The sequence below is a fragment of the Pholis gunnellus genome (genome assembly GCF_910591455.1).
Source record: "Pholis gunnellus genome assembly, chromosome: 11".
Classification (NCBI taxonomy): domain Eukaryota; kingdom Metazoa; phylum Chordata; class Actinopteri; order Perciformes; family Pholidae; genus Pholis; species Pholis gunnellus.
The window spans coordinates 7,363,732-7,435,820 of NC_136538.1; the positions used below are offsets into that span (position 1 = coordinate 7,363,732).

The following is a 72,089-nucleotide window of genomic DNA, read 5'->3' on the forward strand; positions in this document are numbered from 1 at the left end:
ACTGTGTGCAGAGAGTGCAGCTGTAGAGCTTTCTGAAGCCAGTGAAGGAATATATAAGAAAAAGGGAAGGACATATTTTAATATTTGGCAGAGTCAGGTCCTATTCTTATGGTCTTGTCACTTCTTTGACAGCTGATGTGATTACCATTAGGCTACTTATACACTGGAACTGGATTTTGTGCCAGCATTCAGCATCTTTAAATCTGACCTAGATTTAAATAGATTGTCATCTGCTCGATACTTGTGACTGGAGTTGACAGTCTTTTTTATGCGTCACTACTTTCCCAAATCACAAATAGGCGTGCTTGTGTTAATTGGAGTTTTATAAATTCATTCATAAGAGGTATAACTGACCCCAAACATAAGTAATGTCACTATGTAGGATGACACACTGGACATGTATTTGTCTATGAAGGATTTCTTTGTATACACTATGTGTTTATGCACAGCCCATTCAATATAAAAAAGGTGTAATGACAATTTCCTTCCATCAAGTGTGCAAGACACAGCTACCGCTTCAATGCTTTTCGACATTGTATTTCAAAAAGATAATTAATTGAGGAAATAAACAATTATTAACACATTAAATTATTTTACACCCCAATCAATGAGGAAGTAAAGCCAATGCTAACAAAGATTAGCCAGGCAATGATGTCATTTGAGATATAATATAGGGCACTATTCCTGTCTGTATACATAAGCAATATGTAAAACCTGCAATAAAAAAACAAAACAAAGGAAATGAGCATACATTATTTTTATTACACAAAAGAAACAAGTATGTCATGTTTTTCTATGTTGAATGGGCTATGCATGAACAAATGGTATATACAAAGAATTAATTCACAGACAAATAATTGTACAGTATTTCATCCTATAGTGTCATTACCATTTATGAATAACACAAATTTGAGTATTGCTTTCTTTTATGATACTGACTTCTAATGACGTAATGTTGAATCTTGTAGAAATAAAAGCAGCTTTCTCCATCGAGTTCCCAGCGGAGGTCTTCCTGCTGTTCGACCTGTCAGGCTTGAGGTTTGAACTGACAACTTCACATCCCTGGTCTGAGCTCTGACTGAGCATAGCTGTCTGGCTCAGCAGAGGATTAGACACTCAGTTCATTTAAACTCTGATGCCCCTCGATCACTGAATTTGAGCTCAGATGTTTCAGTATATAGTCTATAAGATCTATATTTTACTTCAGGGTGTTTGCCAGATTACACACACACACGCGCACACACACACACACAAATACACATACTACATCACTTCTCACAGCCTGTGCTTGCATCATTATTTATTAATCAAAAAATCAATTAAAGAAACAACACTAAAGTGCAACGTAGCACAAGAGCAAATTTAAGTGGAGGTCTTAGTTTTATTGGCGTTATTATAATGCTTGTTTAACCACGGGAGGCTTTCTGCCTGTTCCTAAAATTGTTTTGGTGCAAGCCATTACAGTGCAGAACAAACTAAATATTGCATTTTAAAATTCAGAAGAATAATATATGTAAACATGTTTTATATATATATATACATGTATATACACACATACATATACATACATATACATCTATATATATACACATACATATGTACATATATACATATATGTAAACATATATATTTATATATTTGTTTTTAAATTAACATTGACATTTTATTTCACTTGGTAATAGCTTGGACCACTACGCAGAGTCCTTTCAGTTGCTGAACAGATGTGGTAACAGGGAAACCACATGACCAATCAGCTCTGTGTGGTTTTAAAAAAAAAAAGGAAAAAGCTGACTATTCTTTTAAAACAAAGATATACAGCTACATTTTCCAGCATTAATAAGTGTTTGTTTTCCAGAGATAATTGTTCGGAGCTGACAAGTGTTAATTGGTGAGTTGTTTTTCCGCTTGCGGAGCTGACGTTTTTGCCCTGAAGTGGGTGTTTAACTGTGTCAGAAAGTGTGAATGAACTCGGTGATGCTGGCTTATATAAACTCTACTTCTGAATGATTGATGGCTGCAACTAGTTGTTAGTATAAGGCTTTACAGTAGACGGGGCCACCTCAGGTCGAACCTGGGCAGAGAGGGTTTCTACATCAGGTGTTGATCATAAAAGGGACTTTACAGAACCATGGTTGCAGTTTATAACATATTATGAGCTCATTACACTCAGATTAATACTCGTAATCTGTTTGTGTAATAGTCCATAACACAAGCTTCTACCCTATGCTGCAAAGATGTGTAGAGACTGTGTTATCTTTACGTGAGTTCATACTTATTTTTCCTTTCCAGTCAGAAAGCCATTGCGAGTGTTCAAGATCGAGCAGTGAAGCAAAATAAAAAGAAAGTAATAAGTGAATTCTCTACAGGCCTGTAGGGCAAAGATAAATCTATAACCTTTCACCAAGTGGCACATAGGCAACACTATAAATGTAAGAAAGTTTGCATTTGCTTGAACTTGAGGAGCAGTAAGAAAAAGTATCTACAAAGGCATCTTGAAAACAGTAGGTGCTATGGCGAAAAATGTGTGTCTCAATCTAGCATGTAGAATGTGGCACACATTATGCTGTGTGGCTGAGGATTAATTAGACATTTAGAAAAGATGAAATCTGTATTAAAAATGACATCTGGATGTTATGAATCATTTAGTTGCAGATCCAGATAATTTACATAGGGTTGTTAAGATTCAGTTTTTATGGGATTAAAAAAGTGTAAATATTAAAGGATGAAGCTGCGGCTGTTTCTATATTTGTCTCACTGTCAACAGAAACCATGAAAACCAAGAACCCAAACTAACAATGTGCAGGTCTGCTTCTCAGTACTTTTCGATTTCTCTATGCTGTGTGTCGCACTCACCCCAGAACCAATTTTTAAACATGATCACAAATATAGTAGTTTCTACTTTCAGGAAGGCTCTGTATTCTTTTAAAGCAGCAGGGCACAGTAGTTTAAAGTAAAGGTTACTCACTCAGAATTAAAGAGTACATTTGTTGGGGACTATTTTCAACAACGGATTATTGCATTTGGTAACTGGCTGGTAAGCAAGTTACAACTTATTAGATAGGAACATAAAATCGGCTTGGTGAAACCCGGCACAAAAAAAAAGAACAATTTGTTTTAGCTAGCTAGCGGCTCGCTAGCTTGTTTGCAGAGTGCAAGATTTCTTTGTATGTCCAAAGTAGCTCTGTAAAATACATTACTTCCTTCGTAGTAGTATTTCAATAAGTTGCAACGCTGCTGCGTTCACACGGGACATTTTGATACGGATTTGCTACATTTGTGCTAAGCGCTGAGCTAAACAACAACTTAAGCAGCCACCAGCAGCTTTAACATACTGAGAGCGGGAGTCCTTGAGCCACTAGACGACTGAATATAGCCAATAGCAAGTGGAACAACACATTGTAGCCGACATGCAAAAACAGTGTGGCTCATTGATGTGTTTTTGAACAACAGGCACAGGAGAATGAGCTAAAATTAGGCGTTGGATAGACTTAGACTTACATTGTCAGTACCAACAGCTTGTTACTGGTTTTGGTCTTTTCATGGTATTTGTTAACATTGGCAGCGTGGGCCTTTAAGATGCTGTGGTGCTGTGGCTACTGTGTGCCCAGTTGACAACCAGCCTGAGGGCCACCAAGGCCTCCGTCCTGACAGAGAGTGCAGCAGCAGCAGGCTCAGTGCGACAACTAGTAACAGCTGTTAAGGTGCAGAGGTGAGGCTGAAAAAAGCCAAATGAGGTCCTTTTACTAATGAGGCCTGGGCTCATCTCTCTCTCTCTCTCTCTCTCTCTCTCTCTCTCTCTCTCTTCTTCTTCTTCTCTCAGCTGCAGCAGCATTATCGGTATGCACCTCGTTCTGCTTCCTCTCCGTTCCAAAGCAGCTCCAAGGATTCTGCCTCAAACATAGCAATTCAGCTAAAACGCCGCACAAATACCACGTGTGGCTGCAGTCAATTTGAGCCCCTTTCCCTCAGACTGGATCAGAATACATGAATATCAAAATGAAGGTCTTAAAACATATAGAGAGACTTTGGCTATGTAGTTGGAGTTGGATGAAAAGAATGCAGCTGGTTGTCGCAGCAGTATTTCTGCTCCTTCTATGTGTCACCAGATATTTGCTTACGGTTTATTTAATGCTTAGTAGCTCACCACCTCTTGCCACGGGCTCCCAATCACTCGGTTGGAAATTAAGCAGTGTTCATTGAGTTTGACAAATGAATCAATAGGGTGAACTATTCTTAAACAAGCACAGACAGGATTTAACAGTTAATTGTCGAGTCAGTCAATACGGAGTAATCTCACCTTTCAAATTAAGCTTCACATGTCTACACGGCTGCAGCCCGTTAAACAGGGCTCAGAGATAACGCCGAACATTTGGTGAGAAGGAAATGAAGGGAAGTAGGCCACCGAACGCAGCACAGCATCATAGCAGGCGTTGGAATTTCAATCAAGTTAAGCGAGGGACAAAAACAAAGACATTTTCAAAAACGTGCAGTCTCTGCAACTGCAGTTGATCCTGAGATTTCACTCGACTGGAGCTGCTGTATATTGACTCCTCTGAGAAGTGTAAAGAAAGCGATGTGCTTTTACTTTTGATTGAAACAAACCAATGAGATACTTAGTGGGCCTCCTTCAGAGAACGTTTTGCTGCACATAAGGCACTTTGCAAAAGATCTGGCCTCATTCTGAAATTGATATGGCTACTTCTGTCAGCTCTAGTAGATGCATCGTTCCAGACTGGAATTATGTCCTATTTTCAAATCAATTTCTGCCTTTGTAAAGTTGACTGCGATTCATTTTTTTTTTAAAAGCAGACATTGATCCTGATTCTTTGTTCCACGAGAAGAGCAGGAGCTTAAGAGTGTTAGATTCAGGTCCTTCTTTGGCTATTTTCCTCTTACTCCGTCACTGCTGGGAGGGATTGATGCGGGGAAGTGTTACAGTATGAAGCAGTATTGATTGCCTAACACACACAGCCCTATGAATACTCCCTGTCCTGATGATCCAATTCACTGATCCTACAGGCTCGCATCACACTCAGCGGGATGCTTGCTCGACACGACGGGGCAGTGCTCAGAAGTCGCCCGAATTTCTTGCACTGTTGTCGAGACAAAATGAAACAAACCCCACACCTGGGGGAAAAGAAGTGACGAAATACTGAGCGCATAACCCCAGTTTAATTTTCTCTTTCCAGATGGACTGGCTCACACCTGAGATGTGAAGTGTGTTATGTGAGCCAAGGTGTTTTCCCACCTCGCTGGTGGTGGGGAGAGATGCTGCACTCCGTTGCCATGACAGCAGAAGTTCTCTTTGTTCTGGGGTTTCTGATTGGCGGCGCTCAGTGCAACCCTATAGCGACCTTACCGGCCAGCCGAGAACGCCTGGAAAGAGTGTTGACCCAAGCCAGGGAGGACAAACACCAGGACAAGCCGGCCCCCGAGGAGCCGCTGGGATACGGCGCTCAAATCAATGCTTTGGGCCCCAACAGGACTGCTGTGAGCCGCGCCAGGACGAACCTCAGCTCCCAGACACGAGGCTCTAAGGGCGGGAAGCCCCTGGAGCTGTGGACAGTACAGGACAGCCTGAACCAAATAGACGAGGGCCCCACTAGTGACGTCAACCTCTCCCTGGACGCCATTGACGAGTACGCCTACCCAGACTACCGGGGCAAAGGCTGCATGGATGAGAGCGGCTTTGTGTTCGCCATCGGTGAGCAGTTCACCCCGGGCCCTTCCACGTGCCCGTGCCTCTGCACGGACGAGGGTCCCCTGTGCACCAAGCCAGACTGTCCCAAGGTCCACCCCCGGTGCATTAAAGTGGACTCTAGCCAATGCTGCCCGATCTGCAAGCAGAAAAAGAACTACTGCGAGTTCCGGGGCAAGATCTACGCCTCGCTGGAAGAGTTTAAGGTGAGCCCATTAACCGCATTCACTCATTTTTTGACATGCTCAAACTTGAAAGAAGTGCTGACAGAACACTCCTGGCTGCTCGATTGAGTTTATCACAGGCACTACACAGAAACTAGTTCCCTTGCCTCACAGCATGCAAGCGAGCAGGCAGGCAGATTTATAATGGCAAAGGTCAGCACTTGTCTTTTTTTTCTATTTTCGCACATCGCCTGAATATTGCCGGAGGATGAATTTAGCGATGCCTGCCTTCAGCAGAGTGTTACCATATCCAGTTTGTTGATACAGACGATAGAGTTCCAGTTCTAGTAATGTTACAACTCCGCCGAGCACGCTGCCGTATGAGGGTGTGAAGAGACACGGAGACGCGCCGGCAAGATCTTTAATGTTTTATCTTCTGACACCTTTTTGAAAGGCTCGCCTCAGGGTAGCACAACAATCTTGGTTTTAGGTCTACATTTACCAGCACCTGAAGCTTCTCTTCATGTTCCCCAGAGTCTCAGCAGGGGGTTACAGGCTAATATGGCATTTTCCTCCCTGAACTCGCGGTGTTACTGACGCCTCAACGTCAAATCCAGCCGAGGGAGATTTAAAGAAAGCACTCCTTGCACAAGAGGCATACGTCAGCCTTTGTGGCGTGCAGTGGGGAGGAGGGTGGGGGCTGCTTTGAAACTAAGCAACAGGCAGAATTTTGTGCTTGATTGCTAAGTTCTTGGGCATTGAGTGCTGCCTCGCTCCATTTTCCACATAGAGTGCCGTGCGGAGGCGCGAGCCTCTGCAATCTACAGCAACGCTGGCGGAATTAACCTTTGCTCTCTTGTTAGGATTAAAGGTGTATGGCTTTATACAAGCGGCTGCTAAATGAAGCCTTTCACAGGGGGTGAAGGGCTGGATGTAATTCAAACTGTATACTATCAGTCCCAGCTTTTGTCCCACATTTTGTTCTATTTCCAGACCTACAGGAAGGCTCGGATAACCCATCATTTCTAATGTTTCTGTTCACGCACCAAGAAAATTGGAAGCATCTCTCTTTCCTTTCTTTCCTTTTCCATTGCTATTGATTTCTCCACATCCCCTGATTGGAAAGTGGAGTTCAATTCTCGACTCCGCTCTCTTTAAAATGAGGCATTCATTGGCGGTGAAGTTTAGAATGATGGGACTTCCCTTTAGATGTAGCTTTGTGACATTGAATCCACACTCGATTACACTGTACGAGCCAGACAGGCAGGAGTATTTGTGTGAGTGTATGTGTGTGTGTGTGTGTGTGTGTGTGTGTGTCAGAGAGACAAAGCGGTGGAAATAGAGAGACAGACACCGAGACAAACAAAGAGCCGGGCACAAAGATAATGAAGAGGAGAAGAGTCTTTGTTGTGTATGTGTGTATCCATGTATTAGGGTTTTAATTCCCATTTGTTCTCTGCTACCCAGGTGTCTCCGTGTGAGAAGTGCCGCTGTGAGCCAAGTGGGGAGGTGCTGTGCTCTGTGGCGGCCTGCCCTCAGACCGAGTGCGTGGACCCGGAGTACGAGCCGGATCAGTGCTGTCCCATCTGCAAGACTGGTGAGCGGAGCGGGCATTTCATTCAGCAACACTGCGGTGAACACTTTGTTCCGTTACAAGCGGTCTGCTAGGTGGCGGCTGCTGAATAAGCTCCACTCAGAGCAGACCATGTGTCAAATGTTTCTGCTCAAGGGCACCTCAACAGGAGTCATGAGGGCAAGGTATAGCGCGATGCTCATTTTGCCGACGCCACATGCTGCACTGCAGTGTTTGCAGTCAGATTGCACGTTTGATGTAATGAGATCTTATTAAATGAAAAGTGAGGATAATCAGTTCTGGCCTGTTTTTGTGTTGAGCTCACGTGATATTTTCAATCTTAATTCCAGTTTTATTATTGCTCAGGTTGTCTGATGTTCCAAATGTGTCGCTGCCGTCTGGTGCAGAGATTTGAGGGCCGCTCGTGTTTTTTTTCGCTGCTAGTTGTGGAAGGTTTGTGAAGCTGTTGGTTTTTGAGCCTCGGCCCGTCGGAGAAGAGGGAGTTCCACGACTCAGAGTCGATTATCTGAAGTTGTTTCGAATGATTCCAGACAGCATGTCCTAGATTATGTCCCCTTGTTTTCTTGGTGTGACTCTAATGCAACATGGCAATGTCAGCAACATTGCTTCCTTCAGCAAAAAGAATGATGACTTGCGATATGTATCTCTGACTTGGAATCTTGAAGTGGCGCCGGCTGTCTGCATGGAGACAAAATCCCATGCGATTAGAGACGAGCTGCACAGCGCGCTCCACATAAAAAAGGTTCGTTTGTATGAGCCATCTTTTAGACGACACGACTGCAAATACAATTTTCGAATAAAACTGCCAGCAAGACACTTTAATTCCAATGCTGTTTGTTGGAACTGCGCATTTAACACATTAAATGTTGAACTCAAGAGAATTACAAAATAACAGATTGTGCTAGCGGATCCACAAAAACACATTTTATCCTCAGAAGACACAAAAAACAAATATATCAAGAAGATAATCTAATTTGATGAAAAACACAGAAGGCCTTATTCAGCATATGCGATCTGCTTAATTCATTATAATTACATCCAGCATATCACATTAGTATAATTCATGTTTCATTTTTGAGTCATAAAACATTATAGACATTGACATTTGGATGTAATGAATTTTAATGTCTAGTTGTCCCACTCAAATTAAAAGTCTGTCTCAGAACCTCTAGCGACAATGAGTTGAAAGCATTGGCAGTCGTGGAGCGTTACTCACTCTATTAATATTTGACTCCTGTAATCTTGGGGAATACATGTTGCTGCTCTGTCCCCCCCCCCCCCCCCCCCCTCTTTTTGCTGTTCACCTCCTTTTTTAGACATGCACATATTGATCCTGCTGAAAGTGCTTTGTGCAGAGTTTAGGCAGTGACCCCCCCCTCCACCTTGAAGTGAAATGCGCAGTGGATCTGCTGGGTTACAGACACAGGCACATCCGTCAGATGTAGGTACAGTACAGTATGTGCATCTGGCAGTCTCCAGAAGAGCGTGCAGCTGTACTCAAAAAGTCCCACCAAATCCGCGGGCCCATTCAGCCAATAAGGATTTTCAGTTTTAAGATGACCTATTACCATAAGATTACCACATTTTACTATTCAATAAACAGAGCTCACTCTGTTTAAGACGCCAAGTTATTTGACCAAAAACTAACACTGTCTGAATAAGAAAATACTCTCTCTGTTGTTGAAGTGGCGCACTACACTGATGTTACACATTGAGACCGGTTTACTCATCATGACGAGTGTTCCGCCTGTGAAAACAGTTGCATAATTGCTTTTGTGTCTCTGTAGGAGCCTTCTAAACTCGCACGGTAAATTGAGCATGTGCAGTTTGAAATATGTGGGCTTTAACCAGGCAGAGTGTGTTTAATACGGCTGTGAAGTGGGTGAAGCCGCTGGTTCTGGACAAACAGTATTGTAACCCAACTGTAAAATCCCATTTCAAGTTTTTTTTTCTCTTCATGATATTCTCAATGTTCCTCAACACAGGAGTCTCAGGAATGGTTTTAACAGTGGTATAGGTTTGAGATATGGCCCTCATTCACTTTGTTTCTGAGAAGTCATGTTTGGCGTGGTGGACACCTCTTCATACAACATTACGCATGAGCTTTGGCCACCGCTGCTGTGGAGAAAAAGCCAGGCAGAGGCTTCTTCAATGAATTAGTTTACAAAACACGTAGTTGCTGAATTAATTCAATTAATTAAAAATTGGCCTTGAATCTTAAAGTAAATAAATGTAAGCTCCTGATTAGGGCTGGGCAATACATCCATATTATATCATGATATGAGATTAGATATCATCTTAGATTTTGGATATTGTAATTTCGTAATATGACAAAAGTGTTCCTGGTTTTGAAGGCTGCATTGCAGTAAAGTGATGTAATTTTCAGAACTTAACAGACTGTTATAGCTTTTCTGTTGTTTGCCTTTACCCACTTAGTCAATGTATCCACATTACTGATGATTCTTCATGGCGGCATGGCGTCACAGTGAGAAGGGCCAGGGTTCGATCCCCGGTCGGGGCCTTTCTGTGTGGAGTTTGCGTGTTCTCCCCGTGTTCGGGTGGCTTTCCTTTGGGTAACATTGTCTAAGTGTAAGGATTACAGATACTAGAACCCAAAAGCACAACTCGGAGACAAGAAATACAAGTTAGCTTTTTACTTCTTTTCAGGCAGGGTCAAAACCAGGAGGTCAGTCCGAACAGGCAAACAAATCCGATAAGGGGCAGGCAAAAATCCAAGGTCAAAAACAGGCAGACAGCGTCGGAACAGGCAGAACAAGAACAATAGAAAGATACGCTGGAGAACTTGGCACTAACACACAAGACAATCTGGCAGGAAACAAGTGCAAGTGAGGGGACCTAAATAGAGAGGGCTAACGAGGGAATGGGCTGCAGGTGAGATGGGTGTGGAGGACCAGGTGAGGGGAATCAGAGGTGAATGGTAGGATCTGAAATGACAGGAGAGTTACTAAACAAGCAGACAGGATGAAAACAAACTAATATGAAGGGGAATTCGTGACACTAAGCCACAATGCCAGTCAATGAAAAAAAATATTGCTCGTATTATTTCCTGACACATTAAACCTGTATGGCACTTTGCTCAAATTTAAATTCTGGTCGTACATCGTCATGCAAACTGTCAGCTTGGTCCCACGCGCCTTTGGAGTAATCTACAGGAGCACAGTGGTATTTATGAAGATGGAGAAATAGCCTTTGGCAGCATTTACACCTCATTTGCACAGCAGTCAGCCTACAGTGCTTTTAAAAGCAGCAGCAGGTGAGATTTGTATGTTGAAAATAAACACATTTTCAAGTTCGTGCCAGTTATTTAGATGTCTAATTTCTATGCCTCCTGCTGTTGTTGCCGTGTATTCAGGATAGCTGTGAATATCAGAGCTGTTAATTAAACAGAGTTGAGTATCGTAGCAGAATGTGTTGAACAACCTCTCAATGGGTAGGGAATATTTCTGGCTCTGATTTCAGGGCCGATGTGTTTGTCATGGTGTAAACAGGAAGTGTGTACACACTCCGCAATCAACAAACATCTTTGTGAGTGTCAGACTCTGCACACGGCTGGTCAACTGAAGTAAATTTGAGGTCTCTGTCTGGGAATAATCCATCAAAAACATGTCGCTTTGTAGACTTAATTGCCACATGCTTTCATTTGCACGCACTTCATTTCACACATGACTTGACACCGTAAACAACATGATGAAATGAACTACGTAGAGGATAACCTATCAAATAATTGGGAGACAGAGAAGTAAATGAGACATAAATCTAAACAAAATCTAAGATGTCCTTTTCGGCTCGTATCAATATCATCGAATTCACTTTGTCTTTTATTCATGACGCTTCTTTGCCAGGCATTACAAGATACCAAGATACTTGATTTAAATGATGAGGAGCATTGATTGTCAACTCCCATCTCGCCGCCGTTGATCATACAGCGCTCAATACGAGACAGCGCCGCAGCCATGATGAAATACTGACGATGTAAAATAAGGTTACTGGAGGCCGTCAGAGTTCCTGCTCGGGCGGTGTTGTTTGTTTTGTCCGCAGATGTTGCTTGAAGTGTAGACAGATGTTAAGACCTCCCCGATGCATCCGACATGTCACATCAAAGCCCAGCTCATTACTGGGAAATAATTAAATTCTCATCCAGATGTGAAACGCCACCAAAAAAGGGAAAGAAAACTGCATTGTGGAGTTTACGAGTGAGCATTGAAAAAGTATAAAAAGCGCAGAGAAGGAACATGAGAACAAATGAGGTGGAAGATTCAGATCTGATCAGAAAAAAATAACTCCGATTTGGTTTCTCATTCAACAAGTCATGCCGTCCCCGTTTTCCTCATTATTGATATAAATCACAAAGAGGTATTTTTAATGTTTGATTAGTCAGTCAAATATGCGCCGGCATTATCTTGGCCTTTTCAGGCATGCAAAATCAATGCTTATGGCACAGCGCCCTGTCTCAGATGTGTCATTCAGCCTGTATGCGAGGAGACACTTGGGGAAGAGCCAGGGGAGGAAGATGAAAGTGAGAGGTACCGCTAACATCCACCCCAAACAGTTGTTCATGAATATCAAAGGACAGCTGTGAATGGAGGCAGGTTCTCATCATTTTTTACTCATTATCTCAAAGCACTGGAACACATTGCATTTAAATGGTTTCATACTCCTTAAAGTTTGTGTCTGTCACTCGCTCGCCTCCATAAGTTTAATCAAGCGATGTTGATTCATGTAAAGAACTCTGATACAAGTCAAACATGATCTCTAACTACAGTATACAGTATATCTACAGTATATATTGTAGAAATACAAGTTGAAGGTGTTGGTTGTTCATTCTGAGCCAGCATCTGCTTTTGAAGCATGCTGAGCAATAAAATAAAATAAATCGATACAGGAGATGCCTCTCTCTTCGGCCACGGCTCCCCCCCTCCCTCTTGTCCTTTGCTCTTGGAGGGCATCGCCTTGGCAACGCGTGAGGAAACAAGTGGTGCTCTTCAAGGTTCCTCAGACATTAGGGTCAACACTAATCTGGTAGGGATGTAATAAACAGCCTGAACACGAGCCAAAATCACGTCAAATAGAGCAACACGAGACACGGCGGATGCCAAGAGGGATAGAGGAGTGACTCATAGAGCGCCTTTAAAGATGGAAAACATGGAAAACATGAGCGAAAGGGAAGTTGTTTATATGTATGTGAAATTGTGTCTTGTCAATTTGAAGCAGCCTCATCTCATCCTGACAACACAGAAAAGGCTTCTTTCTAATCGACTGGTCGCTAAGCCCTGCTTCCCATAGTTACTGTTGCCAAGGCTGTCAAGCTTTCCGTTCACAAAGTTTACAATAATAACAGTACGATGATAATAATAACAGTACAATAATAACAGTACGATGATAATAATAACAGTACAATGATAACAGTATGATGATAATGATAACAGCATGATAACAGCATGATGATAACAGTATAATGATAACAGCATGATGATTACAGTATAATGATAACAACATGATGATAACAGTATAATGATAATGATAACAGCATGATGATAACATTATAATAACAGCATGATGATAATGATAACAGCATGATGATAACAGTATAACGATAACAGTATGATGATAACATTATAATGATAACAGCATGATGATAACAGTATCATGATAACAGCATGATGATAACAGTATGATGATAATGATAACAGCATAATGATAATGATAACAGCAGGGTGTATTTACTATGGAATTCCCAGACAATTTTCAAACAATTAATCTTCAATTTTTAATAAATAAGTGCAGGCTTCTTGTTTAAAGTCAATGGCCGTGGATTTTCTTGGCTGAAATTGCATGTCGCTAGCAGATTTTTTCAGATCTAACTAATTTAACACTAAAACTCTGTCCGTCTCCAGCTGACTCTAATGCTTTTAGCTGCTACATACAGAATGATATGCTAAAAACGTATACTTAACTTATAAAATGTATACGGAGCTTCAGCAGAGATGGTTTGTGGAGTTTGTCGGCGTGGATGGATGGGTCGAACAAACAGACTCATTTTAACGTTACGCTTAATGTTTCACGTCACATGCGTAACAAATGTCCTTATTTTAATCCAAACCATTATCTTTAACTAAACATATCCAAGTCTTTTTGTTGTTGCTTTTTGTGTTTTGTTTCAAGTATTACAGCGTTCACAGCGTTAACCCTACTGGTTTAAGACTGCAACCGTAATCCAGGAGAAAATTTTGTCTCAAAATGTAATTAAATGTAGTTTAGTTGTATACACACGTCATTTTTAGTCTGCATCCTCTTCAGCTGATGCGTGTGCTGTGTAACATTTCACACAATGACTGTCGGCCATGATGTAATCAGGAATAATAACTAAAGCGTAATCAGTTTTTTTGTATTTTATATAAACTTGTAGGGAAAGTAGGACATTTTGCATCATTTAAAGAATTCACAAGACACACTTCCTTTTTTTTTCCATTGTTCACCTTTTGGTTTAATACATCACACAGCTTTATCTTATTATCTAAAAGTAATTTTCCATGGCTGGACTTGGAGTTATGATTACAACAGAAAAAGGTCAGCATAATGAAGGTAATAGTAAGTCACATTATGTCTTAACAATTAGAGTACTGCTGGGTCCCTAAGAGGGTTTCAGCTTTGGTCTGCTTGTTATTTTTCCTCTGAATAAAAGTAATGTTAATCTGACCAAACCCATTTTTTAAAATGTAGATATGGAGACTGACAAAACTAGACAAAAAGATCTTTGGGATTGACATCAGAGCTTTATGTAAATTGTTGATGAGGTTGAAATGAATCTCTCAGTGAAGCCTGTCACCGGGACGCCACTGAGGTGGCTGGCGCGACAGTCGTGCTTGTAGTCAGCTGGGTTGTTCAGCCGCAAAGTTTACCAGTGGGCGCAGTTGCTGGAGACAACACATGCAAACATTCGCACGAGGTGGCACTTCATTAAAAACTGCTGCTTTGATGCGAGGCCGTTCATATTTGACAGCGCGCACCCGTTTCATGCGGCATCTCCAAAAGAAATCCTTCGTATTCTTATAATCACAGTCTCACCCCGCAAAGTTCTCCCACTTCCTGTCTCCCCAAAGCAAGGTCCTTTTTATTCTGCATTTATAATGCAAATGTGCTCAAGAAATGCATTAAGATGAGTGATTTCTGCTATTCTTCTCTTTCCATTACCTTATAATGGCACTCGGCATGTTTTATACATTTCAGAAAGAAGGGGTGTGATGATCAGGATGTGTCCTCCTTTCCCTGTCCATTATCCGGCGCCGCTACGGAGCCAAAAGCCACAGGTGCTAATGGCCGTGTTTTTCACACGCTGCCCGTGCCAACTTCTAACGCACTGTAGTGACAGTTTGGGTCCAACTGTTCATGCACATGCACAGTCCATTTGTCTCTGCCTCTTGTTGAAACACTCTTGTGAAGCCTGACATGCCTATAAAAACCTCTTTCTGCCACAGAGAGCGAGAGGCAGAGAGAGAGAGAGTGATGGAGAAACGGGGATATATTATATTAATGAAGCAGTGACAAAAAGGTGGGTGTTGTATGAATGGCAGAATAATAGGGTGACAGCAATGAGTAAGCGCAGTGGCTCCGAATCTATGCGTTAATTAACACAAATGAGTGTCATGCCACCGTGAGTGATGGGCTGTGGGTTAATCCCAGCTCCAGGAGGAAGCTCTTTTGATTTATTTTGTAAAGTGCATGGTTATTTTTCCACATTTTTTCCTCCCCTAGCATATCCTCGATATATGCGTCTTTTATTTGGAGACACTGTGTTCTAAATGTCGCTAATGATGATGAATCAGTAGCGACAGCAACCGGAGTTGTTATTCAGATAGGGTGTGTGCGTGTTCATCTGAAGACTTATAAATGCGTCGGGGTTGACATTTTGACAGGCCTCTGCAAACTGTTCCCATTGATTGATGTGCCTGCACGCTCCCTCTGCTTGCTGCCGTCCAATAAACTGCGGCGGCTGCAGCGGAAAGACTCCCCATTTATCAGCATCTTAATTACACAACACAGTGGCTCAAGACCTTGTTAGTCCGAGGAAAATAAGCATTGTTATGCTATACCTGATGTTGTGGAAGCAATTCCCACAGTCTTTATATTTTGCAATGCAGTTTGAGAGATAATGGATGATTTATGAGCTCTTTTTTTTCCCGGACAGAGGCCCTCTCACGAGACAAAAGTCTTCACATCTAGTACCAAAGCATATTGTTGGTGATACAAGGAGGACATTCACGTTTAGTATTGTTGGCTTGGCAAGTGGATCTTTTATACTCGCAAAGCCAGGTTTCTGGGGTAGTTACGTTTTTTTTTACCATGGAACTGGTTGGCTTAGTTCTTATCAACCACCTTAAACCAAAGCTCCGCTATAACAAAGATGACGCCGCATTAGGCCTATAAGTTCCGGCCATTGGTTTGAAATGGTAAACACTTCCTTAATAGACTCAGGGCCTGCAGCTAGTCTCCTAAAGGTACGGGGCAGTGGTGAAACCCATGTGACACAGATACAGGAAACTGACTCTCAGTGGGCAATCTCCTTTCTGAACTGTCTCTGCTTCAACATCAACATTTCCATTAGTTAGATCCAATTTCCTGCAAAATGATAAAAAAAAAGAACAGTCCCTTGGGGTGCACTTCAGAACTACATTAAAGTATTGTGTAATAGTGCTTAATTCTTTTTTTTTGCACACTCTGTACATCCCACTCTGTACATTCCAACCTTGAAGTTATATATGTACTTGTGGTGTAACCAATCTATGAAGTGTGGAACAAAGTGCCATTAAATACCTCTCAATATGGAATGACATTTGTGAGTGTAGAGAAAACTTGAGTTAAATGTGCGAATCCCAGAACAAGGCAGTGAAGGATATAATCATGTGAATCGAATCCTTGAGAATTCAGCGTAATCACCCTGTTCCCAGGATGCATCTCTTTCTTGATGAGAGCGCGGTCTTCTAGCATGAAAATTCTCCTCCAATAAACCATGAGTGGTGATCTGAAGGGCATGGTAATGATGGCCAATGAAAAAAAGCTATTTTGATAAGCAGATAAACATATATTGTGCTGATTCGTGGCAGATATGAGGGGAAAATATCAGAAACTGCTAATTCATACAATTTATGTTAAATGTGATCAGCATTGGTTTAATACTGAATTAGATCATATCAGAAATGGCCACTGACACCAGGAGAAGCATGTTCACAAGTCTTTTTTTTAAAACCTTTTCAAAAAAACTCTGCCTCTTACTATTTTGGGAAACTAATAGTGAATGCTAAGACGCGAGAGCCTATTTCCCACTGAGATGAAATGAAAGGCGGCGCATTTGGTCTCCGGTGTTCGTTCTCCTCTTTGACTACCTGCACTCAAGTTTGCTGGGATGTCATGAAACTTATCTTAAAGAAACAAGATAAGATGACTCACAGCACTGAACTCCATATGGGAATGTGGTCATTGCAACAGACATGGCAACTAAAAGTAACAGTAAAACAAGAACTGAAGTCCTGTCCTACTTTCCAACTAGCTTGTGTCCCATTGGCCTTCGTTCCACAATGTATTCTCGTAGAACATTTGTGTCTTTGTGGAAAGCTGAAATATTCAGCTGGGTAAATCTGCTCGATTCCTTTTATATTTTGGAAACAAATAGACATATATATGTAACTTAATATCTGTTCTAGCTAATAAAATGTTACCACTTTATCGGGTCTTCGACTAAAATAGAAACATCAAAACCTTATTATGTAACTATTACAAAATAACAATATAAAATATTCAGCATTTTAGCCGTCACCATCTTGTTTTTTTTGCAACTAGAAGTGACACAAGAGGGTGAACAATGAATGCTGAATAAGACATTTATAGTTATCCTTCATGAACCGAAAAAAAACATGGTCAAAGGGTTAAAGTTAGCTAGGTTTCCCAAATTCCTTGTATGTGTAATAAATTGTTTCTGAAACAATAAACTTTGAGGAAAGAAGTTTGTCTTTAAAGTATTTATTCTCTGGCCAGAGTAGGCTTTCATCGTCATACAGACTACAGCGCAGTCTGCATTTAATCCAGTGTCTCTCTTGTATCTAAGCATCTCAGCACACAGGGTGGGGGAACATCAGGTATTTACATTAGAACTGATCAGCAGTTTCAAGCTCCCCATTGACCCCTCCAGTCATCCACCCAGTACTAGCAAAGAGACAATTCTCCATCACAGTCGTTTTAAGTTTCCAACAGAATGTTCAGAGAAAAACACATTTTATTGCTTCATGCATTACTAGAATACTTAATTATATTTTATTCCTTCACCATAGCAACATATGCTCGTTTCATTTTGCCGCTCTGCCACTTCGTCTGACAGTTCTTTTGTTTTTCCAGCGCCGTCCAGAAGGTGTCCACCTGATTCCATGTGAATGCAGCATAACAAGCTCACTGTACGGCAACTGTAGTTATTAGTAAGGGCACTAATCTTTTTAGCTTGAGTCGTTAGTTAGCAGCTACTTTTAATTATCCAGAAATACTCTTCATCAGTAATGTCGCTTACACAGCAATCCCCAGTGCTGACATTAGCTAATATTAGCCAGTTAGGCTAACGGTCACACTAGAAGAAGTAGCAGCAAAAGAAAAAAAAAACTAAGAGTGTATATTTGGGTTGAAGGGTGTGTTTCACCGTTTATGAACTAGCTGCCTCCAATCTGTCATTTTTCATAGATTTTATGACTCAATCATTTTGTTATGACGGGTTATGAAGTGCACATTAAGGAAAAAGTGTCCCCTGGCTCTTAGTGAATGTGAAATAAAACATTTGCAATAATACTGTTAGTCTGGGTCCAAACATTGATTCACAGGCTTTGTATCCTGATGTGTACCAGGTTTATTGACAATAAAAGAAATAAAGCAAGAATTTCTATTCACAAAGCTGCAGAACTTGCAGGTTGTTGTATTTCATATTTTACAAGCGTCCAAACTGACAAGGAGGGCTGTAAATTCATGGATTTCAAAATGATTGGGATCCTTCGAGCAGCACAAAGGAATGTGACTTTCAGTTGTGTTTTGTCCTTAAAGTGCATTTTTACACATTGAACAGTGTCCTTGGTGGGTCTAGTCGCAGAACAATAACACAGGCGAGTGAAACCTCAATGACACAGGTACACCAACATGAGGATGATCTTTCTGGTCTCCATATCCGCACGCAACTTTGAACCATCAAGCTGCTGTTGCGTTAGTTTGATCAGAGCACAGTTACCAACCAACCGAAAGCCTCGCATTTTCAGTGCTCAGAGTCTGACCTCAATAATGTGACATGTTGCTGACAACACAAAAGAAATGCATTGAATATATATATATAAGCCCAATTTGAGAGTCCATTTTGTAGAGTGGTGCAGGAATGAGTCCTAAATCCCGGAAATGAGTTAGTATATTTGTACTTCCTGTTCCCACGTCTCGAAGTCAGAGGTTTTTTAAATGGGTTTTTGGTTATATGCCTGAAATAAGGTCTGTTGTTAACACAAGCTTCAGAGATTTCAACGTTTTGTTCTATGACATAAAACAGTCACTAAATACCCCTCTCATGAATTTTGAAGCCTTTAAAAAGGCGGTTGCTAACAAGCGGCTAAATGAGACGACGTGATCATGCAGACCAGTCCGCCCTCAGAGCCTTGTTGTGTATACTCACGCTCATTAGACCGTGGTTAGTTGGTTTATTGCCTAACATTAGCTTTATACTGCCGATTGCATTTGTGAACATTATCTGGCCAAACTAAACATGGAAGTGTCATAAACGTTTGTTTGGCTTATTTTCTGCAATAATCCAAAATCCAATGGAAATATCCCGTTGGCTTTTTGCGGAGGGAACCAGTGCGATGCTAACTTCTGGGGCTGGCCTACAAAAATACACCATCCCTGCACCACTGTATTATAAGGCTTGTTTTCCGTGTTGCTCCATACTTCCCCTTGTTTTTCTTGTACCACCTACAGGGCCAAATTGCTACGCGGACACAACAGTAATACCGGCCGGCCGAGAGGTGAAGATCGATGAGTGTACAATCTGCTACTGCACATACGAGGAGGGCACATGGCAGATTGAGCGCCAGGCCACCTGCAGTAAGAACGAGTGCCAGCGGAGCTAGAGACTGGCACGGTCAGAGGGGACATTGGCACGCAACACCAGCGCCAATACGCATGTGGACTCTCGGGCCTTCCGCGCTGTCTACCGGACGTCAGGGTCGGACAGCAGCCCTCGAGTTTTCAGCATTTATAGTCACTCCTGTATTACTGAGAAAAAAAAGCTTTTATGAAAGTTTATAATCCACACAAAGAATATCTATTTATCTATGTATTAAATTATTTATGAATATCCACAAATATAGGAGTCATTAATGCTGAAGTAGTGAACTACTATTTTTTATAGCCTCTGCATTTTATTAAGCAATGTATTGGACCAGAGGTCAATAAAACAGAATGTATAGAACACACACAGCTGTCTTTGGAGGTGAAAACCTCAGTGTCTCGACATCTGGTGTCACCCGACAAAATCCTGACACCTGCCCCTCTCCCACCAAAGTGCAGACTAGACGATGTGCGATCCATTTGCTGTGTAGGACGATCAAGTGCAGAGTTAAAAACAGAAGGAAATTCAAGAGGACTTTTGACTGTTTCCTGATTTCTTTTATCTTTTTTGGATGTTCAAAAGTGTTTTGATTTGAAAGTGCTTTTTTGTATTTCTCTCGGTGCCGTGTGTTCATGTTTCAAATAAACGTCAGTCTGGGCTCTGTAAATGCTCCAATGGTACATTTCAGCTGGAGGTCTTCATGTTTCTGCTGTGGTGGTGGGTGGTGTTTTACATTTAAAAACTTCCAACTGAATGGAAATGTTCGCAATTTCACTTCGACAAATGAAGTTGAGATGGAACGATCAACCCAATTTAGTGTTCCAGATATCACAGGTAACCTTCGAGCAAATCCTCTCTTTAAATCAAAGCATATATTATTAATTCTTTTCTTTAGGCTCCACATAAATATTTAACGAGTTGGAAAGTCATTTGGTGATGCCGTAGTTTAACTTTCAATGTCTAAAAGCATCACAGCATAAACAAAGAGAGTTTGGAATACAGAGTCTCAATAGTTGCCTCTGCATCTTAACTCCATTAATAAAAGCCAGACTGGACACTCCGATGTCATTGATCCCAATTTGCTTCCAAAATTTTGAAATTGAAAGGTCATAAGACTTGCAGCATATTTTCCATGTCTTCATCTTCAATTTGAGGATGACGAGTAATGAATGCGTGTATCTGGCAGAGCCACGGGGCCCATCGACCGGCAGATCAAAATGACGATTAATAATTGAAGTTCAGGTTATGAACACTGAAGGGCAGACTGTGATGAATGGATGCAGATGTTGTGTATCTCTTCCTGTCCTCTTTTGCATTTGCAGCGCGGCGCTCTCTGTGTCACCCTTTTTCAATGTGTGCCGGCCTCTCCGCAAAACTCTTTAATCGAGGGGTTGCCAGACAACGATGTTGCATCTCCAGCAGTGAGACGTGCCTGTCAGCCAGCCAGCTGGATCGAGGTAAATAAGCCTAAATGCATGTAGAAGCTACGTAACAGGCTTCTCTCAGAGCAGTGGGGGAGCGGCGGCACAGATCTATTAAGGTTCTCTGGACAGCCTTAACTCCTCTTCTTCTACGACCGCAAAGGTCCTCTCAAACCAAAACCTCATTCGTTCATAGAAAACAGGACTTGTGCATACAAGCGGTAAATAATTGTGGGATTTTTCGCTCCCATTCCCCAGTCCTCAATACGAAGTGCTCATTTTTATGTGCCTCCCCCCCTCAATGTCTTTCTATTTAGAGGAATTACCGCAGTGTCGTGTCTATTCTTTCATTTTACAAGATAATGTTCCTTTACGTCTGATTGCCCAAAGCAGCTTACCTGCTGCGTCTCAGCCAGTGAAGTAATGACTCTGACCAGGGATGTTATCTATCGCCCCTATCTGCTCTATCCAGGTCATTAACATTCACAATTGGCTTCAGATCAGTTCATATTCCAGCAGTTATTCAAGATCAATTCTGTATATGACTGCATAGAAGAAAGTGGTGATTAAAACTTTCTATAGAGTCTACTCATCACAACAGAGGCTGGGTCTTTTACTTTGAAATACAATTCCCAGAGTGGTACGCATCTAAACTCCTTCGAAGACAGGCCATTAATTGGACACATCTGTTGGAGAAACCCATAAGAGATTAGCTTGGTCTCCCCAATGCCGTAACTATGTAATTAGGCCCCTGCCCTGTTCTGGACAATGCACACTGCTGCAATGAGATGAGATGTGTGCTCATAATACAGTAAGTGATGAAATTCATTATTCATCTACAGCAATCGGCCAGCTTTGTAATTTGAAATTAAAGCATCATAAATTTTGAGAAGCACAGAACTCTTGCCCGCAAAAGAAAGTTGACAGCTTCGTCAGCACACGGCTTACTTTTAATGACTCACTAAGATAAAGGCACCAATTCAAATATCCTCCAGAATTACGGTCTCTTGTTGGAACCACAAGGACAAATGGAACGGTGAAGATTGTAAGTGTCTGACATTATGGAAAGGACCTTAAAGAGTGATGCGATCAAACCGTCCCCCCCACTGTGGCCATGTTCGTAATCGCATACTAACATACCATATATACTACAAATGATGGAAAGTTAAGTACTATATTATGACCCTTGAACTTACTGCCCCACAATGCATTGCTTGCATCTGCATCTGGGTGGCAGGCTAAACGCTTTTTTTTTACGTTTCAACATGTTTTCCAGACCAGAGAATAACTGTTTGGATTCCTAATATGAGGTCAGTTTTACCAAATGACGCCTGAAATTTGCTGCGGCATTTTCAGAGATGATGAACATTGTAAACACTTACACCTGACGGAGTTATTAGTGTTATCAGGGTGAGCTTGTTAACAGTAGCATAGCCTCAGAGGTGCTGGCATGGTTGTCACGAAAATGATACGCTGTGGTCTGTAACAGACATGGACATTCTGTTGGGCTAGCCAAAACATTTCCCACCTCTTCCATCTTTTACACTTTAGTCAATTTCACACTGAGCAGATGAAAAAGTATAAAAAACGTATAAGGAAAAAACTCAGTCCACTTAAAAAATACAAGAATGTGGCTCCGGACGGGAATTAAATTACAGGAGGACCAGCTAGTTCACCATAAAACAGTAGGAAATTGTCGCTGCAATTATTGCGAGGTGAAATATGACCAAAGTACTAACTCCTGGCAGGATTAATATCCCTGACCAGGGCAGGTGATGTAAAGATCTTCCCACCTTCCCCAGAGAAATTAATCCAGTAGAAATGGGGATTCAGTCTTGTTACACCAATCTCTGGTGTCAAATTCTTTAGAAAAAGCAACGCTGAAATGTTTTCTCTAGACGCTTTAGAAACCTATTTTGTTTTTCACGGTATGTTAGCTGTAATGTGTTTTTCCTGTTTGACCTTATTTTGTGTCACTCATATTACAAATCTTCACAGACAAAAGGATGAGGAAGTTTGTTTCTGCTGGTGTCACATCAGCACTGTCCTTGATTCTGCAGGGTATTGATGACAGCAACTTTGAAAAATAAAGACGTGGCTGAAGTGATGAATATAGGAATATATATATATATATATATTTTTGTGATCAGTCACATCATTTAGTAGCAGAATTGGAGCATGAACATAACAATAACAGCTCCAAGGACATGAACTTGACAGCTAAAAGAGGACTCGGCCCAATGCCACTCAGCCATTGCTATATGATAAGCACGAAATGTAATCCATTGGTAGTACATGGACGTCCCCCCCCCCTTATCTTTCATGGTGGACACAAATTAAACCCTTTCATGTGACTATGCAACTGTAAGAGCTAGTAACGCAGTATTTAATATCAACAAAGACCACTCATGGTGGGCGGGACGGGTCCAACAGACACAGGACTTTCAGCCATGAGACCGGTGTTGGACACCTCGTGTCCCTGAAGTGCTGCTGTGGTTTTGATGCCTAAACCTAACTTTCATTTTGTAACCTAATGTCCCGAGAAATAATTCATTCCGAGCGTCACGAAAAAGAAAACTGACAATTTGTGTACACCAAACCAATAAATTGCATTTCGTGACTATTTCACAAACGGCTGGGAGACTGTGTTGATATGGTTGAGGTTGAAAAACATATTGAATCTACAGCCATGTTTTCAACAGTTCAATAATAATAATAATCAATATTGTCTCAGTGTACCTGCTGCCAATTTTACCACCAAAATATTATCAATTAAATAAGAACTGGGGAAACATCCAATATTTTGAATAAAGTAACAAAGCACTTTCTCACTGTGCATGCAACTTGTCTGGGTTTAGATGACAAATAACACGAAGTAACCATATAAAGGGAAACATTCAAAAGTTGCTTTTGAAAGGAAATGGCACATTGGAGAGTGAGAGTGAAGCCCTCAGCTAGAAGAAGACTATATTATTTAAATGCCAAACGATCTTATCTCACCAGCCAAAAGGAAAACAACTTTTGTGACATGGTTGTATTTGTTGCTTCATAAATTACGCCAGCTGGCACTATAGCTATTAGCATGTGTGATGTTAAAATAGGGTCTCACCAGCAAATACCAGGTGTCTGCTTCAATTACAAACAAGTAATGTAAAGTTGAACATGACCCGTTCGTGTGCTGAGCAATGTGGTGGAAACAGAGACATTATCAGCTGAACTATTTATACGTTACCGTTGCTAGTTATGCTGAAAATGCTGAAACATTCATGCGTTTTTATACATTTCAACTTATATGCCAACCTAAGGCTATCAACAAAAAAACAACATTAAAGATTTATCAGGATAGTTCGACATCAAGCAGAAGTCTTGTAAAAAATGTTCAAGTCATCTCTTCAGTTGAAGGGAAACCTTTTATGGGCTTCTTTTCAGGATTAATGCGATTCACGCTGTGTGCACTAGAGTAGAGCGCTTTGAGTGGTCAGAAGACTAGAAAGGAGCTTAATCAATGCAAGTCCGTTTAGCATATAAACTGACTTTAAGTGACGAAGAGAAGCTCTCCACAGAGAGAGGCTGAGACAAAGAAAGGCTCAACGTCAGATTACATCACACTGCATTCATATTGCTTGTTCTATAAGTATTTTACTCACGGTTTCATTTGCTTCAGGATGTAAGATCGTACGACTGAGAAAGTATTCAGAAAAGGACAGACTAATTACTGACTTTTTTGTCCATAGCTGATGTATTTTTATCAATATGTAGCATTTTGGATTGCTGACACATCCGTCCCTGTTTTGATACGTTTCTCAGCCAGTAAGTTATTGAAACCCATGTAATTAGTTAACTACACACGCTTGAGGGAAGATACTATGATGAATATTTCCAATTCCTCCAAAACCTGATAAAAGTCCTTTATTGCACTGGGTGGAATTTGAAAAGCCCCATTGAGTCTCCTGAAACGATAATAAGTCAATGTTATGTCACACTACGGTGCAAAATGTAGAACACGGTGAGATGTCGAGACTTTATATGAACGTTTTTACAGCAAAACACTTCAGTGCCAACTACAGTCTAAAGTTTTGAGAGCACAGGTTTCTTTTCCCCCATGGTTTCACATTTACGAGTGTAAGCCTGCGTCGACGGCCCGATCAGTCTGCAATCTTATGAAATGCATTAAACGCTTTGTGAGACAATGATTTGACGGGGGTGAAAACGGTCCATAAGAAAGGGAAATAAGCAAAGAGTCAAAGTGCAGTTCACCTGCCTGCATCTATAGCAGGCAACGTTGGGGAACTTTGATTAATAATAGTCTTCAGAAAGCAGCTCATCTAATACGGATACACGAAGAATTCCCTTTCTCACAATGCCGGGCTGATCCACCTTCATGGGCTTCTCACTTAATAGAGGTGAAGAACTATGTAGGACTTTGTTTTTTGTTGCACACGTACCTTCAAACAGGACGAGCGAGATGACGGCTGAAGGTTATGAATATTTAATGTCACATTTGCAGCATTTATTTCAATTTCAGAGGGAGCACTGAGCTTTTAACCGGAATCACTTTGAATAAAAGAAGGCTTGTTATCTGTAAGTGCATTTAGGCTTTCTGCTTAATATGGGGCTGTTATCAACAGCGCAGTTCATTAGTAGATTTGCAATTCTTCTGTGAGCGAGCTGGGCCCTTTGAATTTCTGCTTTGAGACTACAGAGTGAATCCTAGCCCTCTGTTTTCTGCTTTTATTCTACTGTTCTCAACAATAATTTCACTGGACAGCTGCTAAAAGCTGGTAAAATGCTTTGAGAATTCTATTTGTACCTTCTGAAAGGGTTTCTAAGCGCATCACCTCAAATCCATTAAATCCAGCTTTGAATCTCTTGACAGTTCCGCGAGTCAGCCTTGGAGCCACATGTAACGTTGCCATGTGATTACGACGCTCCTTGATCAATCTGAGTGAATCACTTCAGGATTGAGCGCCTAAGTCTCCAGAGTCTCTGGCCTGAAATTGTCCTTTATAGATTTGGTATTATATCTCCAGCACTCCTCCTCTGCCATTAGCCAGACTTTCACATTTTCAATTTCACCTCTCTGCCTTGTGCTTGCCTCCAGATGAGGGTGACGCTGTTGAATTGTCTCCCCATTCCTACATCTGGGGAGCAAATCTCACAAAGTGACAGCTATGCTTAGATTACCGGGTTTTAGAAGGACAGGATACCTAACCTGGTATTTGTATTAGAGTTAAGGGGTAATCTAAGCCTTGGAGAAAGCAAATCCCCTATTTTCTCTAAATGACATGGGCTAGATAGGTGACTGCAGCTTCAATCTGATCCTATCCATCACAGGTTGTTATGGGCCAGGTAGGTGAGTCATACTGCTTAGAGCATCTTGGAGGACAGCGTCTCAGCATTTCATCCACAGCAGACAGCCTACGCCAATGTGACCTGCTTGCTGAACACTTTTCAAGGGAGGCTCAATTCAGCAGAGCGCTGCTGAGCAACGCACATCTGCATAAGTTGCTGTCAGACGGGAGATAGTATTGTGGATTGTTAGGTTATCATAAAGTGAGCAGCTTTTGTGTCGGCCTTGTTGAATACCAAGTGTTTGTATTTGCAACACAGCGTCCATCCTGGGGTATTCTTTTTTTACTCTTTTTTTCCACGGCCCTTGTATGGTAATTCATCATCCAGGTATTGAGACATACTGTGAGACTGCCTGGTGGCTCACACGCTGCTGCAGACACCCATGGGATATTTTGTGCATGAAAACTATAGGGAAGACAGACGTCAATGCAAACAAGCTAGCAGAATTAGTTTCCTTGCTTTTTTTGCCCTCCCAAAGAACATAAAAAGCCCTGTGGGCAGAGAGGAAATGGAGGTTCAGACCGTTGGCCACCACTCTGTGGTTTCTTTACTGTGTTTTAGCCTCAAAAGCAGGTAATTTCACTTTGGTCAGAGGGAATGGAAACAGCCTAGGTGGGCAACACGGTGGCGGTTTAATAATGGAAACCAAGGTCTCGGGGGACAAGTCCATCTTTCTGAGCAACAGAGAAAGTCCATTACCCTCAGTGTTTCCTTACCTAATGCAATGTCTTATTTGTAATTGAAAATCAGAGGTGTATTATTGCGCACCGATCAAACAGCACATACGTGGAGTGGTGTAAGCCACCTGACAGCACGCCACAGAGCCACAGAAATCCCTAAATGATCTAAAACGGTGGTGGCCAACCTTTTATTCTGCCACCCCACATCTCTATCAGAAAAGCTCAAGTACCCCTTCATCATTTTAGTTTTAGCTAAAATTGTATTTTTCTACTGTTCATCCATTACTTTTAGCTGACGGTTTCTATTTTTTCCATTACTTTCAGCTAACTGTTTCGGTTCCACCATTACAATAAGCTATCTCAACTCATTTAAATGTTTGATATGTTACATTATAAACTTTTCACAAACCTCGTGAAACTGCATGAGTACCCCGGGTTGGGAATCAAAGATTCTAAACCTTTGTCATTTGCGTGACTTGCTTGTCTTTTAAACAGCGCTTGTGTTCATTTGCATTTATCTTTGGATCATTATTTCTTCCCTTTCACACTTAATAGTCCTCTATTTGTAGAAGCTCATGGGTGTTCTTCCTTGTAATCTAATTAATTACTATAATGATGTGAGACCTGAATGGGTTACTCACTGTACAGTAACAGCCCCCCCCCCCCCCCACACACACACACACACACACACACACACACACACCAGTTGTCTCCTGTTGTACTGTCCCCGTCTTCTTTTCAAGAAAGACAGGGACTGTTATCCCAACTCAGGATTTACAGCTGCTTGTATATCTGCTGTTGTCAACATATTCATCACAGAAAGTGACATTTCATTATGCCGACTCTCCCCAGGGGAAAGTTAACATTAAACATCATGCTCATGCGGCATCATGATAGCCCGGAGGGTGCTTTGCGGGGGAAGAGTGTGTGTGAAAACTTCCATATTAAAAGCATAATAAAAACGAGCAGACTTTTTCACTCCCACCACCCTCATGAAAAATGTACAGCGGCATATTCATTACTTCATTGAGCTAAGTGAGTGTGACAAGCGGAGAGCTGCAGCAACCGAGGGCCGGGAAGCAGCACCACAATGAAGCCCTCGGCCAGTCTCCGAGGACACGGCTACCCCCGCCGCTCGTGGGGGCTTCATCTCGGCACTCTGTTCGGATTGTGTCCGAACGGTTGAGGGTTCCGCACACGGGCATGAGACAGAGTTCACTCAGGCCAATTTGTCCTCTAATCTAATGCATGCATGGTCATCGGGGCGCGAATCAATTCACTGCCTTTTCAGTGGGATGAATATGACCCATGAGCTACGACTTAAGACCCTTATGCTATAAATGTGATCGTGCATTTTCATCAGTTTACCAGACATACGCACATAATCCCAGAAGTGGTATGCATTAGGCTAAGCGTCAGACATGGATTAGGTTCTTTGTTGTGAACTGGATTGTAGGCTACACCGTGCATACAAAGAGACGGATTTACGCGGGTGTGACTTTCATGAGATATAGCCCCAAAGATATCTGCAGACGCCTAATGCATCAAAACTGGATACGCAAATGACATGAACAACTGCAAACAATAACAACAGTCTGTCATCTGTTTATTTACTTGATTCCCTAGCGCAGTTTGCAATGAAGGATGCTGTCTGTCTACATTTTGGAGCGTCCTCTGCACTCTTGGATGATCCCTCCCCCCCCCCCCCCCCGTAGCCAAAACTCCCCCCGGCTCTGCCTGTCTGATCCCGAGGTGTCATGCCGGGTCACCCTCAGCCCCCCGTTGTCTGATTACCAAAAATAATGCCCTGCCCAGAGCACATCAGCCCATATTGTCTTCAGCCACAACACTACAATTCTGACTTTGCTTTGATGACCCTCTGCAGCAGCACCAGCAGCAGCAACAATGCCTCTTAATCCAGAGCAACAGTTTCCCTCAGATGAATGCAGCCTGAACAAATTAATGGCTGCTGCACTGTAGCACGGGACCTAGCACCATGGGCAAAATGTGCGACTTAAATAATTTCTGAGGCTGTGGAGGAGTCTGGAGAAAGGCAGACACGCTGACTAATAAGACGGTATTCAGTAACAAGGGCTGCTCCGATGGTAATGACTCCTCACTGCGGAAATATCTGATTTCCTGCGAAAAATACGGTCATCTCAGGCTGGTATTCCAAATGAAACAACATAAAAAAAAAAAACTTGAAATAATTGGGATACAAAGCATTGTGTGAATATAATATTGTGTAGTGAGGAATTACTGATATGGGAAGAATTAATGGGCTCCAAATGTAATAAATCATGTGGACCCCTGGACCTATACAACCTCATCCATAAGAAATGTGTGAATGTAAAATCAGCACAGATCTCATTAGACATAAGACTGATGCTTTTTTTTCCCCCTTTCTTTTTATCTGGAGAGCTCACATAAGATCTCACAAGTGTCATTTGTGCTCTCCTTTTGTGGAGGAACATTGTGTGGGAGCCGGGCATATTCACCACTCAGTTATCAGAATAACTCTAATTAGGCTATTTTTAACACATCCTTTTAAACTGCTCTGGGGTGTTTACATTTGCTAATGACAGCCTGAGTGAAAATCATCTATCAGCAAGCATCACCATCACCGCCACTGACACATTAACATGGATCCTCTCCCAAGAAAAACGCCACCTTGCCAGGGTGCGTCCACTATTCATATAAAGCATGCATATGCATCTCTAATATGTGCACCTAAACAGTATATTTATGTGGAATGTTTACATTTGCACAGTACACGTCAGACAACCCAAGCAAACTAATTAATAGGCACTGAGGCTTTTTTGCTCCAGTAAATACAAGACAGCTCTTTCAAGCCAGTGCATTCGCCAGATTACAGCGTTTGTAAAAACACCTTTTTTACATGCCTGTGATTTACATAATTTTCATTTAGTTTACCGTCAAATTAAAAAGCACAGCTTGCATTTGAAGTCGACTAACTCCACTCCTGGTTGTTGTTTAGCCGGCATGCACAGAAGAAAAATCATTTTAATATTTCTTCAGGGACGTAAAATGTGCCTGAGGTCTTCAGCATTGGCTTTATGGTCACCTTGTTGTGCTATAATAGTATATTTAATCGTCTAATTTATCATCATCATTGCAAAAGGGACTTGTATTTTTTCTGTGATATTTGTGGACTGTCATTTAATTCAGGGGGGGGGCAGGACGCATACACAGGCCTGTTTTGTGGCGTTGTCATCTGATAACGCCGGCTCTATTGCTCCATCTAGTGGTCTTTTGGAGGAGAAGCAGACAACCGCTATCTTCTATAGAAACAATCTTTTTCTTCTTCAAGAAGATATACAATTCATAACGCATCACAAGAAGTAATGTAGCATTCTCTCGGGAGGGTCAGGTCAGTAAACCCTGAGGCGGGGCCGAGCCTTCTCATTATTATTTGCCACCAAAACACATTAGAGCGCAGTAAGGGACAATAGGGGTCCCTGACGCCTAACAAAACATTTTTATTTGGTCCGTGTGATAAATTGTTGTGAGTTGCCAGAATCAGCAGCTCGGAGGAAACATTATTTGTCACGAATGCTCCCCCTGAATTATTGGGCTATGGCATCCAAAATAGATACTAGGGGGATGTTTATTAGATCCTTGTTCTCCATTATTATAACAAATACAGAATAAACATTCACACATAAATGTTGAGCTAAGGTATGTGGAGCTATGCACCTCCACAGACAGCAGGTCATGTTACTTCTCTGCATATCAGTAATTTGATCTGAGCAGCAAACAAAGACGGTCTCTGGGCAACCAGTGCTTACTGCATCATTATGCCTGATAGTACATCTATGACGTGCTCCGTCAACCACACACACATGTATAAGACACACACACACACACTGTGAGTTTCTCCCCAAGCAATAATGGCAGCCGTTTTGGATCCCTACAAGCACTTTTCTGCAGAGCTGCATGCCATCAGACGGCTGAACTCCAGCCTGTACAGTGCTGGCGGTGGAGATGGACTGGAAACTGGACGTGCTGACTCACCTTTCGCTAGATGTCACCCGCCCGCTGAGCATGTCAAGCTGGCTCCATTACGAGACGACGTCCCGCTGCTGGACCCTTGCTGCAGTCAGCTGAGCGCCGGAGCTGAGGTGGACCTGGGGCTCAGAGGTCGACAGAGATTCATAGATCCTCAGCATGTGGCCTCTGCTCTGTGGGGGCCTCCAGGTTTCAGGGAGAGGCTCCAAACGGCTCCAAACCACTCTGGTATCTGTGTCGACCTGAGAGAAGACAAAGCCTGGAACTCCAGGAGGATCCCCGATGCAGTCTTGAGGGCAAGACTCTGTGGTAAAATAAGCAGAGATTATATCTATATTTGCTTCAAATAACACCATTGATATTAATACTTGTATGCATTGCCAACCGTGATGTATATCAAATCCTGTGCAGGTTAGACGCTGTATCTACTGTAGAGTAGTCAAAGCTGGCTTACCTACAGGACAACTGCACCAGGCCCCCCAACACTCAAACTGAAACTAGACTAGAGCCCATCGACAGAAAATGAGTTGGCAACTAATTCATTTTTATAATGTTTACACTTTTACCTATGTATTGGTTATAGTGGGACTTTGACATAATCTAGTTGTATTGCCTTTATTTTTCTGCTGTCTGTTTGTGTGCATTTAAATCTGTTAAATAAGACGTTGGGTAGTGCAGTGCCCCCTCCTGGTCATTAGACAGCAGTGGTGTTAAGACGAGGCACGTTATTCATGAAGTACGGCAGTGAACACGGGGCGACTGCTTCTCCTGCTTAAATATATATTTTTACGCTGTTACCGTGGACGCTGTTATCACGTAAGTACTTTGTTTTATTAAATATTAGATAGTGTAAGCAGAATATAGTTGCTGTATTTTGTTGATAATTGAGTCTCAAGTTAAGCTAATCGATAGTTAGCATAACATTAGCTGTTAGTAAATTACAACCATGTGACTCTGCATCTTCAGTTTCTCTAAATGTTTATTTTTTCTGTGTGTATATTAGTTTAATTCTGCGTTCCATTTGTGCTTTTATTGTAGTTTCACAGATGTAAATATTTACTAAATAGCCAAGAAAGTGTATCTGAGGATTTGGACCTTGGGCAGGTGGTAATCAAGTGTATGTCCGTTTTCACACTGTTTGTTCCTCAGATCAATACCCACATTCAGAGCATTCATATAGTGACAAACAACTATTACTTATGTAAAGATATAGAGGGTAATGGCTACCTGGGCAAAAAAGGAAGTCGCTCTCCCACTCAGCTGTTATCCAAGTTTCAACTTTCTTTGTTGACATATCAGGGCCGGCCCTCGTGCACGTGAGCGTGCCACACTAGCTAGCTCCCAGCCGCCGCTCTGCAATGCACTTATATCCGGTTTCAGCCGCTCATATCCGGTTTCAGCTAATTTTGCCGCCACGACCGACAGCGTAGCATCCATCCTCTGGTTCCTCTTCGGGTACACGCCGTTAGCTCTGCCGGCATCACTAGCTGCGAGCCGCGTCGCATGCAATAGAAATACCCCCAATCTCTGCATGGGGCCTTTTCACAGCAGCCATTTTTGATGTGTCAGTAATAAGGTGTAAGTAATAACATTATTTATAGCCCTGTTCCATTTAGGTTTGTCAGGACGGGATTATGTATGCTGGCTCACTGGAAGGCTGTGACACAATAAATTGAATGGGACCGTGATTTATTTAATCAATTACACCTCTTTTTACTATGACATGTCAAACTGGCTGCTGTGAAAAGGGCCTATTATGCACCTTTAAGGGGTTTTATATTCTCAGCAATGCTTTTTTGTCAAATAAAAAAATGTATGTTTCCCTTGGTCGATATGTAAAAATCAACCACCTACAGCTTATAGTCTACAGATGTTATACTTCTCGCAACCTATGCCATCAAATTTGCAGATGCAGACATACTTCAAACATTGCTATCTCCACATTGGCTGAATGGATTTGCACCATTCAAAATTGAAACGTCCATCTCACTTTGTTCATTCAAGAAGATAGCTAATACTAATCGCAGGGATGACCCTCTAATGGGTGACAAGAGTGGTAGTTGGTATTTGTGTTTCTTGCCAAACAAACCCTGTATTATTATATAAACTGACATTTGTAGTCTGCCGTGTTCTCTGTTCCCGGTGGTTACTCTAAGGCTGCGGGATTCATACACAAGTCACAGAGTGGGAGGAAGACGGGTCAATATACATGGTTGATTTTTGCCCCAAGGCCTGGCCTTGAGAGCAGTTACTGCTGTGCATAAAGTTCACAATTTGACATGTGTCCCAGATACTCAATAGTTGTTGTTTCATCCGAAGGTTCGACTGATCCAGTTGATGTTCAACCACACTCACTGAGGACGTCAACTAAAGCAATGTCGCACAGCAGTTACCCTGATAAACACACTGGACCTCAGGTGGGTGATGACTGAATTGGCTTTTCTACAAGTCGTTTGCATAACAGCATGTTTTTACTACATGGACTCCAACCGATCCTTGTTTTAATCGTACTTATTTTTCCCCTGCTTCTGAGCTCATAAACGCTCATTCATCCATTCAATCGACTGCAGTGACGCGGCACATTTGCAAAAATGAATGCTGGCTTGGTTTCTATGAAACAATAGTTATTATTTTGTTTCATCAGATGCCTGGTCAATTAGTCACTTAGCCATCACAACACCAACACATTAAGTATGAAAGAGTAATCCATAAACACATCCTTTTAGTCTCACCACACATGATAAAGCATCACATTAGCCCACTGTCATGTAAGCAGATGTTCACTTTAAGTACATAATCATGCTTTATCATTTTGTGTCTTGAGTCTCCTTTTTGAAGTAATCATGATTACCCTGATATACATTATTATGGTTTAGAAGAAGCTTTGCAGCACTCAGCTGTAGTGAAGGGCTTAAAGCGTTGTCTCGTGAATGGAGGCTTGATTCATATCTGTATTAAAGCGGTTTGAGACGTGGGAGGAGAGTGTTGAAGACACGGCTGCATGTCGATGCGTAAACGCATCACATTATCTGATTGACTCAGATTCAATCAAGAGAGAATGTCAGGAGTTTTGCCTTTTACTTTTGTTTTGTAGTCGTTTAGACAAGATCCTGACGTGCAATTTTGATTCAATGGTTCAATATCCTATGTTGTCATCTTTTAGGTAAACATCTCAACATCTGGATTTGCTACAGTTACAGACCTACAAGAATCAGAGGTCCTCTGAGAGATCATTAGGCTGATATGATACTGTTCATACTAAAAACTAATGGTCTACTTATAAGACATTTTAAGTGAATGGAGGGATGTGTCATATGTACATGGGTTTTTAATATGGTGCAGGTTAAAAAAAAGAAATACACATATTAATAATCAAAATACATTACCTTTTATGTAAAATAATAGTGTTTATGTAAAATACAGAAAGATATCAACACTAACTTGTGACCAATTAGCCTCTTGCGTCTTAATCTCCTTTCTCTTTCGGCATTGCTGCCTCATCCTTTAGATAGACACAAAATAAAACCACTGACAATATAATATAACTAAGAATGCTGTTGTTTTTTATTTATTTATTTTTTTCAGGATGTCTTCTCTTCTCATCTGAAGCCGTGGAGACACAACTCACTGGCAGTTCAGCGCTTCAGATACACTTCTGCAACACAGAGGTCAGAACACAGTGACCTTTAGTAGTCTCCTTCTCCGTAATACTGAAGCTAAACAAAGCTCACCTCCCACATGCATCATTATGTGCAGTCCACGCACAGTGTCATTTTGCCTTGAGGGGTTTTTGAGGGTGAGCAGGTTTGATTTGTGTGCTCCGGTGATGTCGTCGGGGAGCGGTGTGTCCCCTTGTTGTGTTAATTCCTGCTCAATACAATCATGTAGCTGGACTGTGGCCTCTCTCAAAGTCTCTGGGAAGACTCGGCTCCCCAGTTAATAAGCCGTCTAATATACTTTGTGCAACGAAGGGGGCTGTTTAAGAATTCAAATTAAAGCTAATAACTTTTGAGTTAATCAATTTCACTCAAGGCACTCGGCTTCGATGTTTACTGGTAGGTATCTTTTCGTTCCTTTGCAGGAGTTATGAGGAAGTTAATTGGGATTCAAAGTTACCCCGGCGCTTGAAGGCACCAGACACAACCCTGGAGAAAATGGCCGACCCAGTGTGTGAGTTTACCTCATCGAGGCGCTACGAGAGTCGACCTCAGCTGTGGCAGGTGAGCCCATGGAGAACAAACGGTGACCAACTCTGCCAAGGCTGGAGCTCAGTGGTCTTCTTCCTCTGCAGCTGTGGGCTCCTGGAGGTTTAAAACTCACAGCCGACTGAAGGAAATTAGATTTTTGTGCAAATATAACATGACTGAGACAAAATTCTCCACAGAGTAGAACTGCTGTGCTGAAGTAATTAAGCAGTGGGTGGTTTTCAAGGAAGTCACTTACTATCAAGAAAAATCAATCTAATTGCGTTACCTGAATGTAATTATGGTTAGAATAAAAAACAAACCGTTATATCTCCCAAAATTATAACCACGTTTACAACTAAGAAGTACATTTGTTTAATATTTGGTTTTAGTGAAAGGGATAAAAGTGTCATTGCACCATGTTCAGAAGTCTGTATTATTTGTGCTGTACAGCAATATGCCTCTGGTGGAGTCTGCAATTCTAATCCAATTCGCCTTTTGTCAAATTCACTGCATATAATGACACAGGGGGCTAGCTGCTCTGTAAATGACAATCACACCGAGCAACACAACACTATTCCAACCAATCAGCAACAGGGACAGGCCATGAATGTTAAAAAGATAAAGGCAGTGGGAGCGGGAGACACAGTACATTTTTGTTCCATTTGTCTGGGTGTTGGGTTCAGATATCAACAATCTTGCTCCAGAATCACTGACTTCATCTTTAAAGGGACAGTATGTAGGATTTGGTGGCATCTGGCGGTGTGAGTGCAGACTGCAACCAACTGAATTCCCCTGCGTTCGGGTGCAAAACTGTGCTAACGCAAATATAGCGGACTCCGCGAAGAGGACCCGCTCACTTTGTAGATATGTATGGCACTCTATGCTAACGAAAAAATAAGAACTCTTAGTTTCATTATTCACTAAACATAGATATGAATATTATATTCCATTTCTGCCAATAGATCACCTGATATGAAACACACTGGCCCTTTAAAACAATGCAGCACATTTTCTGCTCAGTTTTTAACCCGTTGGCCCACAATGTTAAATGCAGCATAGAAACTGAAGCAGATAAAGTACAAGTCTCATAATAATTTCAAATTGTTCTTATTGCCATCAATATTTTAACATGTTATTACTGGTGTCAGTGCGCTTCTTTCTTGAATCCACTCTGACTGTCATTGGCGCTGCTATGGCTGCTTTCACCAGCAGCTCTGAATGCATCCACGAATTATTTTTGATAGACTTAGATGTCGTTATTTTATGCGATTTCAACTTCTTCTTGACAGCCACAAAGGAACCACACTGGGCCGGTCGGCCCACTCAACTGGGACACAACGTAGCCCTCTCTCTGTGTGGGGTTTGTGTTTTTTTCACTGCATCGGCTTAATTTGTGTAGCACCCCACTGGAAAACTTCTCGGTAGTCGCAAAGCGAGACACTCCAACCTTGTTGTAGCTTATTCCTCTTTCATAGATGTTCATAAACTGTACAAACACTTCAATGAGCCGCTGAGTGATATGCTCTTTTATTACAATGACCATGGGCACTGTATGTAATATTGAGTGAACACACTATCCTCCTGCCATTACTCACCAAAAGAAAAGGGAAAATGTGTATTAATCCGCGGCTGAAAGTAGTCCCCATCAAAATGCCTTATTTACTAATGCTTGAGTGATGTTTGCTAAAAAGCCATATCGCCCAGCTATATTAGGAAATCACAAATTAAACAATATATTTGTGACTTTATATTGAATATATTAAAGATTTACATGTTCAGTGGGAACAATGGGCTAAGAGCCAAGAAGCCAGAAGTGCCAGAGTACAGAGAGACACATTGTTTGGTTTTCTATTTGTTAGAAATAAGAAAAATCTATAACATAACCAGACTCATCCTTTAATGTCTTCAAATCCATGTGACAATAATTTACTGCTGATGAAATCCTGCATGCACCGTTTATCAAACTATGTGTGTGTGTGTGTGTGTTTACACGGTGAAGTGAGGCTGTGTCGGTGTCTTAATGAAGGTGTCTAAAAGATCTGCTGTTACTGTCCTTTCCAAGTCGATCGGAGCAGAGTGGAGCAGGCAGCAGCTTCGATCGAGGAATGATGCCAGGAAGCCCATATCATTGTGAGTTTCCAACTACCAGTCTCTCCTGTTTCAAGAGCAGTAAATAACGATGATCACTGGCTTTAAAGCAACATCTCTATCTCTCTCACCTCCTTCCAGCTGCAGTGGGTGTCCGAGGTCAGGTCAAATCCCTCTGTACACGTGAGTATGAGGTCACCGCAGATGTCTTGCACATTTCAGTTTGTCGGTGTCTCTGGAGCTGACCGTTGTGCGTGGGTTTTGTTATGCGTGTGCAGTGGTACGATCGGCTCTGAGAACATGCACAACATCGACGACATGGATGGAGACTTTCACCCTCTGACCCTGAAGAGGAGCATCGTGCCCCCATACGTGCCTACAGCTCGGTAAGACACACACACACTCACATTCACTGAGGATCTCAAGAGCTCCATTAATTCAGCATGACATTTATTTTGCACTTGACATATTTCTTTTGTTATTGCACCCCGGATGACTTAAGCTCATTCTAAAACCGCTTATACCTTTGAGATTCCTCTCGCATGGCGATGTTCAATCTCCTGTAACGGATTCGGATAAATAATGTGTAAACTTGTGATTTGTGCCAGGCGAACCACCATCCCTGGATATACGGGCAAGGCTGCCTATGCAAACTCTGCTGCTGATGCTGCAGTCTCTGTCCCAGCTGTCTCCAGGCCTGCAGGCTCCTCCGGGTGAGTCTTCAAAAGTGACTTTTATGAGGCCCCTTAGGCAGCAAAATAAACCGTTACCCGACAAGGACTCAAAGCAAACACTACTTTATTCATTGCTAGCAATTATTTGATGAATCTGTAAAAAAAAAAAAGAAAGAAATTCTATTCTTTTGTATCCTCTGTTGCACACTGAGACTTTGTTCTCCCATCTCGACTCATATCCTCAATACACATTCATTTTAATACATTGGACATGAATGCTCAGAAATATCCACTGGAGGGCGATCTCATGCACTCCACTGACACCGTGCCTCAGGTTATAGTCTGACTTCCACACACAGATGTTCTCATACTTTACTGCTATTCATTTATGAATGAAACACAGCTCAGATTAAGCATCATTAATACCAAGACTGCAGTGGGTTGTACCCAATAAATGAATAATTTAAAGTGTTTGATACATTTTTCAGCAAGTATTTCATTAGTATGTAGTGCTATAGGACTAAGCCAAGTAGTCGTTTTATAAAGAGCAAAACCTTCTTGACAATCCTCACCAAGGAATATTGATTCTGAATCACCAGCGGCACACATAACAACTAATTCAGTCAAATGAAGAAAAATACATGGTATCTGTTTGTTTTTTTAAAGATCCTAAAATTAGAAATATTTTTAATACCTACAGTTTTATTTGCAAATGGGAATGCAAAACAACAATTAATTTAATTAATATAATAAATAATGAATAATCCATTTTCTTTCGTCTTTTTGCATTTCATTCAGAATGTCTAGATGTTTAGCTTGTGCCTGTATGTATTTAACTGACATCACTTTTGCCTTTTTCATCAGCTACATGTGTTTCTTTTTTTTTTGGATGAGTGGGCCGATGAGATACAAGTTAATGGTCAGTTGATAAAGGCTCCAGTAATTGAAAATGTTCAGACAGTGATTAAAAACAATGGATGTCGTTCCCGAAGACAGACAGGAAGGAAATTGGAAGTCTTGGAAAACTGGGCCTGAAAATGACAAGAAGGTTAATTTGAGGGCAAAATAACATTCTTGCGTAGAGGAGACGTCACAGCAAGCGTTCCGATTTTATTCAATGGCATCAAGAGCAGTGGAAAATATTTCCTCTCAGAAAATGTAAAAAAAAAAAAAGTGTCAGCTTAACAGTGATAATGTCCGTGTAGAATGAATAAGAATGTAAGTACTTTTAACACAGCTCACTGTGTGGAGCAAACATCCCTCCGCTCTGGGAGTGCTGTCTGTCTGTTAAGGAGGCGTAAACCTGTTTCCTAGTTGGGCCCCAGTTGAGCGAACTTTACCGGCTTTTGGAGCAGGCATCTCCAGATGGCTGAATCCAGAGCAGCTCGTGGTAATCGTGGTTTTTCACAACCTAGATCCATTTTCCTGGTGCCCGACAGCCCCTGAGATCTGTTTCCTCTGCTGATTAGGCTGGCCTCCCATATTTTTTCCCCAAAACAGAAAAAAAGACAAGCACTTGGATTGATTAACTGTCTGCAGCAACGGTCAGACGACCTCTGGATTTTTGCTTGCCAAAGCTCGCTCATTACACAAGTGCCTATGGGTATTTTTTAAGTATCAGCCTGTAGCAGTCTGTTATTCTGTATTTCATTTGTACGTGATCCAGAATAAATGATCATTTACTGACTTAAAATGGTGATGTCTTCACAGTCCTACCTTTGGGCATGCGGCGCCCCTGTCTCGAATGGTGACCACCGTGACCCCCTGCAACCCCTTCCTGAGACCTGCGCTTCCTGTCACACGCAAGCACGCGAGGAAGCAGTAGACAAAGCCGATGAGAAAGTTTTGAAGGTGTCGGCTTCCCTTTTTATACCATCCAATCTGTTTGTATGAATACGTCTATAATGATGTGATGTCAGTGACTGATTCGGAGTGAGTTGGAGAATAATGAGATGCCACATTATCATAATTTCCCTGATTTAGATGAGTGGTTTTCTAACTCCGGGTAGTGAGCTCTCGCATTGTCCTCTTAAACATTCGCTCTCTCACTGACTCGCTCACTAGCTCATTGTGTGTGTGTGTGTGTGTGTGTGTGCGTGTGTGTGTGTGTATATTTGAGCCCACACACTTTGTGTTTCATGAAGGGCAAAGAGAGGGACCATACAGAAAATATTGAGGGAAGTAAGGATTTTATGCACTAATGTTACATTTTTAACAGTCTAGAAAACAACAACAATGGCAGGTAACAGATCCATTATGAGTCCCATTTTAGTATTAACCCAAGCTAATTTGGTCAGAAAGTACATATTACATACAGTCTGCAGTTTACCCTGTACACATAATTTGAGCTGTTAGTTTTTCTCTATATGTGACTGTCGTGCAAATTGACATTATTATGAAGTGTGTGCCAGCTATAGCTTCATGTCTGTGGTTTGTGCAGCTTCACGCTTAGACAGGAAATAGGGATGAGCTGGTTTTCCTGTTTCTCTTCTTCTATATTTTGTTTAGATTTACATTGCACAAGGATTTCTACTTGAACACGCTGGTGATTTTGTGAGGGCTTAAGATTGCGTGATCACCTATGCATCACAATTCTAAACCACATCTCAATTACCTTACACGGCTTGTCATTAAAGGGGCACTTCAATGATTAGGTATTGCCCTTCAATACAGGTTTGGGGGAGTCACAAGAGAAGATTTTTAAAAAGACTGGTCAGATTTGAAGCAGCAGAAGCAGAAACACCATGACTTTTAGTCTAGATATGGTCCAAAAGAGTCAGATCCTACATTTCCCACAATGCAGCTCAATAGCATCTTGTATTAGTCATCACCAGGGTTAATTTTTTTAATAAAAAAAAAAAAATTCCTCATTACATATTCCGCATTGAAAAGTTAATTAAATTACTCAATTAGTTACTCAACAATACAAATAATAAACATTATTTGTTACTTTTTTTTGTTTTGTTATTCAGTACAGCTGCGTAAAAAGGTGACTTTAACAACTGGGAATCCTCTACACATATTCTGTGGTTACCATATATAGTAATTAAAAACAATACATTGTTTTTAGCAGTCTGCCTTTGTTTAGAGGCCTCGGGCCTCACACATCTTCCAGCTCTGAACAAACCCAGGAGACTCCCAAGGCTAATGGGCAATGTTGGCAAGCCAGCTAAGAACACACGTTTAAATACAATAACTTTGGAGTTACCGGGAGTCCCATTTCCCCTCTTTCGATAGACACTAACTGCCTCCCCGTACCTCCAGGCCCTGCGTCAAGCTAACATGTCCTGGACTGAGTGCAGAACTGATATCAACCCTCCGTCAATCTCCCGGTAAGACCCGCACACAAGTCGACTCCCAAAGTCAGAGTAGTGGAGCATCGCTGGGTTTGATAACTGTAACGTAGCAACTGAATTTCCAACTGCAAACCCATATAGGCTACTACCCTGTACTGAAAAATAGTGATCATGTTACTGTAACACTTTATGGCAATGCATTACCGAACAACAATTCACTTCATGTTTAAGATTTGAAAACTCCCCCTTCAACAGTTCAGAGTTTTAAATCATACCAACATACACTGTAGATTTGTTAAGAATGGTCGTTTTGTTTGCACTGCAGTGAATCCAGTAAATCTAGAGCGTGCACTCTTCCTTTTGGCCTGATATCAGCAAACAGCTCAGATGGTGATTGACGTCTATAACCACCAATTAATGTGGTGGACAAACTCGACTGAGAAAGCCAGCATTCAATGTTCACCACTTTGAGTGATGGAGGGACCAGACTCGGCTACTGTTAACTTAAGCATTTTCAAACTAATTAGTGATCATTATTTCACCTGTTTAGGACGTTTGAAGATGTTTAAATAGTAACAGCAGTATCAGCGTGCTTTATATGACGCTAATGCTAGAAAACAGTTAGGGAGGCTTCACTTAAAGACTGGAAACAGGGAAACGGCTAACCCGGCTCAGTGTGAAGGTAACAAAATCTGCCCAGCAGCAGAAAACCATTCGGCTGCACTTCACATTGCAGCTCTGTAATAACATTGTAATAGTGGTTAATAGGTTGATAATAATTAGGTAATGCTGTGTAATTACCAAAGAAATAACAAGGTAATTACTTGGTATTAACAATGGGTAATATTAGACTGAAATGTATATAACAGGGTAAAAAGGGGCCAAACACAAAGGGTGATGATGGGGAAACATTTAAAGATCGCAACAAGGTAAAATCATTATATTTTGGTAACAATAAGGTAACCTGCTGACAATAAAAGGTTTTTATCAGTGCAAGCTTTGGATTAAAAATGGTAATGCGGTGACATTAATGGGTTAAAATGACTCGATAATAATGAAGTATTCTGGGCTGATGTTTTCACAATATTATATGCTGCTATCAGCGTAACACCTTCAAAATCATGTGACCGTTCTTGGAAGTCAAAAATGGTAACTACCATATTATAATGCTGAAATTCATGTTCCAAACGTTCCCTTTTCTTCCAAGGAAATCCTGTACCAAAGAAGTTTAATGCTGTTACCTGCAAAACACACTTGTTTCTGTCTAATAACTATGAATCAGGGCTGCCCGTTTCTATTCCTCACTACTTTCAACTAAACACTTTTTATCCTATTGATGCCTTGTTTTGCATTTCAAAACTTCATTACTCAAAATGTCGAATTGTTTCTTTAAACTTGGCATCGCAGCCAAGTTTGCACGTTTGCTGTTGTATTTAAAACCAATAAAATGGCGTAAACCTCCTCATGGCAATCACAACTCTATTTGCTAAAAGCGCCCCCCTCCTCCTCCTCCTTCTCAGATTTTCCAGCCTGTGGTCTGAATCTCATCACTGGCTCCTTTTGAAAACAGGCTCACAAACATCATGATTGATTCAGCCGCTATCCTCCAGGATCTCTCAATGCCTGCCTGGGCTGGAGATTAATTTCCTCTTCCTCATCTTAATTTTTACTCATCGCCGCTCCATAAAAAGGCTAAATGTCAAGCATGCCTGACTCCTTCTAGTGACACGTCTACTCCAGCAGATAATTACCATAAGGAAATAGATCCTTTAGTGTGCAGAGGGGAATTTAATTTACTCTGACATCCTCGCAGCATAATGCATTCCTAAAGAAAGAGAGTTTTTCACTTTGCAATTGACTTTTTAGATAAATTGGACTATTTAATGTGATTATCAGTCTTGAACGCCTTTGACTTATTAAGGTGTTGAAACCAATTAAGGGTTACATGCTGCCCGTGCTTCCAAATGTGAAACAGTGAATACTGCTTAAAGATCCATGAAATAAGAACCAGCCGGAGCCTATTGTTCGGTAGTCGAGCGGCTACATTGCCTGATGATGTTTTGAGACTTGCCAGGTAATGACATTAATTACAGCAACATGGCTTGCTTCAGGTTGTGGATTAACCTGGAGGAGCAGAGGGCTGTGTTTAGTTTGATTTGAATTTAGTAATCATATGAAACCTTGAAGCCCTCTGCGGAAATTTCCATCAATTTGCCGGCATATCCACTTGAATAATACCATCTGTGTTGTGTAGAAAGCAGACGTTAGGAGGATGATCAGCAACTCAGCCAGCAGTGAGTGTTGATCCCACCTCTGCGGCAACTTCTCTAAAATCTTGACTGCATGTGAACGAGTGAAGCTGCTGTGTCACTGGGACGGGACAGTATCTTCGGGGCACGAAAGACCACAGTCATGATCGGACACCTCTGCGTTCGCTGATAGCGCACGAGTCACGTTTCAGTCCCAGCATTCCCTCCGTGCGGAGGAGTCCTTCGTCCTGACCTGCAGCTTTTTCTTCACACCTGCGTCGTGTGTCCAAAAACCTGCAGCCTCTGACCTTTTTTTTATTGTAGAGAAATGCAGCGCCGGGCTGTGAGGAAGTCGGCGAGCGTTGCTGCAATCCGCGATGCGGCCGTGAAGACACAGTAGGCCACAGTGCTCCTGCCCAAAGTTCCTCCTTTTGCAACCAACTGCCTGAATGTTGTGCTTCTTAGGAGATAAGGGCAGCCTCCTGCGAAAGGTGACTCAGCTATCCAGCACACACACACACGGCCTCTCCTGAGATAAGGGTGCTCTGCAGGGACTGGGACAGTGGGATACTGGGGGGGAGTCACAAGCACAGAAAACAGTGGAAGGCAAATTCAGAGTATAACCACAGTTTATTATGGGAAATTGAGTACAAACTATTGCAACTTAATCAGCATAGAGGGGAAAAACTCTATAGTATTAGCTTAGAGTGCATCAGTAAATGGAATTATACAGTAATTACAGCAGAGAACCAAATCGCCAGATATTAATGTGAGACAAGAATGAGTTATTTTAGAGGTGCAACTCATTATTTATTTAGAATTTCCATCAATATTAATCGACAATTTATATTTATTTTAATGGTTTCAGGCAGTACATTGGCACCCATCACTCTGTGGCTTTAGCTACGCGTCTGTGCAAGAGATGGACATTTAGATTGCCACTATAAGAAAATTGGAAAGTAGTTATTAAACATCTTTAAAGGCCCGGCCTTATATGTTCGTGCTATCAGCATGAATGATGGCAGAATGGAGGGAGATGAAGTGCTGCTGTACGCAGCAAAGGCTTACAGCGTGGTGACGGTTTACTAATTTACATTCAATGTTGTGGATCTCAGTTTAAAGTCATTTTCCAGCAGTTTTGAATTTAGTGATTTACTTTTGCAGCAAAACGTCTACAAAGTCAAGGGTCACACAGGGCTCATCCGAAAACTGAAATGTCCTCGATGGGTTTGGACTTCGCAGAGCCGGTGGCTTCAGCGTTGGTTTGCAAACACAACCAGAGGGAAGACCACATTTCAGTAAACATAATGCACTTCTGCGGGACGGAGCCAGTCTCAAAACAGAAAGTATCAATGAGTGAAATGTTGAAAATAATAATAAAGAGACGATGTGCTCAGGTTGTGACATCTGGACACTCGCTGGTGTGATGAGGCGGGACAGACCGAATGCTTTGACTCTAAGGGCAGCCATAACCGGAGAGAAAGAGCAAAGGCAAATGGATGAAACATTAAAGAGAGAAAGAGAAAGAAACTCATTACATGGGAAAGGAAACACTCGTGTTAATTTCATGGACTGCCAGAACAGGTGACAGAAGGGGAGCTGTCCAATATGCAAGTAAGGAGGACCCCCCCCCCCCCCACCCCCGTCAGCTTCCTCGGTGAGAATGAAATAAATAAACAATGAATGGTCCACTCTCCTCGCGCGCCTCATCCCATCTCATGCATGGCTGCCAGTAATGGTCTACTGGGTGTCAGCTTTTATTGGCACGGCACAAAGCAAGTGCCAAGGGCTCGGCGGATCGACTCCCCGCTGCAGACTCGGCCTGTGGATAAAAGCGAGCAAAATGCCCCAGCCGAGCTCAGAGACATAGTCATGTTGGGCTGGAACGAGGAAGTGCAGTGGAGAGGGGAGGGACTCAGGGCGCAGCTCCATGGGGCCGCTGCGGCGCTGCGACCTTCTGCACATGGAGCCGGGGAGAGTTGGAAGAACTTCATACTGCAAACTCAAGGAATAGCAGGTAAAGTGACTTCCACCGCGCTTTTCAGCTCCACGCCGACCTCCAGGGCTCGAGCGACACCTCTAAATTAAACTTCTTCTCAAGAGTTTTAGGAAACATTTGGCACCTGACTGGAAAAAAAAGAGAGAAAAGACTCTCCTTATAGTTTCGGTGCAGGTGCGCCGCAGCATCAGATCCCGTTTGGTGCGCGTTATTCTCCGCCGGTGTAGGACATGTAGCGGATTAACAAAGCAGAGTACCTTTTAATTAGGAAATACATAAAACTATTGTCACTTTTCCGTGTCGTTCGTTACTAAATAGTCAGCTTTTTAACGGAAGTAGTGGAATGTTCCTCTTTTTTTTCCTGTCTCTTTTTCTTTCGGGAACACATGGATAATTTATTTCACAATCACTTGGATTTATCTAAAAACACTAACGTAATGTCTAAGATTTCCTCCTAATTATCGAGGCATTTCGCTCTGATTCTAACCTGTTTTATAGGTTGTTACGCGCCTGTTACAGCACCTGTTGCAACTGATGTGCGCGCTCAGTAAACTTCAGATAATCCCTCTGTAGGCCTGTCTTAAGTTTAATAAAATATTAAAATACACATTTTAGGGAAAAAACAACGACTTTTGATTAAGACGCAATTTTTGAACGGGTCCAAAAACCCAAACCGTATGTGAAAATACTTTAGCGCTGCTTAAACAGGAAATCACTACGCAAACTCTAGCGCTCGTGTACATTAATAATCGATAAATCTGATCATTTCTCATACCGTTAGTCTTTGTATTCACCTGTTCGAACCACAGTCTCAGTTAGTTGTTAAACGTCTGTGTGAAGGGAAGAAAAAACACACATGTAGGCAGGACTGATGGAACTTTTTACACTGAGGTGGAAAGTAGTTCATCAACGCCCAGACAGAAAAACAGAGATGAGAACTGTTGAGGAAATAGTGTTTTCATCTTTTCAACACGTACAAAATAAAGTTCCTTCTAGTAGTTGAGCACCTGCAAAAAAAATAATATATATATATATATTGGCTTTTGATCAAATTAAGAATTAATCTAACTAGTTTTATCTTTAAAGTGGCGCTGCTCAGATGTAAAGCACCAAGTCAATGAGTTTCCATTAGTTTCTTTTCCGAGCTTAAACTGCAGGAGAGCATCTTTGTTTGATGTAATATGATTTTTTTTTAATTTTTTAGCAAATATGAATGCATTTTAATTTTGCTTTCAAGTAAAATGTCATTTTTCTATAGTTTGAAACATTGAAGGGAAGTTGATAATTCACTAAAATCACACTTAAATGCAAATATCCAACATGAACTAACACTCGGCAAAGTTAGTAGAAAAGCTACGTTAGTTTCAGATGTTAGACCGATTTAAAAACTCAGAAAGGAACCCCGGTACCTGCACACATAGGACTTTTTCATATCTCAGTTGGAAAGAGAAGTGCGGAAAGTGCTGCAAATCTGTCTGCAGATACATCATCTTTCTTGTCAGTAGAAACAGAAGTAGGAGGGGGAGGGGGGAGGGCAGAGGAAGGCAGACAGTTATTAAAATGATTGTACTGTCTGAATAGCAGACTAGTGAAGTGTGTCAGATGCAAATGAAGGAAACTTCTCTTCAGCGCACCTTTACTCTCCCCTCACCCCCTCGGCGGGCTCCCAGAACACATCCGCTAACACTATCTACCCACTCACACCCATACATTTCATGAATTACTGATGAGAGTCTCCATGTGCATATGAACAAAGGTGACCGTGCACCACATTGCTTGGCAGTGTGGGCTAATCTCTAATCCTAATGGCTGATGGCTGATAAGAAAGCGGCCACAGCTTCATTACTACTCATACGACCCACGCGCGGGAGTGAAAATTATCAATTCAGATGTTTTCATTAATCGTCAGTAGGTCTGTTTCGTGACTGTCTGAAGTGGAAACTTTTAGTAGAGTGTGTGAGAGTAGAGAATTATGATTCGTACTGTTTGTGCATGTAATCGGAGTGAGTGAGTTTATATAGTGTCAAACTATTATATATATATACATATGTATATGTTTTATTTCTGCCAAAGGTCCAATTGTCATAAGCAGAAACATGAAAAAGATATTTAACATGAACCTCCTGGGCCATAAATCACACTTTTATTTTGTTTTTAAATGTTTAATTAAAGGTAACGGATTTTTTTAAATCAAATTACGCTATAATGTTGAATTATAATTAAAAAAATAGATTTTTGGGATTATTTTTAAAACAATTTTAATGACATAAAACTTGTTTCAATTCTAACTGAAACACACAAATGTCTTTTTCCTCATTTCTGTACTTGAGTGTTGCTTCGTGTGGTCCAGTGTTAAGTGTGCACTATGTGCACTTATTTAAACATACACACCAGTGCCTTAAGCTTCCTCCTGGGTATCCAAACTTTGCTGGTGTGGTCCTCAGTATCTGTTAACGGTTTTGTTGTTTCTCATCTCCACCCTGCTCCCTGGTGTTGCTTTTGCACCCCCCCCCCCCCCCCCCCCACCATCCACCAAACGCGCACACATACATACACACACACACACACACACACACACACACACACAGGAGGAGGACCGAGAATTCTGTCAACCCACAAGCCTCTTCCTGCCTCTCCTCACTTGACGTATACTCAGACCAAAACTTTTCCAGTCCCCCTGCACTGTGTCAAAAGTCTTTTCTGTGACTTCCATTTCACTGGTTGAAAGATTCCACCTGCCCCCAGTTCATACGCTCACACACACACACACACACACACACACACACACACACATCCCCCAACAACAACCAGGACATGAGCAATACGGTGTGAAACTCCTGCTATTTTCATAATTTCAGTTTAATTTGATTAAATAAATGACAAAAAAGTCATGACTGTTAAATTTGATGAAAACGTTGAAGTTGCACAGTAGATTATCTTTAAAAAAAAAATGTCATCAAAGTAGGACTTTAAACTTTGGCGAGGGAAAATTAAGGCACGATATCTAAATCACAACAAAAAACTAAATGGGATAAGTTTTTAAAATAGTAAAAATAAAATGTCGGTAACACGTAGAATATAAAAGCAGCATGAAAAGAGTATCACAAAATAGCAACTTCCTGAATATTCTTCGTGCACCTTACTTTCCACATGCCTACGCAAGTGGGTTGTGGCTGAATGTAGGAACTCTCTTTTTTATTTCTGCTGAAGCCCCCCCGCCGACACATCCGTGTTTCCCCTTCGCGCCATCTGCCCACAAAAAAAACAAAAAAAAATGGCACATGAGAATATACCCGCCCTCTGCCCCCGACCTCCAAACTCCAGATGCTGAAGAAGGGAGCTGCAGAGGGAACGCTCAGCACAGTAACACGCAACACCCCAGTGTTGTGCTGGACAAATCTTCTGCACCAGTGACCTTTGTCCCCCCCCCCCCCCCTCCTCACACTTGCATCCTGGGCGTCTGCATGCCACCGAGCTCCTGACTTGACTCCGCAGAATGTTGTGCGTTGCGACAGAGCGGCCCGGTCGCTTCCCACTATTTGTTCCAAATGTGTGGAGCCATCTGTCAGTAAAACAGGAAGGCCTAGGTTCCCCTTCTCCCTTGGGCTTGTTTCGCTATTTTCGGGAGCTTCACTTCTCCCTGTGAGGCTGCTTGGACTGGGCAGCGGCCCCACCAAGGGCTTCTTGAAGTGGCGGAGCTGGGGCTGAGGCTGTCGGGCCCATCTGCTGCAGGCTTGAGGGCCATCCATTATTAATGGGGCCACGAGCACTGGTGACTCCTCAGATATTCAGCCCTGGCCGGAGGATTGCTTCTAAAAAAAAAAAAAAGAAAAAGAAAAGAAGAATTCATGAATAAAGAGAACTTCTCTGTCCTTCGGCCTGCTTTTCTGTCTCTTTTATTTTCTCCGCGTCTTCCTGTTGCGTTCAATCTCCTGACTTCTTGCCCTCCCATTGCTGTCTACGTCTCTGCCTCTATAACTATCTCGCTGCTCTTCTGTCCCCGTCTCCTCTCTATTACTCTCCCTCTCTGTCCTCCCCGCTCTTTGTTTCTGATTGTGGCTCGTATGCGTCTGTGCCCAGGCCGCGGGCTCAGCGATGCATGCTCAGTAAATTAGAGAGAACACGAGCACCGATCAGCTGTGAGCGGAGAACACCCGCATCCTCGTGACCTGGGGCCAGTTAATTTTCTGCTTAATTTTGCGGCAGTCAGTTTGCATTTTTGGATGATTACGTGGCAGGAAATTAACAATAAATAACAAATGTGGTCTGAAAGCCCGTTCCCAGCGACCCGCCGCTACCAGCGGGCCCCGTCAGCCGGAGCCAAGCCACTCTCCGAGCTCAGTCTCTCTGTCAGACTTGTAATGAAAATGTCTGTGATTCTTTGTAATGTAATGTGGGGGACAGTGGTGTGTCTGCGGCGGTGACAACAGTGATCTCACTGAGGTGACAAAGTCACGCCGAGAAGTACACCCTTTACTCCACTCTGGCTTTTTATAATGTTGTTTTCTCCGCCTGCACTTGATTAAACTCTACATCTCCATCTCTCTCCCATTAGAGTACTTGCACCGCATGGAGACGGAGGAGGCCCAGGAAATGGCCCAGATGCCAGGTAAAACCCATTGCATGATTGAGCCGTATAGTGCAGAAAGTAGACACAATAGGCCCAACAAACAGGCTCTTACAGCGCCCGGAGGTAAAATTGCGTCTCCTGAATGAGACACGTGGAGGGGGCCACGTGGTGAGTGATGTGTGTGTCTCCCCAGGCCGGGACAGCCCCCTCATCAACGACGCATCCGAGGAGGCAGAGGACCCCATGGCCGTCCCCGAGGACCTGTCAGCCAGCTCCACCCACCAGCAGAACAACAGAGGGGACAAAGGTACGAGGCAACGTCTCACCAAACGCACCCACAGCCACCCAGAACATCACTGATGCTTGTGCGAATTAAGAACGAAGTAATCCAAGTGCGTGATTGCTACGTTAAATTGAGTGTATCCATGAAGCAGCAATCGAAACGAGTCAAACCCACCGCAGTGCCTTTCCCAACAGTGACGTGTTCACTCCCAAAGCATCCAGATCAGTGTAAAATGGTTAAATGAAAGTAATGTCAGTATCAAAAGCATAACATATATATTCATAAAAAAGGCATTAAAATGTTTTTACAACTTAATCCCATACACATCCAGTGGGAGATATTTGCCGTTCCAAATCCCTTGGAAAAATTAATTTAAAGCTGCAAAGAGACACATTTAGGTCATTGGCAGAAAAGGTAAAAGAAAAAAAAATCCCTTTGATCCATGGCATGTCATTAATAAGCCGAATCTTAAGGAATAGCTAATGTGGCCTTGATTTGAGTTTGTGAACATCAAGCCAGGGAATATCATGGTGAAAATAAGGATGAAGCATGCTAGGGGGGATTCACATCGGGGCGCCGTATATTTATCTCAAGTCCCCTAACATGGGTGGTTTGTGAAAAATCAGGGGGAATCATTATTGGTCATTAAAAGCTAATCAGTTTTACATGACAGCAAGATGAATCAGACATGAAATTCAGTTTTCATAGCTTAAATAATACAGGTAATGTTTCTAAGTTGTTGTATATGTATGAAATTATAAACATTTAATACGTTCACTGAATGTCCAAAATGATAGGGGAAGTCACCGCTTTGAAGATGCGCTCAGATGAGGTGAATTCACATGAGGGCCATTGTCATTCATTTACTTTATTTATTAAATCATCACCAATCACAAAGACAGGAGATATGGAAGACATAGAAACGTAAAGACTCGGAGTTTGAGATGTGAAATGTGCCTAAAGAGGTGCAACTCAGTTCAACTGAAATAGGATGTGCAAGAGTTTCCTAAGAAGAACTTACCATCAGACAGTTTCAACACTCCTGGAGATAAAGAGTTCAGGAAGAGGGCCGATATCAGTGCATCACTACACCACATAGGTCACACACCTGCACACACACACACACACACACACACACACACACACACACACACACACGCACGCTTACTCACAAAGACTCTCTGTTTGAATTTACAACTGTTGAGCTCAGAGCTCAGAAATCAGTTCTGAACAAGTGCTGCGATGGCAACAATCAACACGTGTTGAATCGAGTTAGGGAGCTTTTGCAGAGCCATGTTTTATACGACTGTGTACATCTCATCTCAGTGGAATGATGGACGTTTAGTACAATCTGTGGGGGAAATAGTCAGAAAGCAGCTGATCTAAATGTCTGACTTTCATGGTTTAAGAGTTGAGAGGGCACAGCTCGTATGTCTTTATGTACTACATGTGAGTTTCTGTTCATTCCCTATAAGAGTGTGATCACTTCGCGTGTGTGTGTGTGTACGTGTGTCTATATAGGGGCAGAGAGAAAGAAGGGAAGTGCAAGTATCTGGTACATCTATGCATGGCTGCCTCTGTGATAAAAGGCAGAATGAGTTATAATTATCACCCAGGATCATGTGCTGCTCAGTTCTCTGTCGTGAAAAAAGGCCAAAAGCAGGGGGACTATATGTGGGACACGGACCTCAAAGTATCGAAAGCTCAAAACCTCAAAACCTAGGTTATTTCCTGTTGCAAATAAGTCTTCACAGCCTGGGATCGTCACTGTCACTGTGCATTCACAACGCTGCAAGGTTTTTGTGTTTAGTAAATTGTCACAAAAATGCAAACTAAATTCATTTAATTGTCTTGTGTTGCTTCAAATGAACATTTGAATGGAAGCATATTTGGTTAAAGTCACAAGGCGGTACGATGGCCTTCTCGACATCCCAGTGAAATGATTTTTCTTTCACTTTCGGTGATTCAGATAGTAGCCGTTGCTATTTCAGAGACATGAGACTAAGAGGGAGACTGAGCTGTCTAGTTCCCGAAAATGTGGAGGCGAGTTTCTGAAAGAAAACAAAGTGTGAGGGGAAAAGCAGGCTGTTTTTGGCGTCGAGAGTGTTACTGGCGTGGTTTAACACATGTGGTCCCATGTTTTGCACACGGGGTTATTTTCAGGCAGTGAGAGCAGCACAAGTCAGTAACAGGAACCTCCAGCAGGCTCCCTGTGTTTCCACGCTGCAGAACTAACACACTTGCTAAATGGCTTCCGATCTTCCAATTATTTCTTATTTTTGTACAAAAATACGTCTTTTACACTAGTACAATAGCTTTTTTTTTAGATGTATATTAGTAAGTCACCTCTCTCAGTATTTGTTATTGTTTCATTCTACCCCTTCATCTGTAACCTGAGGATTAGATCCACATCAGGTTATAACCATTTTATTGCAACCTTTTTTGTTTATCTGACCCTTGCTTCCCAAAACGAGCAAATCAGGATGTGTGACCGTGACAAACAAGATAAAAAATTAAAAAGCCTTCTTCCTATTCCCAATTCAGTCACAACTTCCCCTTATCCATGAGAAGTGGGGGGGCAGCCCAGCGTTCATGGTTCCCTTCTGGCTGCTTTAGCTGGCTGAAAACCTGACAACCACAGATAAACACAAAGGTTTTTTAAAGTTAATTGTTCAAAGAATTCTGAAATAAATGTGAAGAAACACAATTTCTTATGTAGCCTTCAGTATACACCTTTTTATATTTTTATTTTGTTTTTTATTAACCGTAGCTACATTTCCATGTGCAGAGACAGTTCTCTCCTGCCAATTCTGAGCAATAGTTCTATTAAGCCTTTTTATTGGTACATCATTTTACAACTCCCTGTTGACATTAGTAACGTACTTCAGTTACCCAGAAAACTGTGGCAACCAGAGGTTATGTGGCTAAAACCATAAATTAAATTAAGAGTGTTGAAGTGGTGTAGCCACTTTTAGAGTTTTGCTTTCGAGCTCTGTGATATGCAAATGTCCCAAACCTGATCACTCGCCCTAAAAAAAAAAATCCCTCCTTACATGAAGTGCTTATATCTGACTGAAACCCGGCAGTGGTTCAAGTGAGAAATTCATACCCATAATTTGTAACATGTGCAACGTAAAGTCTCTGAGAGAGATGGCTCCGGCTGCTTAGTACAGGTTGTAATTCTCTTGCTCAACCTGACACAAAATGTCATAGGAGGAGCAAACGGGTTTTACGTGAGTGTTTCCCAACCAGGTGTGTTTCCGGGGACGATTGTAGTTAAAGGAACAAAAAAATGAAAAATAGAAGTTACAATTTGAAATAAAAATTAAAAAAACATTCTCATATTGAGTCAGGGGAACACCACTCGTTGAGAGTGTGTGTAATGTAGTAGTAGTAGAGAAACAGTTAGATGTAATGAATAAACAGTTTAAATAGTTAACGTTAGCTAACAGTAATGGATACATTGATAAAATAGTTATGATATAGATAAAAGGTTAAATAGTTGAAAGTAATGATAAATAGAGAATGATGTTAGCTAAAAAGCATAAAAGGTTAAAATAGTCCACGTTATGTCAGAGTAATGGATACACATTTAAAATAGTTAGCTAACAGTAATGAATACATGGGTAAAATAGGTAACGTTAAAAGACTTCAAAATAGTTAATATTGTGGATAAAAGGTTATATAGTTGAAAGTAAAGGATAAATAGAGAAAAGTAATGGATAAATGCTTGCTATATTTAAAAAAAAAAACATGTAATGAATATTACCGAAACTCATCATCAGCGTTTTCACTTTAATAGAACATAAGCACCATTTTGTTTTTACAAACAGTGAAGCCTTTCCTTCCCTATGCGTGCACGGCTGGTGTCTCTCTTATCTCATCTGCTCAGCAACAAGACACGAGAGTTTGTCCACAGAATTTTAACAGATGAGCAGATTGTGCGTGGAGATGGACGATGGGATTGTGCTACATTGATTCGGAAACAGCGATCATAAACAGCTCATGATCCTACTCTGTTGGTGTTCTCCATCTCCTCCTCTCTAACACTCTGTACATTAGGAGATTTATGTGCTCTCGTTAAAAACAAAACTCCTACAAAAGGAAAAAAAACAACAACAACCAGGTTTCAGTTACAGGCTGTTTTACAATTCCTTTCCCATGCTTCCCTTTCTGTCACTTCTCCATAATTCTTAGTATTTCAGTTAGACAGGCCCTCTTTCTGAAGCTTCCCCTTTTCCATGGATTCCTATATTTCATGATTTCCACTTCTTCCTCTTCAGTTGTACAAACAGAGGTAGAGGCATGGGGAAACCAGGCTGCAACCGTGACATGCAAACCACAAGCTGGTGTAGCTGTGGGACTTGCAAGAACTGTCAGTTCTCTTAACTGCTCTGTGGTGGGAAAAGAAGGAGCAGGTAGTTGGGCACAGAGGACACTTCTCTTTTGTGATCACTTTGGGAACACCACACATTTAGTGGAGATTATAGTTTTGGTATAAATTAGAGTTGCCATTCATCAATCATGCAGCATTTAGTTCCTGTACTCTGAAAGGCTTGCATTAGGAGGATTAAAACCCGTCTAAATAGTGAAATGGCCGAATGTGAGTTTGTCTTATTTGTGCCTGCGTGTGTACATCGCACTCTCTTGCTCTGATAGACACCGCCGTCGTCCCTAGTTTCACACTGCTTCCTGTGTCTCTGTTTCCTGTTTATCTTGCTGTCATTTGTTTTACCAAAGTGTGATGTTGCTAGATGATCTGTGTGTTTCTTCATCACTGACATCCTCAAACAGTAAGCACGCTATCTACCTGTGTATCCCTGTGCAGCCATGCTGTAGGGAAATAAATAGGCAGTATAGTCTACGGTTTAGATGAGTAGGTTGATCTTATCTGAAGTTTCTTGATTTTTAAACAGGCTTTATTCACAGAAATGTCTAAAGTGAAAGGGAAAGCTTTTGAAGTTTTGGTGCAACATCCTGGTAAACATGAAAATGTTGCATTGTGCAGTAAAGGAGGTTTTCCCTTGCAGAACCATTGTTGCCCTAGTTATACTATAGTGCAGTTGCAGTGCCGTTAAACACAGTGTCTGTCCCGACAGAGGAGCGAGGGGATGAACAGAAACACATTGGCTACAATAAAGCCAGGTCTTATTAAAGTTCAGTTTCATGGCTGCAGGAAACTTATTTGAACAAGTAAAAAAAAAAAAAAAGAACAATGTCACACATAATGTGATGTCTCATTCAGAGAAAAAAAAGAAGAGAACTTTAAGGAAGCATCTCACCAAAATAAAATGCAAAACATGAGACGAGGAATAATTTATCTATGACAATCTGTCAGGTAAATTATGAAAAAAACATAAAGATTAAGAAGAACAATATTAGTGACATACTTAAACTATGTTTTTACTTAGAATGAACAAACCAAGTCATACCAAACAAAATGAAATAGTTTTTAGAAATAATCAGTGAGATAAAGTCATTTATTATAAACATCAGTTCTTTCAGTGAGGACAGTCACTCAGGTTCACAAAATCGTTTCACTTTCATATTATGAAGCCTTTCATAACTTCAAGGCTACACCACAATGTTACAATAAGCAGCTCTATCTATTCTCATGTCACAGTATCAATACCACACTGATAATTGCCCATCTTTAGTACATAACATCATGAAAGAATCATGCTCCTATTCTAAACCGTGGCCCCCCACCTTGCCCTTTTTTCCAGCCTGTAACATTAAAGTTGAGGCTCGCAGTGATGAGGAGAATGGGCTGGCCTGTGACATGAATGGCGTGGAGGAGGAAGAGTGCGCGGAAGACTTGCGCGTGATCGATGCCCCGGGGGCCAAAGTGAACGGCTCTCAGCCGAGCTTCGAAGCCAAGGCCTTCTCCTCGGCCGGCGGTATCCGGCTGCCCAACGGGAAGCTCAAGTGCGATATCTGTGGGATAGTTTGCATTGGCCCCAATGTGTTGATGGTGCACAAGCGAAGCCACACTGGTAAGCCACCTGCAATACTTCTTGCCCTTCATGTGCACCCATGTTCACTGTCAGTATGAGAGGATGGATGAGGGGTAGAAAGGTGTCTGCCGTGGCTCCCCCGCACATGTGTAGAGCATTTCTTCAGACTTTAAATGGCATAAATGAAGCTTAGATTGGTTGTCTCCTACTAACACCAGCAGTACCATGATGCATAAATAAACATTAGAGCCTGTTCTTATGTTTGCAGTCACCCTTATACTGAGTCGTTTTGGCTGTATGCATGTAAGCCTTCCTATCGTGCGTGAAATAGACTTTGAGCATACCATTAGCAGTCATTATTGTTCATCTAAATGACTGGATTAACACATAACAAGCAACGGCAACTTATCAAATTATTACAGCGATAAAGTAGCAGAGAAGAACTTGGTCCGAAAAAACATGCCCTCAGTTGAGAAACAGGATATATCTGCGGCAATTAAATGGAATCTCTATGAAGTGACAATTATCTGGCTATTAAAAGTTTTTTCGAATTTCAAAATTGATATTCTATTGTAATGAAGCCAAACCAGTGGTGGGGAACATTTTTGAAAAAGGCACTTAGCTGTCAAGCTTTAGAAACTAATGAAACTCAAAATGGAAGAAAGGAACACTAGACTAATGTAAATGCAAAAGAAAGTACAATAAAAGATATAATGAAGTGCCTCCTATTTAAATAGAAAATACTCTGTGGTGAGTCTTTGCTCCTGAAATGCATTTTTAATGAATTTCCTTTTTTATATATTTTTGCTGCTTCACTGGTGACTCTTATTTTATGGGGGGCCTTTGAGAAAAAAAGAGAAAAAAAAGCCATATTAAAACGTTCACACAGAATGCCACAACACTCGGAGAGGCTGGATATTGGTTTATTCCAGAAGCGCTGATCAGGAAGACTGGCTCTCAACACAAAGTGTTTCCTTCGCTTTATTCAAATGAGGCTGAATTTGCATTGTGATGTGCCGCTCTTATTTTAGAGACGAAGAAATGGAAAAAATGAGATTTTCAGATCAAATTGACCCAGGCAATGGTGCATTACGGAACTGGCAGGCTGAGTCTGAAAGGCTCTTGTTCGATCAGAGCGCCAGAAGCCGGTGGGGCAGGGGGAGCACGGAGAGATGGAGTGTCACTCTGCTGTGAAACCCTCTCGCAGGCTGCTGGAGCGCTCTCGGCCCCGGAGACGCTCCGTCATCCGGCTTGTTCTGGCGCTCGGCGTGCTTGTAGTGCAGCGACCCCACATTTCCTGCAGCGCGCTCCTCCATCCACGCATTAAAAGACAAGAGACTTTGTGCTTTTGTCGCCGTCAGTGGCGGGATCAAACGCAGGGAGGTCAGGGAGAGTGGTGCAATGAAGAAAAAACATTAAAAAAAAAATCAAGAACATAAAATAAAAACATATAAAAGTGAGTGCCAGTAAAACATACGCGCTGTGTTTTGAGCTGCCTCTTTACAATAGTGTGCATCTGTTGTGTTGTTGTCCTCAGGAGAACGTCCGTTTCAGTGCAGCCAGTGCGGTGCCTCTTTCACCCAGAAGGGCAACCTGCTGCGTCACATCAAGCTCCATTCGGGGGAGAAACCCTTCAAGTGTCACCTGTGCAGCTACGCCTGTCGCAGGAGGGACGCCCTCACCGGCCATTTGCGCACCCACTCGGGTGAGTACGCAAAGGTCACCCTCACTGAAAACTTCTGCACTCGTGGTAACTCCTGGACTGCCTTTTCAAAAGGCATGTCCTGTTCCGCAGTGCATACGGTGAGAGATTAGTGCTATGCAAGGGGAAGTTGACAGGGTGCAGATATGGTGTCACTTTTTTTTCTTTTTTCTTTTTCCTGCAAATGCTTTGCAGAAGTATGTGCTAATGAAATATTTGGGTGTAAACAGCACCCTTGCAAAGCCTGCTCCGAACAGCTCGGCAGAACAGTGAAGGGATAAACTTGCAAAAATGATTCTTGCACAGCAGTTTCAACTTAAATCAATTTATTTGACTGTCTTCGATTACCGTGAAAGGCTTAAAACCAATAACGTGTTAGTCTGTCAGTACTTTCTACTACGTTTGTGACACTCGGCTCCAAGACCATTCATTCTTACCAAAGGCAGGCTTTAAAACAGGTCACAATGAATATAATGTCATGTCTCAAAAAGGATGAGCAGGGCACTGTAGTTTTTGGCAAACATTGCTCAAACTGCAGTAAATAGTGTATTTGTTGGGGACCACGTTCAGCCATGGATTAATACACATTTGGTGCTCTTGTAAGTTTTTAAAGCAGCAGGACTTTGGGATTGACTAAACACCAAAAATAAACGAGGGCCGTAGCCAGACTTTTAGAAATACCGAGGTCAATGCTCCCCTTTTTAAAATAGATTTAATTCCACAACTTTGTGTCTATTATTATCTAGTTTAAAAGCCTTCTCCAAAAGACCAGGAATAGACTTCTGATGGGGAAATACCTTATTTATTTATTTTGTTGGCATCATTTTTAAAAATATACACTCTACACAAGAATCAGCTCATAACATACCCACTATGTGTAAGTTTTATTTGTAAAATTTAAACTCTCCCAAGTTGCTTCCCAAATTCCCCACGAAAAACACAGAGGACATGACCTCAGCGGTAGCTACAAAGATCACCTGGGCGGTACTACCAGGTCTTTTTTCGTTGGGTTTTCTCTCTATGAACCCTTTGTAGGCTGTACTCTTTTCTTTGTCTTCCCACTCTTCGTGCTAAATATCCAGTTAGTCTTCTTCTATTTTTTCCACTCAAACTGGAAATGTAAAATCAGTTCCTGTATTTTTCCAAGAAAAGAGCCACCGAAAAGGGCAGTGAGAACAGCAGAATATATAAATATAACTATAGGTTGAATCTCTATTGTGCAACGAAACCAAAATAGATATAAAGGTAATATCATATTAATATAAACCATGACATACAATATAGCACTGCCTTGTTCACTTTATCTAATGTGGGTTTTTTTTTTCTCTGCAGTTGGAAAACCCCACAAGTGTGCTTACTGTGGGCGGAGTTACAAGCAGCGCAGCTCTCTCGAGGAGCACAAGGAGCGGTGTCACAACTACCTCCAGTGCATGGGGCTGCAGAACAGCATCTACACAGGTTGGTGCCTCACGAGACGCACACTATCACTTTCACCCAAATCTGAGGGCCCACTTTACCCCGAGTGCAGGACGCGCTATGCATGCAGCAGCAGTGCACCACGAAGCTGTTACTAAATGCTCCAACAGGTCAGGTCAAATTACGGTCGTTTCCATTCGAATATATCATGCAGAAGTTCTTCAGCTGTGTGAAATGATTGCAGGGATAATTTAGTCCATTTAATCATGTTGTCAGGAATAAAGTTCTGTATTTTATCCATGTTTACCCAGCAGTCATATTTCGAATGAACTGACTGTAGAGATATTTCATGTGCAGGGTGCTAAACCTCTGCACTGAAGCCTAGAAACACATCTATACCTCATCTGTGAGCATGAACAAATACTTTATTTATAGACCAAGTGTGTCAGAATAGTCCGCTCTGTGAGAAAACCCTACCATCAGACCAGAAAGTACCATCGTGTGTGTTGTCAGGCGCCAGCTCATCACTTTAATAAACAGGACAAACTCAAATCACTTTGACTCTGAAATCTACTTTTCTGTCTTGCTTTCCAGTAGTAAAGGAAGAAAGCAACCAGAATGAGCAGAGGGAAGACTTAAGCCAGATGGGATCTGACAGAGCCTTGGTGCTAGACAGACTAGCTAATAACGTAGCTAAGCGTAAGAGCACTATGCCACAGAAGTTTGTGGGTAAGGGCTGAAATCTGCTTCCTTTGTGTAATATACAATATCGCTGCTTTTGCTGATACTGATTGTGTAACCGCTGCGCCTGTGAAAGCTGCATAGGTGAAGCTGCAGTGTGTTTTGTGTTTATTACGTTTTACAGAAAAAAAAAGTCTGTTTTTGCAGTTCAGCCTCAACAGGAATTGTGCCTTTAACTTGTTTAAACACTGTTAGAAAAGCCTATGTTCGAATGTTGAAATTGTGTCTGATCATGTATATTAATATTACATTAAGATGATGATTAAGTTCATAATAAAAGACTGAAAATTAGGAGGCTCTGGAAAAGAGCTAGTATGAGACTAGAAATACCAATATGAGACCAGAAGAAACAAAAACAGCGAGTCATTTTCTAACTCCGCTAGAGAGGAGCAGGCTCGGTATTAATGTGAAGTAATCACAGTAATCGCTCTTGTGTCTCTCTCCCAACCCTCAGGCGACAAACGTCTGTCAGACCTCTCCTACGACGGAGGAGCAGGTGAGATGATTCAGCCCCACGTCATCGACCAGGCCATCAACAGCGCCATCAGCTACCTGGGGGCCGAGTCGCTCCGGCCTCTGGTCCAGACCTCCCCGGCCTCCTCTTCTGACGTGGGTCTCAGCTCCATGTACCCGCTGCACAAGCCGGCGCCCGAGGGCCACGCGGGGGCGGGCCTCAGCCTGACGGCCAAAGACAACGCGGCCGAGAACCTGCTCCTCCTCTCCAACTCCAAGTCCGCCTCCAGCGAGAAGGACGGCTCGCCCAGCCACAGCGGCCAGGACTCCACGGACACCGAGAGCAACAATGAGGATCGCCCCGGCGGGGCGACGTCCGGCCTCATCTACCTGACCAACCACATCACCTCGGGGGTGAGGAACGGCATGCTCCCTCTAGTGAAGGAGGAGCAGCAGAGGCAGTACGAGGCCATCCGCGCCAGCATGGAGATGGCGTCCGAGGGCTTCAAGGTGGTGACGGCAGACGGGGAGCAGGTGAGGGCGTACCGGTGCGAACACTGCCGCGTTCTCTTCCTGGACCACGTCATGTACACCATTCACATGGGCTGCCATGGCTTCAGAGACCCCTTCGAGTGCAACCTCTGTGGTCACCGGAGTCAAGACCGATACGAGTTCTCCTCGCACATAACGCGGGGGGAGCATCGCTACTGAGCCCCGTCCACCAGAGAACACACACTTCCACACAGACAAACAGGTGTGTGCGTGTGGCCAACACGCCACACACACACACACTCAGTCATGCCGACATGCAGCTGAAATAAATGCATAAGAAATGCAAGATGTAAAATACACTGTTGATGTCTGAAAGTTGTGTTTTTTATACAAAGTATGCATGTTTGTGGAACACAGATTCATGTACAACTATAAATCAAGACTTTTATTTCCACTTTCAAATGCCGTGTTCTGAAGGAAGAGTAGTCAAAATGATGTTCAGTGAAGATAACACAGCAGAGTTACTGAGCCACAATCCTACATAGGTTTAAATGGTGTATCTACAGTTTGCCACATGTATAAAATGTGTCTTTTCTTTTGGAAAACCATGCAGCAACTTTTTTTCTAGATTTAGTATAGAAACGATTACCATCCTCACATTTACAAATCTGTTTATTAAAGTGTCCGAAATGTTTCCAGTGCATTCCAGTGCAGTAAAACCTATTTTAGAAAATGAAATACAATCAATAAAAACAATCAGTGTAGATAACCACACACGTCCCTTTCGGTAGTTTCAACCTGTTCTTGTATTTGTAACAACCTACATATTATTTATATCACATTTACACGCCTGTCTGTTTTTGTATTTATTACAGTGATCGATGTTTGTTTGTAGAGTAGTTAATAAAAGCTGCATCTCTTTCTGTCCAACTGTACTAAATGTGTTTGAGGTGAAAACAGGACCGCTGCTGGGTTTTATTTTGAATTTTATCAGAAGAAAATGTTATCCTGGCCTTTTTGTTTTGGCACTTGATGGCTAAGAATTGTTTCATTTACAGAAAGAAAACGAGCCATTTGAGGTTTGAAGGAGCTTTATGCTTGCAAAATATCAATAAAGGATATTTTATATATGCACAAAGAGCGGGCAAGTGTTGTGTGTTACTGTGAATGAGTCTAGTAATAAAGAGTAGTTTAATGAATAAAGCTCCACTGCTAACAGACCTGCAGCTACCTGCAGGGATCATCTCTATAAATTCATATGGATATTTTTATTATTATAACCAGCTGTCAAAATGTCCACGTTAAACTGAAAATCATTCCTGGAGTTAATGAAAAGTTTTTACCTTCTTAAAAAAAATATGGAGATTTCATTTCTCACTCTCGAACCTTCTGAAATAATTAAGTTTAGATGTCATTCAAGATGCTGCTCTCTCCTGCCTGTCAAGGAAGAGTCAAGAAAGAGTGAATGACTGGCGTTTGTGTGCACAACACACAATCACCGAGAACATTTACTGTGAGAGGAGAATAAATAACCACCTCTCCACATACGATTACCATGAGTGGTTTCAAAGTATTTAGATTTTGCATTAAAAAAAAAGCTAATTTCTGTCAAATATCGATCTTTTCTTCAGTGCGGTTGTAGTTATAAACCATACGCTCACATATTCTTTTTCACTAAAAGCATTCCCTCATATGAATTCACCAAGGATGCCAAACAGAAGGCTGAAACATCACAGGGGCATTTGTCCACACAGAGACCCTCGTGTTAAAATTGTGACATCAAGGGAGTACATGGTAATAGCATAAGCAGCAGACACACACACACACACACACACACACACACACCAGCATGTGGACATGTGCCGTGTCCAGGACCTGAAGAGTGTGGTCCTCTGAGGAGCAGCGTAGGATCGGGCACTGGAGCAGAAGGCAGGGGCCGGGGCTCTGAGGGCCGGGCCCGTCTGCGGAGGCTCGGTCGGGGCCGGCAGGAGGAGCTCGGCGGCGGCGGCGGCAGCCTCGTCCAGATGGCTGCTGTGTGATTTAGCAGAAACGGGAAGCAGCTGTGGCCAGCGCTGAGGCCCCCCCCACCCACACCCCCACGCTTGACTGGGACCCAACAGGGGAGGGAGGGCATTTGCATGAGAGGGATTAATCTGGCCAACCAACTCTGGCCCTGCCAGAATCCCAAATCTCACTTCCCCTTTCAAGCAGCTGAAACACTCCTTTAAGAATCGGATTCAGCCAAGGATCCAACAAGATGTTCGTACTCAAGGTGTTTCACACTTTACATGACCGTGTGCTATTAATATAAGGCCACAACAGAACATTCACTGCAAACTTTGTGAATTCAGTCGCTGTTTCAGCAAGTGTTTCCCAACATGTGGGGCCAAATTTCAGCATCAAGTTTAGGGTCTTCAACGCAGTAACTAAATATACTCACTCAATGGCTGTACTTAAGGACAATTTTGAGGTACTGGTACTTTAATAGAGTATTTATACTGTGCGCTTTATACTTTTCCCAACCCGTCTGGCTCGTGAGATCTTACAAAGAAGCAATGTCTACTTGGGGCCTCCTGTCTCGTTTCAGATGCCTATGAGTTGTTAGCAGTTCCACTGAAGACACGTTTCCCTTCTGGACTTCTCTAGACATGGTTTCATTTGGGCTGCTTGAGGCCCGAGGAGGTAGAAGTAGTCAATATCTTACGTGCAGAACCTTTTCCTCAGATTCATCTTGTGACCCGCTTGGATTAAAGTTGGATTAAATATATTTATATTTATAGTGCAGCCAAACAAACTTGTGTTGTTTTGCTAATACGTTTGTCAGTAATTATTGCAAATGTAATCTGATTTCAGTCAAATAGTTTTCTGAAATAATTACAAATAACTGGACTAAATGCTACATCGTTTCCTATGAATTTCCCAATTTAATTTCAGTGCAGAAATGGCGGACCCCGCCACCAACAATGAAAACTGCTAAATAGAGAAGTGATTACAGAATGTAGATGCATTCAATGACTATTGTTGGAAAAATGCATACATAAAAGAATTGGGTTTGATTTCATGAAAATCTTAAGGATTATATTTTTGGTACATTTCGCTGTAGAATACTTCTATGCTTTTACTCAGGTACATCTTTAATACGGGACCTTATTTTTTTAATAGAGTATTTTTACTTCAGTGAAGATTCTGAATGAATAAAGCAGCTACAAAAAAAAGGATACTTAAATACTCACCTGCTATTATTCAATTTCTACCTTGATTTCAAATGTCAGTATTACAGATTTAAAGAACGAGCACATGGGCGGTTGAATTACATTTTTTAAATATATTTTTCCAATACACCTACCTATATGTGATGTGTGTTTGTGACCACACAACCCCAGATGTAACCACTGCTGCACAGCCACAGTTAAATTGAGCTGCACACTTACAACATATGGCACCTCCAGTGGATTTCTGTGCATCTGTCCCAGTCCAGCTGTGTGTGTGTGTGTGTGTGTGTGTGTGTGTGTGTGTGTGTGTGTGGGGGGGGGGGGGGGGCTGGTGTGTGACAACTTTCGCTGCAAAGTTTCAATACAGTGGCCAACCACACGTCTGAAATATTTATCAGGGACCTGACAAAAAGATGAAAAATAAATGAAAGTCCTCTTTCATGGGCTTCCAGATTTTCAAAGATTGTTCCATTAAATTTACATGAGAATTTCATTTCATGTGCACACAATCTATAATGGTCCTCCTCCGTAGTGGATGTATGACCAGCGACAAAACATCAACACTGTTAAGAGTCTCTGTTGACCAGAGCGACCACTTGGCGATGGATTAACCAAGTTTCTGCTGTGCGGAGGAGAGCGAGTGGCCGCCTCATAGCCGAGAGATTAACTGGACAGAATTATTATGGAGCTCGTGCTTCGTTACTAATGAAAAGGAGGTATTGCTGTAACAGATTTTCCTGTTGAGTCCACTGCTGTCTTACTCACTAACAGGAAGGGAGGCAAAGCTTTCAGGTTTCTTTTTTTTTTACAACATGAGTCCCAGGATGCTCTCTGTGTTGCCCAACTTCCGTGGATACAATTAGGACATGCAGCCTCAGGAACAATTCAGGGATAATATCAGAGACGTGACAATAAAGCTCTTAACAAAACACACGCTGCCCTCTGTGGATTAGAGGAGAGTATGGAGGCTTGAGTCAGGGAAAATGCCACAATACACTGGAGATCATCTCAATTTATTAGGAAAACATATAATGTTGACAATGAAATTAAAGCAATTTAAACAGATTCATTTGAAACACAATTAAAGCACACAACATGGTGCCCAACGCTTACACCAAACCAGAACGCAACAGTAAAGTGAACATCCAAATAAAACAGTCCGGCTCATACAAACTTATGAAAATCATTTGAATGCATAATGAGCAGAGTGACTTCTCCAGACAGAAAAGTATTTCACTCTCTCTATTTTTTTGTCAGGTGCTCCTACGTCCACGCTATGTGCTTCATGTGCAACAAGGAAAATATTGGAAATCTCTAGATTCCTCCAGAAGTTGAAAGTTTTATCTCAACTCAGTTCAACACCCGTAACTTAAACAGACCGGGACCAGGAGCCCCGCTTAACGTCCACATCCAAAAGTCTTATTCCAGTCTTCATACTGCTCCAGGTCTTTCGACGAGACGCTGGGTCGTACCGTCTTCAGGGCCTCCTGGAAGTCACAGTAGAGGATTGCTCGCACCTGATCTGCAGTGATAGTGGCGATGTCACTGAACTGGATGCTGCGGATGGGCCCCAGCGCTGCCTCTCGACACAGCTGAGTCATGTCAGCCCCGGAGAAGCCCTCTGTGGCTGTCACCACGCTCTCCAGCTCTTGCTCCTTCAGCTGGTTCCTCTCCTCAGTCATGAGGTTCGTTACTATCTGCCAACGGGCGGCTGCCTCGGGCAGGGGGATGTATAACCTCTTTGCGAGGCGTCGCCGGGCAGCCTCGTCTATCTCTTGAGGCCGGTTGGTGGCGCCCACCACCAGGATGCGTTCCTCGGCGGCCGTTGCCGCCCCGTCCAGCTGAACCAAGAACTCAGTCTTTATCCTACGCGACGAGTCGTGCTCCCCGTCTGTCCGCTGGGACAACAGCGAGTCGATTTCATCAATGAAAATGACAGCGGGCTGGTGGCAGCGGGCAATGGCAAACAGGGCTCGCACCATTTTCTCTCCCTCGCCCACCCACTTGGATGTGAGCGATGAAGCGCTGATGCTAAAGAAGGTGGCGCCCGACTGGCAAGCAATGCATTTACCGATCAGAGTTTTCCCGGTCCCCGGGGGTCCAAACAACAGGATGCCTTTGGGTGGACCACGGAGGCCAGTAAAGATGTCGGGTCGCAGCATGGGCCAAACCACAATCTCCTTTATGGTGGTCTTGGCAAACTCCAGGCCCGCTATGTCATCCCAGCTGACGGGAGGCCCGTGGTCCATGATCTCGCTCATGATCAGCTCGATTATCTTTGGCTCAAAGTTTTTCAGACGCTCATCCAGGATCTGAGGCTCCTGGTTGGAACTACGGCTCGCCCCTCCATCTTCCTCCTCCTGTCGCGGAATGGGTGACACAAATTTAGAAAATGTACCTCGGGGCCTGTTTGCGCCCAGAGATTTCTTCAAAGTTGCTGCCATCCCCGTGGTCTGACCCCTCTGGGGCTGATTGGAGTGTTTCTTCTGTTGATCCACAATGAACTGCTCGCGAGCCGTTTTGAAGTTGCCTCCAGCCCGCGGGTCAGTGGCTGCTTGACCTCCGTGTTGCCCCCTGCCACCATCCCCTCCATCTGGGTTGTAAAAATTCTTCCGCTTAGACGTGTTTGAGATGGGGAAGAAGGAGGACTGACAGTTTTGTGTCCCCCCTGAAGGACCAGGGTTTCCCTGTGGAGGAACTGGAGAAGAATGACTAAACACAGACTGCGGTCGGGCTGGAGGTCGGGACAGCGAGTTTGGATTACCCGACGTCCCCTCAGAGCCTATTGGCCTCTCTACAGTCATATTAGTTAGTAACCTGCCCTCTCCTCCCACAGTTATGTTAACGTCTCCTGGTGCCACGAGGGAGCCTCCTCCCCCTGTCCCTGCCTGAAACATCCTCTGCACGCAGGGCAGCTTCAGCACACTCTCCGTGGTCAGCGACGACTCCCATTTGTCACTGTAGTTCCTCTGACTGCGGGCCAGATGCAGCGCGCTCTCCGCGTAGTTGTTGAGCCCCGTGCGGGGGTCATCCGAGTCCAGCACCGAGGCGTAGCGCTCCGAGTAGGTCCTGAGCAGACTGGCCGTGCCGGCCTGAGAGAGCTGGGAGCTTGCCCATGCATACTGAATGGAGAGGACGTGGGCCCGGTAGGCATCGGCCGTCTGTTCAGGTGTACAGTTGCCAGATGAAATGTCAAAGGACCTCCTCTGCCATTCGTCCAGGTGTGCTCCACTCATGCCTGGCCTGCTCCAGTCTGATGAAGGAGAAGGGACCAAAGTTATTAAAAATACATGACCTCAGTAAAAGCTAAGGTACGCATCATCACTGACCCATACACACTAAAAAAAAGTTACATCTAATTAAATGATATACTGTTATATGAGCAGGCATATGATACAGGGACCCATTGATTTAGTATTGCTCTGCTTACTGTTCAGTCAATAGCATGGCCAAAGCATGGATGTATACATCCCACTCATTAGCATCTCTGCCTTAAGTTAAGACCCTCCCAGCTTGGTGACGTCAAATGCCCAAAAGTCTTTGCAACTCCACCACTTTAATTTTTAAAAACATGCTTTGCGCGCCTGCGTACAACAGTTTTATTTAACCTCTAAACATTGTTGTTTTATCAGCCTTGACTAAGCTTCTCCAGAGCCACAGAGAGAATATAAAACTGTTGAACAGCGACGTTATATGACGATGTGTAAAATGTGTCTAACGCCCGTTTGAGCAGCTAAGCTAACGTTAAATATCTCATTTGATGTTCGTTGTAACTCGAGGGAAGTTCACTGGCAAAACTTCTGCAGTGTCATTTAATTTTTAGTAAACATTCATTCAACTGACAGGGGAGCCTAGCTTGTATTCTCCGTGACATGCAGTCATCTGTAAACAGTCCTACTCGTTTACAAACTACAGACACGTGTTCAATGGAAATACACTGTAACACACAACAGGCTACAACACTGAGGATGACGGACGACACTTACTATTAGGGATATCCTCTGATAGGTAAATAGGTGCTAGACTAAACATACAGGGGTTTCATCGTGTTAAAAGCTGCTGTTTAGTTGTTCCCGCCACTTGTTTCTTCTTCAGCTGACCAACTTCCTGTCACGTCACAATTCGTTCTAAGGAAAACCTAAATTAGTTCTTTCCCTTTCACCTAATGTAGAGACCTCCAGCCAAAACTAAACAAATTGTATCCGGATTTAGTTTACAAAACATTGACTTATGATGAAACTATGAGAATAATAAGAGCTAAACTGAGGCAAATAACTTATTTTGAAAATGTCGGAACGGGACCCATAACGTGTCACAACTAGGGAGTGCTGCATTTATCCCCCAGGTCCGCCCAGAGAGCGGTGTGTGTTATTATGTCGCTCTGTCAATTTCTACGTGACGCTTCTGGATTCGTGATACTATTTTACAGACTACGAGACAGTCTTACCCAGAGTGAGAACCTTTCTTTCGAGCATTACAACTTTATTCTCCAGACTGTGGTATCAACCGAAGACACAAGTGTCCGACCTGCTAACGTGTAGTGAGGTCTATGGCGCCATCTTCTGGCCGAAGCCACAACCACAACGAGATAAATGTAACGATTAGATTGTCGCTTTATCGTGTGGCATGCTGGGAAATGCAGTACTAGCTTTGTTGAAATTCAGCCGGGCACTGAATTTCAAGGTAAATATTTTTGAAGGGAAGAATACCTTGACATAAATTGCATTCAGAATGGTGTTTATTTACTTATAATGTGTGTTAGACATATTTAAATATGTATTACTCTTGTTATTAGTGTACTTGTAAACTACAGTAACCACAAACGTGGAGCTTTTTGTTTATGCTGTCGACAGTGGATGACAGCGACTGTCGAGCTGCAGAGTATCAAAGCATACGCCGCCGGTGGGGAAAAGAGCCGCTTTTGTGATATTGTGTAGCTAACTGGGTAGTTAGTTAATATTCTGCACTAATTGGTATTAAAATCTCTGTCTTTGATGAGAGATACAGAAAAAAGTTTCCTGAATAGCTATTCACAGTGGTCGCAGTCCGTTAGCCAAAGCTAAACCGGAGACGGGATCTCAATTATCGTTCATCCAGACGGGACCAGCCCCAGGAGCCGGTTGCAGCAGTCAGTCACACCCTTGTCTGGGTCAAGGGAACCCTGTCTGCGCAGCGACCTTAAATTGCATATTCTCCACATGCTACGGTGTTTTACTCAAACAAATACTAATAACCTCAGGCTTCTGAATTGGAGCTTCAGAACAATACTGTGAGTTAGCGGTTAACTGGGAAGTGTGGGCTGGATATGACTGACTCATCGTCATGGCCCGGACGGAGGAGATAACCCCGAACAGTCTGTCTGCTGCAGGGCCAACCAGACAGTCTCCCACCTAGCTACACAGCGAAGTTATTCAGACGTTCAACTGTTTCTATTACTTCCCCTCGTAGTCAGCGTGGCAGCATGAATAACCCGATGTACACGTTTGTCACCCGTGACGAGAACAGCACTGTTTATGCAGAAGTTTCCAAAATCCTCCTCTCGACCGGACAATGGAAGAGGCTGAAAAGAGACAATCCCAGATTCAACCTAATGCTTGGTGAACGGAACAGACTGCCCTTTGGACGTCTGGGTAAATATGTTTTTATTTCTTATTTCATATGATGCTGACACGAGTCTGTTTGTGTGCCGTATTTGGTGTGAAGGGCGAGACAGCTGCTGTGACTGCGCAGGGCTGCTTCCTCCAGCATCTTGTGGAAAGATGGTCCCTCTCGTTTAGATGTGCACGCATGTGTTTTTTAATCCATGTCCATGTCATCACGTGGGTCCCCTCAGGTCACGAGCCAGGACTGGTGCAGCTGGTGAATTACTACAGAGGAGCAGACAAGCTTTGCAGAAAGGCGCCCCTGGTTAAGTGCGTATTTTTCACTTTTTTAATGACTCATCTGTATCTTTTGCTGTGATTCATGTGTACTTTCTTTTGCGCATGAATTATTTATTAAAGGGGTGTTACATTAGCTGACCATTTCCCTTCTCTGCCATTAGGCTCATAAAGACCAGCCCAGAGCTGTCCGATTCCTGTAACTGGTTTCCAGAATCCTACATCATCTATCCCACTGACCTCAAGACCCCGGTTGCTCCAGCCACGAATGGCATCAGCCACCTGAAGAGCAATCCCAGGACGGATGAGCGGGAGGTTTTCTTGGCCTCCTATCACTCTAAAAAGGAAAGTGGGGAGGGCACAGTGTGGATAGCCAAGTCTTCCGCCGGAGCTAAAGGTACAATCTGGTATCCACGTATTATTGTTTTAAATCCAAGATAGGAGTAAGCCTTAGTCAGACATTTCCCCTTTGGTGTGAAATAGATAACATACACTTTCTGAGCTACTCAGAAGACTTTTGCTCTGCTGAAAGCAACACTCTTTCTGTGATAAATCCCCTTTTATGGGACCTACTCCTTTTTTTTTGTCAACTGTTTTAAGTTGTGGTTCATGGCACCAGTGGCAGCTTCACGTATTTGTCCTGTCTTGCAACAGGTGCTGGTATTTTGATATCCCATGATGCTAATCAGCTGCTGGAGTACATCGATAATCAGGGGCAGGTCCATGTTATTCAGAAGTACCTGGAGAAACCTCTGCTTCTGCAGCCGGGACATCGGAAGTTTGACATCAGGCAAGTGTTTTTTACGTGTAGCCCACAGAGAGCACGCCAGTTCTGTCTGGACTTCGTAACTGACGCTGTTATTACGCTATGCCGTTGCTAGGAGCTGGGTGCTAGTGGACCATCACTACAACATCTATTTATACCGGGAGGGTGTGCTGCGGACGTCCTCGGAGCCCTACAACAGCTCTGACCTCCAGGACATGACCAGCCACTTGACGAACCACTGCATCCAGAAGGAGCACTCCCACAACTACGGACGATACGAGGAGGGCAACGAGATGTTCTTTGATGAGTTCAGGCTGTACCTGCTGAACACTCACAACGTCACAATGGAGGCCGCCATATTACCTCAGATCAAGCAGATCATAAAGTAGGTGCTTTTTGTTTTTGCTGCTGTTTTTAATCGTTGGATCTCATGTAATAGAAAGCATTGCTAAGCTATCACATTGAAACATGAAATGCATACATACATATAGTTACTTAATAAGTCAATGACGTATTACTCTTATAGCTAACTGGATAGAAACAAGACAGATTAGACGAGGCAACGTTTTTGTACGAGGACATTTGGGGAATGTGAAAGCCACTGACTTCAACTTGTAGAAATGAGCATAAAATCATATTATATTTGTAGGGGCTTTGATAGGATTGTTCACTAAAAACAAAAACAGGTGCTTTGGCTTTCAAATTCACCCTGTAGCCTCATACAGGCATTTTTAGAGAAGGTAGCGGCTCGAGGGATGTTGATCAGTCAGTCGGTCCACCGCTTTGGTTAAGACTGAAACACCTCGACAACTATTCAATGGATTGCCGTGGAATTTTGCACCGACGTTCACAGTCATTTGGTCAAACTTTCATGCTGTCCATTACTTGGGTTCATGACCAAATACAGATCAAATCGGCTGTACTTTGTGCTAATTATCAGATGTTAGAATGCAAACCCGCTAAACTAACGCGATGAACGTGGTAGATCTCATCTTTAATTAGCTCCATTACGTGTTACTACTGTGAATCTATCTAAGCTACCACCATC

At 42.4% G+C, this 72,089-nt stretch overlaps 4 protein-coding genes across 4 annotated transcripts in view; 3 read left to right on the plus strand and 1 right to left on the minus strand.

Annotated features, from left to right (window-relative positions):
* Positions 1-5,268: 5,268 nt before the first annotated feature.
* On the plus strand, positions 5,269-20,119 carry vwc2 (von Willebrand factor C domain containing 2; the record flags this gene model as incomplete). Its single annotated transcript, XM_079169223.1, has 3 exons — positions 5,269-5,904; positions 7,330-7,459; positions 19,463-20,119. 3 exons carry the CDS (start codon positions 5,269-5,271, stop codon positions 19,612-19,614), a joined length of 918 nt encoding a protein of 305 aa, XP_079025349.1. The 3' UTR covers positions 19,615-20,119.
* A 25,160-nt stretch (positions 20,120-45,279) lies between these two features.
* ikzf1 (IKAROS family zinc finger 1 (Ikaros)) lies at positions 45,280-62,314 on the plus strand. The gene is given in 9 exon segments (XM_079169357.1): positions 45,280-45,381; positions 45,384-45,588; positions 50,126-50,179; positions 50,334-50,447; positions 56,150-56,419; positions 57,918-58,085; positions 59,415-59,540; positions 60,093-60,227; positions 60,694-62,314. Coding segments are annotated over 9 exon segments (1,857 nt in total). The 5' UTR covers positions 45,280-45,306; the 3' UTR covers positions 61,404-62,314.
* Positions 62,315-65,480: 3,166 nt separating this feature from the next.
* On the minus strand, positions 65,481-67,638 carry fignl1 (fidgetin-like 1). Its single transcript, XM_079169214.1, has one exon. The coding sequence runs from the start codon at positions 67,630-67,632 to the stop codon at positions 65,794-65,796; it is 1,839 nt and encodes a 612-aa protein (XP_079025340.1). The 5' UTR covers positions 67,633-67,638; the 3' UTR covers positions 65,481-65,793.
* Positions 67,639-69,353: 1,715 nt separating this feature from the next.
* Positions 69,354-72,089, plus strand: part of ttl (tubulin tyrosine ligase) — a 6,034-nt gene continuing 3,298 nt past the window's right edge. The window contains exons 1-5 of the mRNA XM_079168857.1: positions 69,354-70,026; positions 70,230-70,308; positions 70,440-70,672; positions 70,930-71,065; positions 71,157-71,426. Of these exons, the coding sequence (XP_079024983.1) occupies positions 69,858-70,026; positions 70,230-70,308; positions 70,440-70,672; positions 70,930-71,065; positions 71,157-71,426 (887 nt within the window). The 5' untranslated portion in view covers positions 69,354-69,857. The remainder of the gene's footprint in view (positions 70,027-70,229; positions 70,309-70,439; positions 70,673-70,929; positions 71,066-71,156; positions 71,427-72,089) is intronic.

Bases quoted from the DNA above. Each gene is read 5' to 3' on its own strand.
- fignl1 (XM_079169214.1), bottom strand. From the start codon at position 67,632: ATGAGTGGAGCACACCTGGACGAATGGCAGAGGAGGTCCTTTGACATT.